This window comes from Mchenga conophoros, linkage group LG12 (assembly GCF_057382185.1).
Source record: "Mchenga conophoros isolate Kocher_MC1m ecotype Shallow Benthic linkage group LG12, M_conophoros_male_GT1.1, whole genome shotgun sequence".
NCBI classification, from domain to species: domain Eukaryota; kingdom Metazoa; phylum Chordata; class Actinopteri; order Cichliformes; family Cichlidae; genus Mchenga; species Mchenga conophoros.
The window spans coordinates 29,221,732-29,293,820 of NC_140537.1; the positions used below are offsets into that span (position 1 = coordinate 29,221,732).

Here is a 72,089-nt window from a genome sequence, read left to right on the forward strand (position 1 = left end):
TTTCATTAATCTCCCAGTTTGACTTATTTCGTGTTTAAGATTAACACAGCCAGACTTTCCTCCTTGAAATAACAACACAGGCTTAGGCTATCTCTTGTCTTCATCTTCATCTCAGGCTTCATGGTGGGTAGGGAGTATGAAGCAGGAGGAATTGCCAAGGATGGAGCCAAGATGGTTACTGCGGTTGCCTGTGCCAGTGTACCCAAGATTACTGTTATCATTGGCGGCTCCTATGGTGCGGGAAACTATGGCATGTGTGGCAGAGCCTACAGGTATGAAGAAATTCTCTGTAGGGATTAGAGGTTTGTTGGAATAAAAATCAGCCCTGGTAACAGCTAAAGTAAATTAATTCATTGTGAACTATTGCGAAACACATTAGCTGCTTCTCTGCGAAATTCAAGTGTACAAAATGTACAAAATGCAATTGCCTTTCATTTTGTGCATCAGATAGCCTTGGACTTCTTGCGTGTAGGTGGTAGTGACCTTTTGTAACAGTAAAAGAGACTTTCTAAGTGGAACCCTTTCAAAGCTAAGAAGTATTTTAAAATAAAAAAAATCAATTTTAATCAAAATAAAGTGACATTTATTACTCGAGGATGTATCATTATTTTGTCTTTTTAATTTTTGTCAGCTATTTTTCAAAGACTAGGAGTGATAAGAAGCTGAATTATTGATGTGTAGCATCCTTAGTGAAGAGCACTCTACAACAGAGTGCAGTGTATTTGTATAGGTAGATAGACTGATGGATAGAAGTCTTAAAATCACTTGAGGAAGTTTATCAGATTTTGCACAGCTCCCTCTGGATAGAAAAAAATGGTTTTAACAGTATTAAAATTACCATTCAAATAGCTTTAAGCATGTATGAAGTCAGTGGAATGATAATATTATTGTGGGCACACTCATGTTTAATTCCTATCAGGTTATTTGAGCTGTAATAAGCGTCCTCATGTAAATTGAAATAAGCATAAATGATTTAGTGTTTTGGAAAGTTGGAGCTGATACTCACCCTCCCTTAGTCTTTCTATGAAATATCAAAGAAGTACTTTTCCCCAGGTTAAGCCCTCCTAGTCTCTCAAATCATATTTTTGATGTTCAGGGTTTCTTTTGTTATCCTATTGGTTGTGATCTAGGTGACTATTCTGGCTCTCGAAACATACTCAAATTGACACTGTTTCTTGTCTCACAGCCCACGTTTCCTATACATGTGGCCAAATTCCCGAATCTCTGTAATGGGTGGTGAGCAAGCTGCCACTGTCTTGGCTACCATCACTAAGGATCAGAGGGCACGTGAGGGAAAGGAGGTAATGATTCATGTTAATCGCTTGACACGGCAGACTAAAATCTGTGCTCCGCTGGAAAGGCTTGAATTGACTTTAGTGGGTTTCCTGCCAACAGCATAAACATTATGAAAGACACTTTTCTTTCAATAATGGTTTGACATGGCACAGTGAAATAATTTCAGTGTTAAGTGTGACTGTGATGACTTATCCTGAATAGTGTAGCCATCAAATGGCTGTCATTAAACTGTGTCAGGTATGCTGTTATGGGGCTATTAACCAGTGCATTAATAGCTTCAGAATGACACCTCACATCAGTGCCCTGCTGACAGCCGTTTTGATGATGTTTAAAATGTTTCAACTCAAAAAGGTTGTAAAAACTAATCATTGGGTCAATTTTTGAACAGGTATCAAATATTCTTATTTTTTTCTGCTTTTATTCTACATGTCTTCACAGTGGAACACAGGTTGAACTACCGAGAGCTTATTAAATTATACAGTATAATACAGCTTACATGTTAAACATGTATTAGGTGTACAGTCAGTACTACAGTTGTTTGCCCCACGAAAACACAATTGATAGTATTCTGAGCCTGCACCACTCATCACTTCCACCAAAATAAGAACTTCCTTTGTGATTAACCAACATAAGTCGAACTTTACGTGAGAACTCAAATATCTGGTTCAGTCGTTTAGAGCACAGGATGGTCTTTTCCTTGTCATCTTCCTAGTGCAATTGCAGTGTCCGATTGCAGCCATGTGAGTGCAGCAGGGGTAATTGTGCAGTGAATTCCCAGCAAGTATGGTGTCATGTGTCGTGCCTCCTGCAGGCTCTACACTAGGTACCCCTCAAATGAAGTGTTTCCAGTAGAGAGAATGCATCTGAAGCATTTTATCTTCGATTATGTGCTTCATGTGAGAAAGGATAACTTAGGGCGATGAGCTTATGTGTGAAAACATGTCTTCCTGGTTAAAATTAAAGCAGTCCAATATAGAGACCTTGAATTACAGTTTAATGAATTCAGTTTTTCTTCATACCATTTCTTATATTTTTGTTGCTGTTTAATTTAATTTTTCCCCCTTTTTAAAAAAAATTGTTTCTGATATTTACAACAGTTTGGCCCATTTAAATCAGTAAAGATTAGCTTTGCGTTATTTATCGAGTGTATGATCTGTTTTTATTGTGTTCACAAAGATTGGCTTGGTGTTTTCAAGCTGGGGAAATTGACCTTCATGGCAAATGAAATGGCTGTGTGCTTTCAGCTTTACATTTCACTACACCTTCAATAATTCAGACAACCTTTAAAACGCCTCTGGCGCAGGTCCTTACCACCTAATTCTATTTTCTCAATATATTCACAGTTCACAGCAGAGCAAGAGGCTGCCATGAAGGAGCCAATCGTGCGGCGGTTTGAAGAGGAAGGCAGTCCGTATTACTCCAGTGCTAGGTGAGATCTGCTCATCCAATATGTTGTATTTTAGGGATGTGTGTGATAAAATGAAGGACTACACATAACTGAGTCTTTGAATTTCCAAAATTGGTTTAACTACTGTTGCTAAGATAAAATGTTGTTTCTCGAATGGCAGCACTGGCCACAAATGAACTATCAGCAGGCCACCAGCATGTGTTTATAATTTATTTTTTAGACTCTTTTCAGTAATCTCACATTAGCCTTATTTTCCAAGAACTAAGAAACCACAAGACTATTCATGCAGGACCAGTGATGCTGTGATGTTTTTCTTTAGCATCAGATGTCCTGTTGTTTAAATAATAAGAGCCGTGTTCTTTTCATTTAGTCCCTGAGCTGTTTTCATTGTGTGTTTGTAAGCGTAGAGTACAAATCCTCATGTGGTGATTACATGTGCGTCTTAAAATGAGATGGATAGTATACTGTACATATTTATCTAACTGGAAACTGCCTCACTGACATTAAAAACCAATATAGTTATGAAGGTTAAACACACATTTCAGAGCATGTCGGTGCTTATTTTTGCAGTTAATTGTATAAAATATAAAGAAAGAGAAAGGCCAAGGGGCAATCAAGGCCCCATTACACACTAATTAATCACAAGCTACCCTGAAAGCACTTGTCAAATTTATGTGTGTCATTAATGCTTGAAACCTGTTGTATCAGAATTGCTTGCTGTGGAAGCATCAGTTAATGAATAAAAAAAATTAGCTAACTGCAAAAGAGTAAGAATTTTGAAAACTGATTTATCTCTTCATTTATTTACGACTTAAGCAGGAGCTGGTATTAGTTTCTTAAATATCAGGTCTTGCTTGTCTATTATAATCATTTATCTGATGATACGCTTATGATATACATATACTATATTATATTAACAACAGCCATATTGTTTGCTCTTTAATGAAATATAGGTCCGACTCTGAAAAAAATACAAATCTGATACCGTGCAGAAAGGAAAAAAATGCAAATCTTTAAACCTAGACTATAAGGGGAGTCATCCAAAGAGAGGAAGACAAAACCTTGACACTCTATTAAAGTAATTGATTATAGTCCTGCACAAGCACCACAAGAAGTATCGCATGAGTGAGGAGTAATGTGCCATCTAATAATGTGGAGCACTTTATTATTTTTACAGGCTGTGGGATGACGGGATTATTGATCCTGCTGAAACTCGTATGGTTTTGGGTCTGAGCCTCAGTGCAGCACTCAATGCACCAACAACGAAGACACGTTTTGGAGTTTTCCGGATGTAATGCTCATTTAGTTTGTACATATAGAGACACGAGACTTAGTATAGATTTACTGTTTATATAGTATTTCTCGTAGTTTACCAGATTGAGTAAAAACTCTCACAGAGTTGGGATCGCTCGACTTTGGATACCTTGAGCTGTGACTGGATGATGGAACTGTTGTGAGACACTTCCCCTGTTAAGTTGTGCCTTAACTGTTTTCATTCCAGTGTAAATGCACCTTTTCTTAAATGTGTTTCATTTGTTGGCTCAAGTACTGTAAATGCAAACAATTAAAAAAAATGTGAAAAGTTCAAATTGCTGCCTTTTCATCAATCGTGCATGGCCAGAACGAAAGAAATCTTCATAAGGGGGCACTGTTTAGCTATAAATATCTGAGGTAGTGTAGAGGAAGCATACAAGCACACACAGAAGGACCTGCGTATATAAAAGGAGAAAAAGTATTTTGAAGATTTCCAAGTTTAGTGTAATTATTTATTATTTAGAGACACTGGAGAGTTTATTCTTGTCTGGCTTTCTGGGGCTTCTGCTTGTTTATTCTTTTATTGTAAAGCACTTTGTGATGTCTGCTGTGGAAAGGTGCTGTGCTACTATTGTGTCAAAGGCACAAATAGGATGTGGTCTTATATCTCATGCTGCAGACAGAGTGTGCTGTGTGCCGAAGCTAAGCCTCAGAACGAGTTCTTCACTTTACCAGCTGGCCAGCCTCTCTTTCCCGCCCTCCCGGTTTTTCATTTTGTCAATTTATCTTTTTAATTGAACATGTTGCACACAGTTGATATGTTCACATATTGGTATAGACCATCTGAATTCCCCCTTGCAACAAGTTAGGTTTTCCTCCGAAGGATTTTCAGAACCCAGGGATTTGGTGCAGGAGTAGATTTGAATGTTTGTATGAAGCCAGGTGGTTAAAATGCTTAACTGGAAGCCCTTCATGCTCCTCTGTGTATGACTGTGTGCCTGGTATACTGAGGCTGTGAGAGCCTCACTTTGGGGAGAGCAAAAATACTCAGGCCATGATATGTGTGGAAGGTGTGTGTGTATGCATGTGTATGCCACCCACACACACACTTTTTAAAACTGGTTTGCTGGTTATTTCTTCCTTCGTGTTCCACCAAATGTCACTGTAGGAGGACTTACCGAGCACAATGGACCCTTCTTCAAAGTTTTTACTGAAGTAAAAAAGCCATAATGATTCAGAAAAGTCCTATTTTAAGAATGTTTTAACATAGAGTATACATCAGAGAGTGAAATATCACTTAAATGTCAAATTTACTTTTGTTCCATTTTTTTTTTTAACCAGGAGATATGCACGTGAGATCTAGAATCCTTTTTGGAAGAGCGTCCTCCACAAGATAGAAATCAACAGTCACAGAACAACACACGCATAATACATTAAAGAAATGAAGTATTGAGATTAAAAATATCACTATAGAAATACCTGAAAAATGTGTTTCACTGTAGGTCAATGTCTAGTTAGACAGGTGTGACAGCCTTCAAGTCATTTCAGATTAGTCATATTTAGTGAGCTCAGCTTCCTAAGATTTAGTTGGTTTTGCAGCAGATTTCAAGCAGATGGAGCAGCATATTTGAAAACACTTTTTTCTCTCTCTCAAATTCAGTAGAGGCTTTGGGGATGGATAAAAGAACTAAGTCTTGGGAGGGAAGACAGTAACTTCCTACGCATTTTTGACTGATGTAGGTCAGTAAGTAAGATGGGAGCAGACCAAGAATAGTTAAATAACAGGATGCCAGCAGATGAGTCTACAGGACAACAAAGCACTAATCCAGCTGAAGCACAGATACAAACAATTCAAAGAAATTGATTCAAACAATCAAAAGCATACGCTGTAGAAGAACTCTACTGAAAGTAGATCCGGCAAAGGAGAAATGCAATGCAACAAAAGTGACTATCCTTGCAATCGCCGACACAAACGTTAAAAAGAAAATACTGAAATGAAGGTGAGTACTCATGTGTAAGTCGACTCTTGGACATATCCTTTGTCTATCTCCATGTCTGCACCATGGTTCCTCATGGGAAGAACCACCTGATGGAATTTTAAAAATCTGATTCAGTGACCAACTAAAAATCAGTTGAAACACAGTTGTGACAGTAATCAGGAAGATAAGAGTGGGGCATAATAACTCTAATCAGAGGTGCAGTAGCTGTCATCCTAGAATGATTCCACAGATTCCACAGATTCCACTTACAATCTAGCACTGAAGCACAGATGGTCAAGTGCTTCAGCCTTGGCACAGGGGTTTTCAATGGAAATCTGTCTCCATTGAAAAGCTTAGTACAAAGGACACAAGACTGCAATATAAAACTTTGCTATAGAGCATAAAGAGTAGCTTGAATATTGGCAGCAAATTCTTTAGTCACATGAGACCTAGAGAGCTTTGTTTGGCTCAGATCGATTCCGGCATGTTTGGCCTGATGTTGGCCTGGAACAATGACTGAAATCATTGTCCTGACAGTGAAGCAAAGTTTGATGTTATTGGTGAGTGCAAAAGGTGTTGGAGAGGTGACATTTGTAGATTGCACCATGAATTCTCGTGAACTAGATAATTCCCTGTCTCCAGAAGCCTGCCAGAAGAAGAATAGTGTAACATGACAACAATTCAAAGCGCACAGCAAAAGAGTTTCACACAAGTGTTCTTAAAAAATAAAAACTATGAAATGCTCAAGCATGTGCCTGGCCTGGATCAGAATACCTCTGTAGTAGAAAGTAGATAAATGTAGAATAACAATTCTCTCTGGAAAAGACAGACTCAACTATTTCTCTCCAGGAGCTTCTATAATGTTTGTGTCTTTCACAATAAAAAGGATTGAGAGTGTTATTAAAAAATAAATAAGTATGAGCTTTAAATTTCCACAATGAAAGGTGTAGTGACTTTTGTTGGATTGAATTCATCCTGTGAGGTCTGTTAATGCAGTTACTGCAAGGTGATCCAGTTTTGACTCACTTCACATGTAAGTGATACACAAGTGGTACAGGTGTGCACTCGCTTTTGTTGAAGCTGTTTATTTACAGCCTTAGTGATCTTTCCTACTGACTTGAACTACTTTTAATTACAGTAGCAATTAAACTTATGAAACGTTTTGCCTCTGAGGATGTGAGCTTCTCCTAGGATTCAAAGGAATAAGAGGTAGTTGGGATAATTTCCAAGACAGAGGCAGATTTTTCATGACCTGGCCACTGGCAGCACTGATTTAGATAACCATAAGCATATACTTTCCTGTGTCTCTTTTGTGTGAGTGCTGTGCATCTTGTCTGTGCCCGTGTGCTAAATCGAGTCTGTGTATAGAGCGCCTTCACAAACAAAATGCATTGAAAGAGCTAAAGAAGAAAAGGCCGGCTTTAAAAGAGGCAGTTTCAGTCAGTCGCAGTGAAACAGAACAGTACCTTAGTTGAATATTGTGGTACCTCATAGAGAGGCCGGCCATACACAGTGGGTTGCCATGCGTGGGTCGTGGTATCTAGGGAGTCTGGCAATCTTTCGAACTTTGAGGAAGGCTTCAGAGTAAACTATGGCTGCTGCAGACACTGCACTGAATCATAGCAATAAACCAAAGATTTAATTTTTATTTTTTATTTATTATTTGCTGCATTGTTCCATCGCCACATGAAAGTAATTATAAGAAACCACATTTGCATAGCATATCTTACACCTCTGCACTCAGTTTTTACTTAGATTGTAGTTTGAATACAATCTTCAACTAAAGAATATGTAATTATTTAGCTCTCTGCTCCTCCACAATCACTATTACTTCAGGTTCCAGTGTTGAATTTGTTTGTTTCTCACCCACCTTGTTCTGTAACATAGTCAAACCTTTGACTTTTATTTGGTCAAGGATAAGAAGAAAGTGGATTTCTCTGTTTTAGATCAGTGAAATGTCAAACTATGCCAGCTACCTGATGTAAAAAAGCAAATATTTGTTTTGTGTACTAGTCATAAATGAATTTAGACAAAATTCAGCTACTCTGTACTCTATAGTTTGCTGCTTAAATTAAACCCTAGGCAATTTAACTGGCACCCATCCTGTGTGTTGGATTTATTAAAGTCTTTGTGAGTTAGTGTTAGATGAGTAGAGTTACATCTTGTTGGGCACATCAGTAACATTCTTTTGACATTCTTACCCTCCACACATTTTCTTTTAGCTCAGCTCTAGTGCTTTAGTTTAATGTTTCATTGATGACAGATCAATTATACTCAATCCCAATAAATCAGCTGGGACACTTATGATTCATGTCACCCCATGGCCTAGAAATAAAAATCTGAGTCATTCTTAATGGCAGTGTCCTGGTGGTAGCATGATGATTGTCTGACAAACACGTCACCCGATGACCACGTGATCCTTAAAATGAAAAATTCAAACTCCTCAAGTATATTTTGTGTATTCATTCACTTTTAAATATTTTTCACTGGATAAATGTAATGACTCATTGTCCACTTGTGCTTTGTTAACTGTGGTTTGACTGCTTTTATATTTGAGGCCCAAATTGAGCCCACTATGAATCATTAAAATAAATCCTTTTAGCCTTTCATTTTATTTATGCTCACGTAATATGTTATATTTTAAGGAGTATGTATATTGCTAGTTTTTTAAAACTAGACTGACACGTGGAGTTGCTGCACTTTTACTTTTTTTTTTAGTCTAACAGAAACCCAAATTAGTTGCTTTGAATTTATTAATCGCTGGAAATCGTATTTTATTAGTTTTGAGGCTTGTGCACGACCACATAAGATGAAGTCTTCCATTCCTCCAAAGTACCAACTTTGTGTCCTGGGTCCTGGCAGAAGAGGCTGCAGGCTCGAGGGGCAGCTGCAGCCTCACACCTCACTCGTGCCCGTGTCGGGTGGCCAGGACGGCGAAGTGTGAATCCTTGTGGTGCAATCTACGTCTGCACTATCGCCGGACTGACAGGGCCGGAGGTCCAATGAAATAAGTCGACATATTGAGGTTGTCAAATCAAAGCCAAAGAGGAGGCGCTGTCCCGTCGTCGTCTGAATGACGTCATGCACAAACAGCTGGTCGTTGGCAAATATCTGAAAAAATGTAGACCAGCAGAGCGTCTGAGAACTGCACTCGGGCTGGAGCCCCTCACAAAATATTCTGCTTTTAACGATGTGGCAACTGGAGCGCCTGGGCTCAGGATGTAGCCCTCCGAGGCTCCTCTTGCTTGTTTACACCTATCTCTGCGCTGTTGGAGGTGAGTTTCCATTCAGTGAGTGTTTGATTCGCGGAGCTGTTCCTTTTGTCGGGGTGCTGAAATCCTCCCAGCAGCGGCGGCAGCATCTCATCCTGTCTCTGGCTTCAATTCAGTCTCCGAAACATCCACAGCTGCTGCTTTCAGTCTCGGCCACTGACAAAACGGTTTTCCTGAACACGGACCTGCTTCGGTTACGTTACGTATGGGGAAGGATGCTGCTAATTATGGCTCACAATGCACTGAGTGAAGCTCCTATAGGTTGTAGGCTACGATACGGAGGTCTAAATGTGGTCACAAGAAAACCGATCAGTCCGGACGTGTTGACTCTTGTTACCTTTCATTTGTTCTCGTTTTGCGGAGACGTGAAGGCTCAAAGCCAAGTTAGTGCACGCTGGCACGGCTGACTACAAAATGTGACCATAGTAATGGGATAAAGGGAAAGGTTAAGTCAAACCTTCTTGTTTCCCGTCTTAAATTTAACCTGCTTTGATAGGAGATGAGGACTAAACTGGTTTAACTGGATAATGGGACAATTTTGAAGTTGACTTTTGTAAAATCAAGTTGTTTTTAGGTTTTTAAATGTATGAAAAGTGCAGCATGCTCTCATTATTTCTCTCTATCTGTTTCCTTAAAAAAGAAGAACCTAAGCGTATCGTCCTTGATTTGTTTTCCTTTTTTAAATGTCTATCCATGAAAATTTCTTTGCTGCTTCAAGACTGAGGTGTGCAACAAAAATCTCCCTGTGTGATAACAATGAATCCATACCTACAGCACAGACTGTACTGGCTGTGGCCACTAAGGACCATACAGGTCTGTCTGACTTGTTGCTGTTTTGCTTTATCAATTCTAGTAACTCATTCGACATATTTGGCTTTAGACAGAAAGCCCAGTTTACCCACTTTACCCTTCCCCCCTGCTTTCTTGGATATATCTCAGTAAAACAGAGACAACAGAGAATTAGAGCTTATTCTTTACCATAAAATAATTTATGTTAACCCACTTGATTGCCAGGCAGATTGTGCATGTTTAGATGTGTATGAATTGTTAATGTTTAATATCTCTGGTGTCTGCATCTCCCATTGTGGAAGTGGAAGGTCCAGTAATCTTTACGGCTGCGTGTTATCTTCGAGGCGTTTGTTTCTGTAGGTGGATGTGAGGAGGATGGAGGAGAGAATAGTGTTGACTCAAAATTTGACTTTATCGCTGGCCAGTATTAAATTTGGTGTCATTTAGTGGCTCTTGTTCCAGATGGTTGATCTTTAGCAGCTGTTTTTTTTTTTTGAGAGATTTTAAAATCTGCTAGAGGAGGAGGAATTTCGAAAAGCAGCAATTACTTTTTGCTGTTCCAAAAAATAAAGTTTAAAGACAGCCCAGCTAAGTATTAATGGATAAATCCCATGTTGAGATGACAAAAAGCAGGATTATGTCTATATTAAGCCTCTAACAGAGTAAAACAGTGGTAGGGAGGTGCTCATTGAAGAGATTATTGAATCCAGAACCACACTATGAGAAAGCCTGTAAGCACTCGGCTGCCTTTATCTTCAAATGAAACGTCTTTATTTGGCTGGCAAACAAACAAGCATATTTAGATATTTTGGCATGTTTACACCTTCAGACTTAAGTGAAGTCTCTGTGCGTGGCTGCTGGAGTGTCACCGAGCCCGGAGCTTTTCACGCGTAGCTTGAAAATAGATATGTCAGTTCATTATTCTAATTTTCTGTATTCATTTTGTCACAACAACCTCAGATCTTGAGATCTCGACGTGTTTGACACGTAGCCTGTCTTGTCAATTAAGTGTGACGGTAACCACCTCTGTATAGCTTGCACATTAGAGAGCATTGGAAATCACAACTATAAAAATGTAAACGCGAGGCTGTGACAGTTGCCAAAGAAACGCACCCTGTTTCAGGATATTCAGTACTTGCAAGACACTGATGCAATTAACACGTGTAAGCAAAATCAAGCCTTAAATATTAACTTGTGATAAAAATGATGATTAAAAGCTATGCTTAGGAAAAACGATTTTTTAAAATCCTTTGGCTATAAACCCCTCTAAGATTTTAGTTTGTGCCAGTAAAGAGGCAAAATGACAATAAGCAAAGGTTTTTAAAAAGGAAGAGTTTGATTTTCTTAGTTCCCTCTACCATCTCTTGACCCACTGTGACAGCCCTGACCCTCTGTTAGTGATCTAGAGACTGTGTGAAGGTGTAGTTTTGATGATGAATGGTGGCTTTCATGTACCTTAGATTATGACACCTGGAAAAAGTGACGATTAGCAATTAATTCTGATTTAAGGATTCCTCTTGAATAGCGTAATCACCATTCACAGTCCTACTTCTAGATGTGCTTCTTTTTTTAAACCTCTTTCTGTAACTACACTTTTTGTGGGCTTAGCTGCAATCTGTAAATGGAAAGAAAAAATCATGTCTGTTTCTTTCTAATCAGCCAAGCAGTGACTGTAGGCTTACTGCAGACTCCAGCACTGTTAGCGCCAAACTCACCCTTTTGAGTTATAGCACTTCAGGCTGTGACCCCAGTCACAGTCTGTTAATGAAAGGGCAAAGAAGAATCTTAATGTAAAGAAGGCTCACATATACCAGAGATAACAGTCCAGCAAAAGGCTGGAATGAGGCTCAAATAAAGACCTGGAGCTTTGTATGGGATTAGGATTTCACTCTTGACAGCAAACCACTTCATTCTTCTCAGTTTCGGCTTCCGTAGTACATCTTTAGTATTCAAGGTTGCCTCCATAGGTGAGTGGATAATGTCGTGGGGGGAGAAAAGAACAGAAAAGAGCTGTTTTGCTCCTTTTACGCAAACATAAGAAAGTATTGCGCATTCAAGACAACCTATTTCTTTACACGTTTGCACCTCATTGCCTTTTCACTCGTTTTATTTATCATTTTTTGTTTTGTTTTGTTTTGTTATTTTACTGTCATCATTTTTAGATTCACTGTATTCTGAAAACAGTGGTGTGAAATTATTTATATTTTTGTACAAATTGTAGGTGAGACAAAAAGAAAACCCAAACAATGTCACCACAGGTATTGCAATTTTAATGGCTGACACGCAGAAACCGAATGCGCCACAAGTGGAAGCATTTTCCTCCAGTGAAACATCAAAGTGCCACCGCATTATTCCCGTAATAATCTGCTGCCTTCTTTTCTACCTACTTGAGTTTATATTTATGATAACGCCTCGCCTAAAAGACGCTTTATGTTCTAGTGTAGCAATTAAGTGACTTGCACACAATTTCCCCCATTTTTTGCCCACCCGCTGGCTGTGCTTGATGCCAGCCCAGCTCATGTAGGTAATGTGGCAGATTACACCTGCTGCTTGTCTGCTGCATTTATATGGAGAGGCTTTGGTGGGTGTAATCCAAGGATTTGACATTATGCAGGACGTGAGTGAGCCTGCATATATCCGTCTCCCGCAGCTTCTTTTGAAGGAGTTAAAAGTCTTTGATCACATATTTTGATTATTTACCTCTTAAAGAAATAATTTGCTGCCTCTGAGGTGAAACTCTGTAAGTCATTACAGCGAGTCACCTTAAAACTGCTCTCTAGTCACAGCAGTGATAGTACAGGCATATTGGGAAATGTTCATAATTAAATATTTATTCTTTGTAAGCAACAGCTTTAATCATGATTCAATGCTTTCAACGATGTTGATATTGGTCTGTTAGTGAGATGGTTGTTCCAAGCACACAGCTTTCCTAATTGAGATATGCTGACAGTTATTTCATGGGCTACCATAAATGTCCGTGGAGCTATAGATACACTGAATACATGAACATACAAATAAATCCAGGGTTGTTTCCAGCTTAGCGGTCGTACTACACTGTGCAACACATTTAATAGATTATAATAGTACACTCTGCAGTCCTTCTGTAGTATGTAGCATGCAGTATGGATGTCATTTTTAGTTTTAAGTTTCCCAGCTACAACCATGAGTCAAAGCATATGGGATGTTCAGTCAGTTGAGTCAAAGTTTCTCTTCCTCAAACCAACCACTGCACTTCAGAGTAAAGCAAAGCACCCGCCTGTCTTGTCTATCTTTTCATTGCAACTTTGCTTCAAGATTTATAGGACGTTGTTACTTTAAAGTAATAGTGGCAGTAAAACTGTTTTCCACCCTGTGATATAGTGCCCTGCATTGGACACTACATCACTTTGATCACCTGACTTTTCATATAATACCATTATTAGGTCACGTTTTTATTTTCTTGCAACTTCCATTAACCTCAGCTATAGTTTGTATGCATTGAAAAGAAATGTTACCAGATCAAATTGGTAACATTCTAAACTAATCTGGTAACATGCCAAACATGATGCGTACATCAGTATGTTGAAAGTGACTTTTAGTTGTGACAAAGCAGAGTAATGGCTCGATAAGGCTTAAAGGCTATCCACCATCACAAATATTTTTGGGACACATTCCTCTTATTCTCTTCCCTGCAGATTGCCTTTTTGTGACTGAATACTTCACCCGTACGCCTCGTAAGCTGAGTGCTTTCAACTCCTTCGCCAGTGTGGAACTGTTCCACTTCAATGTGCCTGACGACACCATGATGGCCGTATGGAATCTCATCACCTTCAAGGAGCAAGGGGGCACGTTTGGAGACAGCTGCCCGAACCGCAATGTGACTGTGTAAGACACCGAGTTTGGCTTAACACTGTTCTGTTGTTGTTCTCCAACTGAAGTGTTCTTCTTCTCCAGCTGATTATAAGCATCTTAAATACATTTAGAAAAATAAGGGGTTATAGCCTACACGCAAGGAGAAACTGTGAAGCCGTTAGCTGTATGAAGCTTTATGTATTTTTGTCAGTCTCCTGTGTCTCAGTGATATAGCGTCTGAAATAATGGACGCGTTTGTTCCATTCAGATATGAAGAGCTTATTATTAATGTTCTGTATCTGAAACGGTACCAGCTGTGAGTGTGTGTGTGTGTTTGTCATACAGAAACATGGCCTTGGAATCACTTGCTCTAGCAGAAACCAGAACAAAGACCATTTTGAGTGCTTTGGCAGGTGTTTATATGCCTGTCTGTCTGGATTGTCAGTGTGGTGGTGTCATAACTGTGCGCGATACAGTCAATGCTCTACAGGTGCATAGCTGAGATCAAAAGAAAGGTCAAAGATGGATATGTGCTGAATAAATTAACTCCTTGCTTGAAACATCTTTGTCTGGTGTATAAATATATAATATTTTTGAAGACGTGTGGTCTGAGAACTTGTTGCTGTGACTCTTATTTGTGTATAGGATGCCAGCTGTACTTCTGCTGTTAGCTGTTCCCATGGATAACTTTAATATTTAGCAGATGTTCTTGTTGTTTATGACAGTATTAGGCCTAAGGAGGCTGAACTGTGGCTTTGTGATTAATAGGTACTTCAGGTCCGGGGCTCCTCCAGTAATCAACCCCCTGTTCACCCGCTTCCCTCGGGATACAGTCATCCCAGGGTCCTTTGCTGTGACTCTGACCTGGACTCTTCCAAACCGTACAACAGGAGCATTCAACGTGACCAGCCCTCTCCCTGGAGACTGGTTCCTGGCGGCACATTTACCTAAGGATGAAGGCAAGATCTCAGTCAAGGTGAGCCTGCACATTTATCACAAATAAACACCAGAATTCCTACAGCTTTACTGAAAACAAATACTCCGAATGAATCTCTCTTACTACTGAACCACTAGACCAATATTGCCAGCGTTACATCCACGCTGTGAAAAATAGAAACCCCTCTGCACCCAGCATCAGTTGTTTAGAGCTGTAAATGAAAAGACTGCATCATGTTTGTGTTACACATCATTCACCACTTATGACTGGTAAAATGTAAGCTTATTTGTGTCAGAGTGTTATGTATCATAACTCTAATGATATCTAAATCATTTTCCTCATGCTTGCTTAACTCCCCTTTGTGACGGGAAAAAAAATAAATTAAATAAAAATGATTTAAGTGATCCTTGGCATTAGTATTCCAGTATGTACTGCAGAACCTAAAGAGGCTGAACAGTGTCAGAGAGTTTTTCTTCATCTCATCGTGTTCTCCTATTTGGCTGCATAAACACCTGCTGATTTCCATTTCAGGGAATTTATGTGTCACTGGCATGGTGTTCACTTGTGCTTTGTGGTTTCCACTGACTGGCAAAAGTGCACCTGAAATACACAACAATCAAAAATATAATCAGAACTTGCCAGCAGCATCACATATACAGAAGAATTGGTTTGTTTTGGGGGATTTGGGGATATAAGCCACCATGGCTCAAATGTGACCAGCTTCCAATGACACACTCTGTAGATGGAAATAACAAACCTTTTAAAATTTTGCTTTCTGAAGCAATTTTCTAGCAACTAAGATGTTTTTCCTTTAGAAAATAGACACAATTGGAAGCAATGCAAGCAGAAAAGGGAGATGTGCGACGCATTTATAACTATCTCAGTTTAATACCAATCTTAAGAGTAAGTAAGGATTTAGCAACTGAAAACAGAGTCAAAGGGAATAACTGCATTTGCTGAAATGTCCTTTATTGCAAATAGAATATGCTACTCTTTACAGAGCAAAATTGGAGTTCTGTAATACCCTTTTTATATGTCTCTGTAGAGCGCACTGGATGCCCTTGAGCATTTTTATAAACGCAGGGCTAATATTGTGAAGAGGTACATTTGTAAAACGTTCTTTTAAACTTAAACAGGTAGTTGTGGTACCTATACAAGATAAAAACGTGAGTGCAAATGAAAAAAAAATGAAAAGAAAACAAGTCAGCAAAAGTTCCCTAATAAGGTACAAGCCACGGTCTACTTGCTAACAAACCTCTAGGCCAATGCTACACCTTTTCCAAGGAAAGGGGACAGCTTTCTGCTTATCTCTGTGATGCCAGTGGCAAACCGTTGTATTTGACACCTTGGGATGAGAATGTGTTGACAGGTACTATGTCCTGTCAATTCAGTGCAGCAGCAATACAACAATACTTACTGCTGACTCAAATACAACAGCATACAATTGAACAGAGTTGAGAACACAAGCTCTAAAAGGTTTTTGTTTTTTTGCAGCTCTCCATGTATACCTGATAAACTTTGACATACTGTATATTCCAAAGCGAACCTTAAAATTACATCGTCTCGGTGGGCAGCTGTGACTGAAGGAGCTAAAATAATGCATTTAGACAGGGTTTCATTAGGGAGGTTTAGTGCTTTATGGCTCTAATGGAGTTTTAGAGGCTTTAACATCTTGCCAAGAGTGAAATTCTGTGGAAAATGAATGAATGCCCACATCGCTTTTGGTATGAAGAAGGTCAAATGTAAAGCTATTGAACATCAAAACCGTTTGGGCTCACAGTGTAAAACCATTTGCTCTCAAAAGCCCACGTTGGTTGAGCTTTTATTCAAGCACAAGGTGCATGTGCATGTCCAAGCGACAGGCTGTAATAAATCAAAGGGTCACCCCAGCAGCTTCCAGACTAATGACATGCCACAGTAATTGTGACTCGAGAGCAGGAGGGGTCAATGATCAGTTGACAGAAACGAAGGGCCTAATTTGGCATTCACACCTGTCCTGTTGAATCAGGTGCAAAAGGCTTCTCTTCATTTTACAAACAAATTTTACAGCACATCATGTGTAGAAACTAATGCACGGTCTCTTGGCTCTAAATCAGTCTGTCTACTCGGCTCATCTCACAAAGTAATGCACATCAAGCATTAATGGTTCAGAACAACACAAGTGAAATAGTGGGTGCATGTTACGCTGTGTGGCAGGGAGGGGGAGGACGGAATGATATTAATCCAGGAGGCTGACAGGCTTAATGCACACAGTCCATTAGGAATTTTCAGTCGGTCTGAATGATATCTAATCTCCTCTTTACCAGCTTTTAAAAAAATTGGTGAGTTAACCACAAAAATACAATCTGAACAACTGCTGCTTTATCTTTGTAGGGTCTGTCTGAGGAATGCCAGTATCTGTTCCAGCCTCAGCTCATTGTTCAGAGGCTGATTGGGATTTCAGTACTTTACCCTGGATACTTCATTGACCAGATGATCCCAGTCCATAATAGATCTGCACTTTATAAGTAAGTCACCTACGTGGGCTCCTAGAAACCTGACAGGGGCTTGACTTTGAGAAAAGACACCAGGAGAAAATTGCGTTTTATTTTTATTTTTTGCAGCATAACACTTCCCCAGCCTAATCCTTCATCTGCCTCTTAAGTTATGTTTTTTTAATGTATCTTGCAATTTCATTTTAAAAGGTGCAATTCCTGTGTGTGATTAGTTTGCACACCTTTATCAACTTCACCTACTTTGAGTCTTTTGAGTGGAATAATAAGATTTTGCTTCCAAGGTTAATCTTCATTTTTTTCATGGTCTTCGCGATGGTGCCTAAAGGAAGGAGAGCTGCTATTATGAGTGCTGCATAAATGATGTGAAGGGACTATAATACTATATATATTTTTATTGAAGCCTTATCTTAATTTTCTCATGATAAAATATATAGTATATAGATTTAACATAGAAGCCTTTGCAGAATAGATGTGATACACAACATTCAACAAATCTAAAAGACAATTATTTCAATGAAGCTGACTTACATTATGTTTACTCAGTAGAGGTCTACATTTTATTGTGTGGTATAATGCCTAAAACATGTGTTTATGTGTGCCTGTGCAGAGTGTTCATCCCCAATTATATATCAAAGGTGAAGGTTCAGCTGGTAAACTGCAGCACCAAGAACAAGAGTAGTGACAGTTGTCCCGTGGTGCTGAAGATAAGAGCGCGGGCACCGCCAGTGCATAACTCAAGTGCCCTCGACTGCAGGGAGGGGAACCCTTGTGAATTAGTCACCCTTGTACCTGCCTGGGAGCAATGGTATTATATCCTGGTGGAGAGATATCTAAGTAACTCTGACGTCTACTTCCGCATCGGGGTGCAGGTCACAGGTGAGTGTGATGCTTTTTTGCCATATTTTCTGGCTAATGTTAATTTCAGTTGTTTGTAGCAAATTTGTGTTCTTTATTTATATCAGAATAAACACATTATAAACACATAAATAATCATTTCAATTACAATTACAATCATTTCAATAAGCTTCAGACCTGAAGTTAAAAAGTCATAAAGTCAGAATATGGACTTTGTTGGTTAATATTACATAACTTTCACTGCTATTTGCTTCTGGTCATTCAGATAGATCAGTAAAGCCTGATTTAGACTTCTGCAGGAAATCTGTTGTAACTTACAACATAGCTGGAAACCCCTTTTAATCTTATGAAAAATGTAACTACATGTGTATATTATGGTACAGGTCAATACATCTCACAACAACTAAATGGCTTGGTAGGTTACATCGCAAGGTTAAGAAGCGTTTCCTGTTACGTCATAAGTTACAAGGCAGATTTCCCACAGACGTCTGGGGGAAATCTGCCTTTAGACAGTGACCGTTTATAATGTTGCAACTGAGGTTTGACTGAGATTAGACTTTTTGTTTTAAATCAGGGGTTTTAATAATAACACTGCATTAACCATAAACGAATTACCATATAGACATTTTTTAAATTAATATTCCTTTGCGTAGTCACTCCTTTTTATGGATTTAAAAATAATTGGACAGCTGACTGATAAGGAGTGTCATGGCCAGGTAAAACCCAAATCCGCATTAATTCCCTGTAAATTAAGAAGATACAAGGTCTGTACTTGAATTGGTATTTGCACTTGGTAGATGCTCACAGAGCTCCTTATGTGATCCAAAGACATGTTGAAGTAGTCAGCAACTTCAGTGAGGCGATCGTGGCTCAAGAGTTGGGCGTTCGCCTTGTAATCGGAAGGTTGCCGGTTCGAGCCCCGGCTTGGACAGTCTCGGTCGTTGTGTCCTTGGGCAAGACACTTCACCCGTTGCCTACTGGTGGTGGTCAGAGGGCCCGGTGGCGCCAGTGTCCGGCAGCCTCGCCTCTGTCAGTGCGCCCCAGGGTGGCTGTGGCTACAATGTAGCTTGCCATCACCAGTGTGTGAATGTGTGTGTGAATGGGTGGATGACTGGATATGTAAAGCGCTTTGGGGTCTTTAGGGACTAGTAAAGCGCTATATAAATACAGACCATTTACCACTACTAGCGGAGTGATGGCAGGAGAAGAGTATGGAGAAGGAAAGGGAGCGCTTATGATCAAAGCATGCCGCATCATCTGTCAAGTATGGTAGAGCCAATTTGATGGCATAGGCATGCATGGGTACCAGTGGAACTGGGTCAGTGCAGTATTTTGATGATGAGAAGTAGTCGAGCAAATTCTGAAGTGTATAGTGATATAGCCTTTGTTTTGTTTTTTCATGGGATTCAGTCAAATGCTGCAAAACTGAAGTGATCCACAGAGGGATATTGACTCAGAACATACTGCAAACTAACCCAAGAGCTTCTAAAAACAAAGAAATGTAATGTTCTTAAATAGCCGTAACATTCCCCTGATTTCAGCCCAGTTGAACATGCTTTTAAGTAAAGACAACAGATGGCAGAAAGGACTACAAAAGCAGCTCTAATGAAGCATCTGAAGATGGGGATGGTGCTCTGCTGTGAATGGAGACACAGACAGCTGCAGACAGAGTAGTTGTTCCTGTTATACCTTTTTCAGGTCCACTTAAGAGGGAACATGCACAGGTGTAACATAGTTCCTCCTCGGTTTCAGATTCAGTACATTCATCAATGATAAATTATTTCCATCTAAATTTGAATAAAGTCTTTAATGTCTGTCATTATATTAATTTAGATATTAAAAGATCAAAAAATTTATAAAATGGTTATAACAAAACACATATATTCTTTCTTCTTTTAGAGAATTTCATCATTAAGCTGTATTTTTTATCTGGATTTTAAACTTATGAAAGTAAAATATTGCAAACCAATATTAGTTTTATATTTAATAACCTGGTTTATCTATTGTGTTTAATTGGACAAGTGCTGGAAAAGCAATTGCAAAGAATAAAAAAAGTGCGCTGTAAATGACATAAAAAAATATTGAGTTAGATTAAACTAAAAATTGAGATGCTGATTTAAAAACAAAAACAAAAAAACAAACCCCTTACCTTCTGTTTTGCCTAAATTTCATGATTTGACCTTTATAGATATGGAGATTTAAAATTAATAAATAAAAAATGTATTCTGTTTAAATTTACATTTACATTTTAAAGTGAAGACATCTTTGTGCATTAGTGTTATAGATTGATTTAAATTACCCTTTAATGTTTAATGACACGGCATATTCAGCGCCTGTTGTGATTGTGATTTGGAGATCTATAAATGAACTGAAGGTTTTTCACACTGTGAGGTTTTTGAATTAAACTATTTTACCAATTTTGCCAATTAAAGTATTTTACTGCTTTACTAGATGTTTATCTGTTGGATTTCTCTTTTTTCTTATTATCTGCAGATAAATTGCGGTGTTTATCCATGAGCAGTTTGTCTGCAATTTTATTTATTTTTCTTCCTGCTGCTTTAAAAGACCAAGCTTGGGTGGTTTACCTCATAAATTAGGCCAAACAAAAGCTCAGAGTGGATCTCTGCAGCATGCCATATCAAGTATTCAAAGGTATGCAGTCAAAGTATAGAGGATTATGGCTTTCAGATGCACATAAAAGACTAAATCTTGGCTGTTCTACTCTTATCTAAGCACAAATCAGAAAATGTTTTTCAAAGACTGTCCAAAATGCTCATGCATCTGACAGTTTATGTTTGATGGGATAAGGGATGCCAGACACAGTCAGATCATCAAGAGGCTTCTTCAAGAAAAGACTGGAACCCAAACTGAGGTGATTCGTGCAGGATTGCTAAGAGGCAAATGATACCATCCTTAAGTGCTACATGCTGTTTTTGGGTTGTGGAGAACCGAGATACTCTTTATGCTCCCTCAATGGGGATAGCTCACAAATCTGTGGGACGTCCACTTCCATGTAGCGATCCCCTCCCTTTGCTCGGCACTGTACAGTGCACTTTGTTACTATGGCAACACAGACACTAATTATTCACACTCTGTCTCTCCTCCTGTCTGCCAGGCAGATCTTACTTGACCTTTTGTGGATTTAAATTGGAGAACAGCTCAGGTTGAGGGAGGAGACCATCTGGAGTCCTCACCTTTCTTTCTGTTATTGGTTATTGTTGTTATGAGCTGTCTCAGAAATATGTGCCCATAGTTGAATTTGGTCCAATTTACAGGTGTCACGGTCGCTAGTAATACAAAGTGTGATAAAACTAGGTTGCACTTTATTATTTATTGTTGCTGTTTATAAAGCATTTCATCACTGCAGCTTTTCTGTCCTCAGCAGACAACTGAACAGGGTTCATGTGTTATGCTCTAAATCAAAGGGGGGAAAGCCACCCACACAAATACAGTACAGTACTTATTGTGTATATACATTTAGTCTTGCCTCTCAGCAGCCATTTTTGTTGGATAAGAGCAACTGCCCATCTAAATGAATGAAAAGAGACTTTAATAAGAGACTTTTACTTTAATTGTAGTGGTCACCAAGACCTAAATATACATCAATATGGAAGGTTTACAGCTTAATTTAAAAACCTACTCGATTTCAGGACTGAATAAATACAATGCGAATACACATCTTAGATACAGAAAGCCAAGAAAAACAAAAGGTGGACTTATCTATATCATCACAGAAATAAGTTAATATGTCTGCCACCACACAGCCGAACGTATCATGATCTGTATTGTGTATGATGTGATTGGTTAACATGTCTTCTGGTTTAATTACTGGTTGGCTCTTTTTGAGACAGATGGGTGACATTTGCCTCTTCTTCTATAGATTTTTCTATAGATTTTTTTCAGGATTCTTCAAGTGCTCCATCTTTGTCCTCCGTCTACGAGGCTTTACAGATTTTACACAAATGTTACCTGCAGCTGCAGTATTCAGTATTTTTAGGCGTTCTCCACCTGCCTGTACGGACATCAAAATACTTCAAACCCTTTCGAGACAATAATATGCAAACGAGGTTGAGCTAAAAAGCCTTTGAAATCCTTTCCCCTTGGGGACTGTTGGTATTGGATGATACTTTGCCATTCGACATCAGTGACCATTTTGCATTGATTTTCTATGTGTTGGTGGAAAACATACAGTCTACAATCAAGTTAGAGGCAATCCACAGCACTGAATCTTGTTGTATATGTTCTGGAAGCCAGCTGAACTAAATAATTAGGTTTCAGTTCCATTAATATAGTGCCAAACAACAACATGGTTTACTCTGGGTGCTTTACATATATGTCAAGACCTTAAAGAAAACCCATTAATCCCCATTAATGAAATGCTTTCTGTGAGAAAAAAAAACACCTTCTAACAGACAGAGTTTTTAACAGCAGGGTGGGCGGCTGCCTTGGTGATCAGTCGGGGGTCACAAGAGAGCAGAGAGAGAATAAATGATATTGAGGAACAATAGCAAACAATAAACACTGCCTGTAAGCACGGATCTAAAACACAGAGCTCCAGCTCAAACATTTATAGAGACTCTGTTGCTTATAGTGCATATAAGTGCAAATTAAATAACAGCATTGTTTTGACTTTTTTTTTCCTGAACAGATTGCTCCAAACCCAGTTTGTTGAAAGACCAAGCACAACCCAGCTCCTCGATGAACATGCCTCAGTCTTTTGGAACAGCGATGGGTTTCTCCTTATCTGATACACTGTTAATGGCAGCCCTGCCAAGCCTGTCCCAGAACAGCAGTCACCTGCACACCTCAGAAGACAGCATCATTTACCTTGCACCGACTGCAGACACTAACAAGTGCTGGCCGATCCGTCCTACTCTGCGCAATGAGCTGGACACTTTTTCTGTGCACTTCTACGTCTTCTTCGGTCCAAATATATCGATTCCACCGGACAGGGCAGCCGTGTTCGCCGTCAACCTAATGCCCGTTTTAGACAGTGGAGGAGTCCTAAACATGGAGCTCAAACTCAACATGGTGAGGTTTACAGATGATACAACTATTGTTTCTTTCATAATTTCTCGCAGTATTTGTAAAATTGCGAGGCACTGTTAGCTCATCAAATCAGTATTATCATCCTGGTCCAAGGAAGGGATTTGGCCCAAGATGCTGGACAGTGCTCTGGCACCACTCTCACCCTTCGCTTGCTGTATCCTGTGCAGGGATCAGATTGTTATCAGAAAAGTAAATTTGCAACAGTCATAGAGGAGAAAATCAGCAGCTAGCAAGGGTGAATAACTGGGCTCACAAAGTGCCTGGCTGAGCGCGCCTGCTAAATATGGATGCACGTATGGTCATAGACTTTGCTGTGGGAACTGAAAAAGTTCACAATGAAACAGGCGCCAGTGTTTGGGCTTGTGGCATATGTCTCTAATTGAGAGCAAACAAAATGCAAAAATCAGCCAAGCAGGATTTAATATGTCTGTGTTGATCTGTCCTTCAGATAGTAATGGCATTAGGAATGCACCTGCATTGGCTCTGGAGGTCTACAGGGAGCCAGAAACTGGAGAGCTACAGGCTGGCAGATGGACTTTTAAACATTTTACTTCTAATGGAGAGAAAGCCAGCCAGTGTTGAGACAGCAACAAGATGAAGCACAAAACACTAACAGATAGCTTTGATTGTTTACTTCTAAGGAACATCCTGACAGTTTGGGAAGTATTGCTTAAAATATCGGGTCTATCTCCCCACATTTAAAGATAGAGTAAAAATACTGGTAAACAAAATGTGTTGCCCACAGTACCAGTGATTTAGCACAAAAGATATAAACAGTAGGAAATGTCAGACATTAAAAAAGATGAAAAAGAGCATTTGCAGCAGCAGACTTGAATTTAACACTAAATCTATTACGCTCTAGGTTTAATAGACAAGATAAGTCAATTAATGAGGAAATTAATGTCAGATTAATCATAAATGAAAGTAAACCCTATGTGTAGTGCCCCCTCCCCCCCGTACAATCCTGTCCTCACAGGTTTGAAATTGTCCAAATGCAGCTTATATACTGTTTCTCACCGCTTCAAGACTTTATAATAAGCCAGACTACACATCCATCATCTCTACTGAACACACGCACACACAGATGAAATTAATGATCGATCTTCTCATCTAACCCCCGGTAAGAAAGCAAACAGCCTTCTTTCCAAGATTGTCAGAGAAAATTTTTAAAGGAAATGAAAATAATTGACGGTAATTCATTTAACAGTGTATCAATGGAGTTTGGGATTGCTGTGGCTGCTGTCACCACCCACAAAGGCTACGTGAGCCCCTTGGCTTTCTCCATGGTGTGCCCATTTTCACCTGTTTACTGTATCTGTCCTTTATCTTGCAGCAGAACCTCTCTTTGTATTTATCGGTGCTATCTTTGCAGTAGCAAAGTGTTTTCCCTGACCCCTTTCACCCTCCATTCAACACCCCGGTATACTCCCAAGTGTGTGCTGTTGGTTAATTTTAACTGGGTGCGCACTGCAGATGTCACAAAGACAGTATCCTGGGATGAAACCTGGTTGGTGTGATAGTTGTATGAGCCGTTAGATGTATTCTTCAGAGAGACTGTCATGCTATATTATTCTATGAACAGATTTAACCCCCCTCGGCGATGATCTGTCACTTGCTTGTCACAGGCGCAGAATCCAGTCAGCCGCTGCCTGTGGGGGACTCTGGCAGATTTGCAGGGCTTTAGGAGACAATAGCTGGACCTGCTTGTCTGCCTTGCATCACTCTCTGTGCAAAAGTGTGAAAGGAATGCATATGGCTTTTATTCCCACTGATGCCTCACCTGGCAGTTGATCAGTTTAAGTTTACCTTTGGTAAGGCTCACGCAGAAAAGAAATTAGAAACAGTGTAATGAGCGCATATTCATGAATGCTTTGGCTAACCCTTATGCACTAGTACTTTTGTCACAGTAATAAACTGTTTTGGCAGCATAAAAGTGTTTGGGGGAGTAGATTAAAAAATAAATAAGTGTGATACATGAAAAATAATGCTTACATATTATACTAGGTCCTAATAGCTAAACAGCCAGGGACAAACAATAAATATGTTTTTTTAAAACTATATTAATTTCTTATGTTCATTTTTCTATTTGTAAGTTTATGTTCACATCCAGTATTTCCACGGCCATTTATTTTCATATTTTTAATCAGCCAGTGAAAACTAGGCGCTTTTATGGCAGAGTTGTGCAACACCATCTGTCATTATCACACAGGAGAGGTGTGAAATTGAATGCTAAAATAAATATTGATTAAAACAATCATTTTAAAAATCTTCATAAATATATAATTAAACATATGCACAATAAATAATGAATCTAAAGAAATGTAATATTTTTCACATCTTAATTGTGCACTACGTGTATCTTTTATTTAAAATAATAAACTTGGATTGATACCAATAAATAAATTACAAAAAAAACCCCCAAACTAATAAAACTTCTGTTGCTTTTGCTAAGCAGCATTCATGTGGTCAGAGGCTGAAACATGTGCTTTAAAAGATATCCAGATAGCAGATATATTATTGATTAAAATTAAAACCCATCACAGAGATTGGAGTTTGGTTTAATTAGTTTGGGCACTGGAATATGGAGGCAGTATATACAGCACATGACAGCTTGTCCATGTTCTTGCATCAGTTGGCATTATCTACTGCCTGGCACATGTCATCAGCATAACTTCTATTAAACTCAGCAAAGCAAAAACATGTCAGTATACAACATAGACAAACTGGCATTCATCAAACCTTTTTTTTCTCCTCTATTTTAGCAATCAGAGTTGATGCATCAGGGCTGTCGAAGTGATCCTTTTAAAGATTTTCCACAGTAGTTTTCTTCAGTCTTTAACCTTGAGCCTTACTTTGCTGGTAGATAGCACCCCTGATTGAATTATGGGTCTGCCACTCACATTCACCAATCATAACTAACATCTGCATAATGGATCGGGCATATAAATCCTAACATTAAACATGATTAATATAGCAATGCTCACAATCATATTACAAAAGGCTTTACGAGTAAAGCCAGTAAATAAAAAAAACATACAAAATCAACATTAGAATTCCAGACATGAATGTGTTCTTAAAGCAGAACAAGAATAGAATATTATTAACAACACATCACATAATGCCCTGACAGCTAAAGCTATTTTAAGAAGTGATTGAAATCCTTTTAGAAATTCTGGGTTCTGGACAGAAATGATGCAGTGTGCTGAGAAAGCCAGCATCCACGCTGAAGGGAAATTATTTCAGACAGATTTGAGAGACAGAATGAGCCTCAAAAGTTATCAGTAAAATATCAAAGAAGCAAGGGAATATCGTTGTTTCGAGTGCATGAACGGTTTGGATGATAGATTTGAGAGTGATCACATATATCACATCTCTGTATCTTGAGATAATCTTTCTTCCTTAATTGCATGTGTTTCCTGGGGAACCAGGATGTTTATGGGCAGATAATGAAATGAATAAATGAATCACTGAGATTCATTACTGGTGGAATAATAAATCATATTTAAAAAGTGCATTGATTCTGAAATAGTCTTATAGTTTTTTATATTTTAAAAGGGGATATAATTTCTAAAAAATGAAAACAAGCTACACATGCTCCATTGATTTTTGAACATCTTTAGCTTTCTTGGCTAACCAGGTTGGGTGCACTTATATTATAGATGTGCTTTTTTAACTTGCAAATAATTTACACACATGTGTCTGTCATGTTATTTTGAGTAAATACACCAAAAACAGGATGGACATCGTCACATTTTGGCTTCATGTAAGCTTTAACCCTGTAACAATTTTCATAGCAGCTTGAATTGCAGGCTGGGGTAGGTCGAGCACTCCATAGTGGGATTTGTTATTTCATATGCGACAGCATACAGTTGAATCCTCGCTAAACCTTGACAAAGTATATTTTGTGTGACAGTGCAAAACCTCACGATTCTGTCAGTTTAAACCGCTTTAATACTGCAGTATTACTGAATCAACAGATGCTCAGGAATGCATATGAGGCCAGCAAAAAAGGAAGTTAAGATTGGTAACTTGTTTTTTAAGAGTGAATTCCAAAAAAGTTAACTTTGAGAAAAGACTGGGACTGTAATCACAACAGTTCAAGATGCTAAGAATTTACAGTTACCTCTAGTATGTCTTTTTTTTTTTGGTTTGTGATGCCGTAATTTCCCATACATGCTTAAAATAATAATAAAGTAATATGGATGTTTATTTATTTATTTTAATTCCTCTATCTTAATTGCCCTAATTAAAAAACAAATGTCTAATAATTAAAGTATGTTTTCTGTTATTTCCTTTGCATCATTAACGCTTCACACACTCTCATTTTGCTCAATTAAAAAATATGTCTCTTTTGACTTTTACACTGAGCTTTGTGGAGCTTTCTAGTGTACAAGAACAGCCGACAGCTTTGTTGTTCTGAATGAAAAGTTAGGAAATCAGTGTCACTGAAATGTGTCCTCATTAAGGTATCAGACTATACCGAACTTTTTGCTTATCCATCTATCCTTCCATCAGTCCATCCTCAATTCAGGGTGAGGGGGAGATCCTATTCCAGCTGTCACAGGGTGAGAGGTGGGGGTACAGCCTGGACAAGTTGCCAGTTTATCACAGGGTATACATCACAGTAAAAGTATAAATTTAACCGTTTAGTGGTGTTTAAGAGCAAGGGAGAAGATTATCGAATAAGATTCACCAGGAATCATCCTTTGCTGACATGAATGGCTGGATAAACCTTTGTTACAAAAGAAAAAGTCAGAGGAAAGAAATCACAAAAAAATTAATGTGTACATACTTGTACTTTTATAATAATCCCTCTAATAGTGCTTGACTGGTCAATTGGCACACCAACCTTGCCATCTAGCTACATTGACTACAAACATCTCTACTTTGATGGAGCTCTTTGACCTGCCAATTAGAATCATATTATCTGGCTTTGGGGTGGCTCTTGCCTGCTTTGCTCTCCCCGTGTTTGCATCTGGTGAGCCACTTTGATATTTGTTGCTTAATCCTTTATCCTCAAACTGTAGAGGAGAGCCAGGATGAAGGAGGGGGAGGGTGTGGGGCTCTCTCAAAATGCCACTGGGTGTGATTTAGTCTTCCCACCAAGAGAATAGAGGCCAGATGGTGAGTTTAGGAAGCCTGAAATCTCAGCACCTGGCAAAGTGTTTGTTAGTCATTGCATTAATCAACAACTTTGCCAACTCCCTATATATACATTATGCCCATTTTTTGCTAAGGGGGTGATAGAAATCTTATGTATTTAAGAAATAATTGTCTAAAGTTATCCCACAAATGTATATAATGTGGTGAATTTCTGAATGTAAAGTTTTCGTCAGAAAGTCTTCTGATTTTTAGCATACTTTGTGGTTTAGTAACTGACCCATCGCTGTACCCACCCACACACACAGAAACAAAAGATGGAGACTGGGTAAATAATGGAGGGGCATTTTAAAACTAATAAAGTGTCAAGTTTGGTGCTTGAGTGCAAATTGACACATCCAGTTTGCTGCTATTTATTGTCTACCAATAGACCAATTTGGACAGCTGTGGCCTCCCTTCACCTCTCTGCAGAATGAACCAATTTGTATAAGCATATGCAGTTCCCGACGCTTGAATAATTCTCCTGGATTTCTTTCAATGCATGAGCATGTTAATGTATAATTGATGCTTCAAGGCGATAAACTGCCAACATCTTCACTTACTGTAGGTGCCTCTGGCAGACAGAGAGAGAGCACTTTACTTGATTTGTTAGTTTTAAAGTTTACTATCTCGTGGCTGTGCAGAAAATAGACCTAAAGGTAATCATGAACAGTGTTAGCTCACCAGAATGATAGCAGCAGATGGTTGATGGTTGGACGGATGAATGACGTTTGATTATGTGTTTTTCCTGCAGTCTACGCTGAAAGGAGCTAATCTCACAGTGTTTGGCTGCCTCAACCACGGGATGCCACTTTTCTTACGCGAAAACACATCACTGAAATGTGAATCAGGTATGCCAAATTTTGCTTAAACAAAACAGCCACATAGTGTGTGATTTTGAATCTAAGCAAGTTTATTAGTAGAATTGTGAGAACAGCACAAGTAATCGATATTTTTGCCTTGTATGCGCAAAGCTTATCTAGTTATGAACCTTCTCTGTCACAGCTTGGACTGTGTTTTATTGTGTTACCTTTTTCTTCAGAATCAGTGGCGGGGTTTTTCCTCTCTGTGAACACCTCCACTAATATCACCAAACTGAGGATTCCCTACCCACAAACAGGCACCTGGTACCTCAGTCTGCGCTCTCTGTGTGCTACTGAACATGGGTAAGACAGAAAGCACTGCTTCGCTTGAGAACTTTACCTGTTTGTTGGTTATGTATTCTATTTTATAGAGCTTCATACCAGTCTCCATATTTGCTATATATTATCTGTGCTTTACATATAGTGTTGTAACTGCTGTAACTTTCTCATCTCATCTTATCCTAAATATATATCAATTAAACCAGCGGTCCCCAACCCCCAGGGTGTGAAATTTCTGGTTTTCAGGGGTTTTATCGTTTTTATCGTTTTTATTGTTTTTTTTTTTTTTAATCGTTTTTATCGTTAAGTCCGTGGCGCAAAAAAGGTTGGGGACCGCTGAATTAAACCAAGTTTTAGTATGTGTTTTTATGCCTATAAAGAGACATTATTTCAGTTTTGGAAATTAATATTTGCTCTGTTAAAATTATGATACTTGCTTTTATGGTTATACACTAAATATGAACCTCCTGTCAAACAGGAGGTTGAAAAACTTGGCAAAAAGGCTTGATAAATTGGGTCCAATGGTAAGAATCCTTATAGCTATGCCTTCTTTAAACTATTCTTTAAAATTGTGTAAACTATAATCTCCTGAGTGCTCAACCTAGAAAGTCTCAAAAACATCTTTTACAAGCAGGAATTCAACAAAACAAGCTGAACGTCATACATTTTGACATAAATTTATGACATTCTCATAATCAGTTCTTCGGCCAGGTCCCAATGCTCCACAGCAACCTCTACGAGACAATATTTGCTGTCAATTACACAAAGACAATTGCAAAATAGGACATTCATATCTTCTGAATTTGTCAGCATAACACAATCACTAGTTTGTTTACCAAAATAAATAATTCATTGCCATAATGAAGACACCATGCTTTCTGTTTGAATGACGAAGCCTCCCTCATTGAACCACATCCTCTGCCATCTGTCACCCAGCAGACTGATTTGGCACTGGCTTCATAAATGTGTGTATGGTGCACACCAAGCATATGACATAAAGGAGGGGTAGATTTTGAGGTTTATCCATATTTTCACACTTACCAATTAAGAAATGTTTTTTTTGCACACGTCATAGTGAATTTTAAATCAAACAATCGAGTTGTAATCGAAATGCACACATCCAGTTTTAATTCAAGGGGTCCAAGAAAAGTTTGCAAAAAGCTTTTTAAAAAAAATGCTATTGCAACGCTGTTTTATTGGTAGTGGTATTTGGATATTAATAGTATACTTTGTAGGTACCAATAAGGCTTTGGCCTACTGCAAAGGCCACACCAGTGTCCCTCTCTTTCTGTTTTTCTCTCCATGTTTATGTAAGTGTTACTTAACTTGTGAATTCAAGAAGTAAAGTATTTTTCTCTGAGGGTTATTTAAAGTCGGTGCGAATCATGTCAGAGAGAGAAGTTAGAGCGAATGTTTTCATTAAGTTTTGTTGTTGTAATGTTATATACGAGTTCGTAAGTATTAGCAATTCAGCAGATTGAGCTGTTCTGGCGAAGCCTTTATGGCACAAAAATGTGAACAGAATGAAATTAAGCAGATTTTTCCCGTCCCACTTGGGAGTTCCAATTGAATTTGAATAACAGATAATAACAGATGGTGTGGGACGTGGACTCATCCTCACACGAACACTTAGCTGATGTATGAAAATGCAGACAAAGATCAGAGTGTTATGTGCTAGATTTCCACGCATTTGCATATACTAAACCAATCAGGTGTCATTAGATGGTAAATGACAGGTGCCCTTCAAATATACAGTTAAGCTGATGTATACAACTAAATAAAAACAAAATAAATAAAATGTTGCAGAAACACATAAAGAAACATATTTGAAGTTTTATTCTCTTTAACTGATTGATTAGCAGTTTTTGTTTTTGTAGTGTTAAAGATGAGCAAATTAAGTAAGTAACCTCTGTCTGTGAATATGCAGTCACCTGTAGACTTAGAGTTTTGTGAGAAATTACAGCTGAGTTACCTATTCAAAATAATTAATGACGGTTAAACTAGAACCCTTGGTGGAATAGACATAATTTACAGAAAATTAGTTTTGTAATTATAAAGCTGGAGATTTCCGAGGCCTAATAGAATGAAGTTGTCTGACATCTAGCAATGCCGAAACAACCTTTTGATCTCCAGTGTTTTGTGGTGATGAGGGCTTCTGGAGGACACAAGAAAACTAGACAAAACCCTGCAGGCGCCTGAGCGGCTTTGTGAGACAAAGCTCTAAAAGAGCTTGGAGTGATATGTGAATGTCAGCTGATAACATGCTCACAATAACAATGCTGTTATATTTGTATTTAGTAAGTATAATGTTTACCAGCTTAATTTGGAATGCTAAAAAGTGTGCACAGCTATGCAGTCTATAGATCTGACACATTTGGCCATAAACAAAAGTCATTATGCAGATGAAAAACAGTGAAGGCATCACCTGCAATCATATATTTTTGCCTTTTCCAGATTTGAGCAATGCAGCAATGTAACTGCAGAGGTTTATATGCGTGCATACCTGACTCCGTGCATCAATGACTGTGGGACGTATGGACAGTGCAAGCTTCTGCGCACCAACAATTACCTTTATGCTGCATGTGAATGCAAAGCAGGTAACATTTTACTTTAAAAATCTATTGCAGTCCATCACAGTGTCTTACTTTTTCCAGCTTAAATGGACAGCTTTGTTAAATCCTTGTTTATTTATTTGAACTTGTAGTGCACACTGTCAATTAAATTGAAACGAGGTGGTCCGGTAAAGTCTTTTTTGATTCTGTTTTAATATCTAAGTCATGCAGTTATTAATAAAAGAGCGGAAGTTGTTTTATGTAAGGGAAAAATAATTAGTACTGTATATATTTAACAACCTCCTTAAATATTTATCAGTAATTAATTAGTAATTAATAAACAGCAAGCAAGTGCAACCCTGAATGTATAATTACACTTGTCTGTCAAAAGATTCTTTCGCATATGAAAGATAAGACAGAACTTTTCTTTGAGAAAATAGGTCATCACTGCTGCAAAGAATTCCTAATTTGTTGGAAAATACATCATGCGGAGTGACAAGAAAATGAGAGCGAGCCAGGTGGGATGGCACAGGTCATTTTCCAAAATTGAGCTGACAATTCTGCAATTAAATTGTATGTGCCACTTTTCAGTGACTCATTCAGTGGCCTGGTATTAATCTTCTAATATAAGGCATTTTGATAAGACAATAAAACACAGTCTTAATTACCAACAGCTTTTCAATAAAAGATGAGCTTATGAAACTAAACAAAGCATGTCCTCTGAGGCTTTTTTAAATCCTGCCTTTGATCTTCTTTTATCAGAGTTGGTTTCTCCTCAGTTAAATTCATTGTCATACTTCACATGTGTGACTACTTCCTGGCAGACGCTTTGCATTCAGCACTTGCCCTTGGCCCATCTCAGACTGCAAAACCTCTGTTCAACAGTGCTCACGAATATTTAATTCACACTGTCTTATTCAATCAACCACTTGATAAAGATCCAATGTACCAAAGCGGGGGTGTTTTAAAATAGAAGTGAGTTCACACCAGGAGGCTCTATTATGCAGGATAAACAACTTCACACATATCTGTTTTTGATTATTTTTGCAGAGAAATGTCTGTTCATAGCAAAAGGCTGCTAAGGCATTATTCTTGTCAAGAGATAATAAATATTTCATACATTTTAAGAGATTAAGGGTTTGAAACAAACAGTTTCACCTGCTGGGGAAACTCTTCTCATTCATAAACCAAAACCACGTTTTTCCTGGAATTGACTGAGGGTTTAAGGAAGTCAGGCACCATTTATGCTTTTCCCAACATGTAAAGCCTGTTAAAAAACAAAAACAAAACAAAAACCTGTCTTAGAGCTTTAGTTTTTTAGGTGAAAGTACCAGATTTACTAAGGTGGTCTGTGTGTATTGGTATTTTAGGCTGGGATGGATGGGGGTGCACAGACAACTCAGAAGCCTATTCGTACAGTTTCCAGCTCCTCTCCACCCTGCTACTCTGTCTCAGTAACCTGATGTTTGTCCCGCCCGTGGCCATCGCCATCCGAAGCCACTACCTCCTGGAGGCTTCGGTCTACATCTTCACCATGTTTTTCTCCACTGTGAGTGAAAAGTGATAACCTAAAGTATATTTTCCTTTTATTTAAGCATGGTACTTTGCTAATAAACAGTTGGTATCAGTAATGCACAAAAGTAAGCATAAAGAAAGAAAGAATCACAAAAGCAGATGTTTTCCGAAAGTCATCAGATTGTGGCAAGGCGAGCTTTAATAGGAAACACATTCTGCATCAAATTCCCGTGTATGCAGATGACATACTCCTATTTCTGAGTAAGTCATTCCAAACTACACCACAGTCAGAAATACTTATGCTTACAATTCTATTCTGCATTGGAAGCATTAAAATGAATGTCCTTCATTAAAACAAAAATGCTCCAGTATCTCTACTATGATCCCCTGCTCAGAGCCATAACTTTATTACTTTTCCACTACGGGAACTTCCCCCAGGCAACAGCGAATTTTAGAAAACATTTTCACTGCAAAAATGACGACAAAATTAAGTTTGGGTAAATTATTTCACCCCCACCAAAAGTACCGTTTGGCAACTAGAACTGTTAGAATCAAATGAAGTTTTTTGTTTTTGTTTTGTTTCTTTCAGCTACAGTACCTTTTAAAAAGCTACATCTAGTATATTAGCACAGAATTACAATTAAGAAATACTGACAATAAACGTTACTATTGATGCTAAGGATGAAATCTTGCTGGAGCCAGAAACAATGCTCGGTATGGCATCATTATTTTTTAATAATCTGCTGCATTTTATCCGCCTCCTAACCAAGAAGAGTGCGTTTTATAGAGTGAAAGAAAACTACATTTAAAAGCAGACCATGCTTTTTCATATCTCAGGGGACTAATTTAATATTTCTCCTTGAAGAAAAGGTTTCACATGAGAAAGTGCCTATTGTGTAATTTTTTGAAATATTATTTAACAAAAGAAATCCTCCTTTATAAAATGATAAAAACCCCAGTTCTCCTTAAAATGAATGATGTCTCACTACGATAATGTGATATACAGTGGGGCAAAAAAGTATTTAGTCAGCCACCGATTGTGCAAGTTCCCCCACCTAAAATGATGACAGAGGTCAGTAATTTGCACCAGAGGTACAGTTCAACTGTGAGAGACAGAATGTGAAAAAAAAATCCATGAATCCACATGGTAGGATTTGTAAAGAATTTATTCGTAAATCAGGGTGGAAAATAAGTATTTGGTCAATAACAAAAATACAACTCAATACTTTGTAACATAACCTTTGTTGGCAATAACAGAGGTCAAACGTTTACTATAGGTCTTTACCAGGTTTGCACACACAGTAGCTGGTATTTTGGCCCATTCCTCCATGCAGATCTTCTCGAGAGCAGTGATGTTTTGGGGCTGTCGCCGAGCAACACGGACTTTCAACTCCCGCCACAGATTTTCTATGGGGTTGAGGTCTGGAGACTGGCTAGGCCACTCCAGGACTTTCAAATGCTTCTTACGGAGCCACTCCTTTGTTGCCCGGGCGGTGTGTTTAGGATCATTGTCATGTTGGAAGACCCAGCCTCGTTTCATCTTCAAAGTTCTCACTGATGGAAGGAGGTTTTGGCTCAAAATCTCACGATACATGGCCCCATTCATTCTGTCCTTAACACGGATCAGTCGTCCTGTCCCCTTGGCAGAAAAACAGCCCCATAGCATGATGTTTCCACCCCCATGCTTCACAGTAGGTATGGTGTTCTTGGGATGCAACTCAGTATTCTTCCTCCTCCAAACACGACGAGTTGAGTTTATACCAAAAAGTTCTACTTTGGTTTCATCTGACCACATGACATTCTCCCAATCCTCTGCTGTATCATCCATGTGCTCTCTGGCAAACTTCAGACGGGCCTGGACATGCACTGGCTTCAGCAGCGGAACACGTCTGGCACTGCGGGATTTGATTCCCTGCCGTTGTAGTGTGTTACTGATGGTGACCTTTGTTACTTTGGTCCCAGCTCTCTGCAGGTCATTCACCAGGTCCCCCCGTGTGGTTCTGGGATCTTTGCTCACCGTTCTCATGATCATTTTGACCCCACGGGATGAGATCTTGCGTGGAGCCCCAGATCGAGGGAGATTATCAGTGGTCTTGTATGTCTTCCATTTTCTGATGATTGCTCCCACAGTTGATTTTTTCACACCAAGCTGCTTGCCTATTGTAGATTCACTCTTCCAAGTCTGGTGCAGGTCTACAATACTTTTCCTGGTGTCCTTCGAAAGCTCTTTGGTCTTGGCCATGGCGGAGTTTGGAGTCTGACTGTTTGAGGCTGTGGACAGGTGTCTTTTATACAGATGATGAGTTCAAACAGGTGCCATTCATACAGGTAACGAGTGGGGGACAGAAAAGCTTCTTACAGAAGATGTTACAGGTCTGTGAGAGCCAGAGATTTTCCTTGTTTGAGGTGACCAAATACTTATTTTCCACCCTAATTTACGAATAAATTCTTTACAAATCCTACCATGTGAATTCATGGATTTTTTTTCACATTCTGTCTCTCACAGTTGAAGTGTACCTCTGATGCAAATTACTGACCTCTGTCATCATTTTAAGTGGGGGAACTTGCACAATCGGTGGCTGACTAAATACTTTTTTGCCCCACTGTATATAATCATTTATTGATAGTGTATACAGTAGTGAGTAGACATTTTATAGATAATGTATTCATACCGGAATTTTTTTTCTTCTTTCAACAAAGCTGTAAAAATAAAATTGCAAGAAATATAGCTGCAAACATATGCTAGTGGGATTTCATACATAAATAGAGTTGGCCAGTATGTGCATGCCACTGTGTTGCAATGAATCTGAGATGAGTTTGTAAAAGAATGGTCTGTATAGCTTCTTTGTCAGTAACCAGCAATAACCTGGGTATTGCTTATTTTATTCAGCTTATCATTCAGCTCAAGCTTTTTACAGAATCAATACTTTTGTGCTGTTGTGCCGTCTATTGTTCTGACACATCTGCGTGTTTTTGTAACCTTTGTGCCTTTCTCTTCTTTTCTCACAGTTCTACCATGCATGCGACCAGCCAGGTATTGTGGTGTTTTGCATCATGGAGTATGATGTTCTGCAGTTTTGTGACTTCCTCGGGTCACTCATGTCAGTGTGGGTCACCGTCATTGCAATGGCTAGGCTAAAATCCATCATCAAACAGGTATGTGTAATTCTGAGCGAAGCCTGTTTCTACTGATACTCAGACTGGATATTTGTTTTCTTTCTATAAAACTGAAAAGTCCTGTTGTAATAGAAACTTTTCCCTTTATAAAGATAAAGATGAAAATGTAAGGCTTGCATAGTGATATCAACAGTTCTTCGATACATTGATCTCAACACAAATGAACTGAGAAAATGCATGTCATCATTAACAGTGCATATTTATAAACACACTAATTTTCTCCACTCTAGCTGCAAAGTAATAAGCGGCACTTCAGCCTGGACACATGAAGTGCAGCTTAGGTCATACCCTTTTATGTGGAGATTATGTTTCTAAATGGATAAACAGCCATTTAGAAAAACAACTCAGCCTGTCACATTTGCTACTTAATAAAATGTTAGTCGTAGGTAGATGTCAGTAGATTCAGACATCCGGAAACAGACGTTTTCAGACCCTGATGCCTTTGCACTCTCCCAGACCATGAACAAAGAGAGATTAGATTAGATTAGATTAAAGTACTGAGAGGCTGTAGCGCTATAAACGAGCACCTCATATGCCTCAATTTTCAGTCATAAATGAAAAGATCAATGTGTTAAAATCAGCATTGCATGGCACTAAATTCTCTGGTTGCTGACATATTGCGTGGGTAATGGTAAACACTAACAGGTGCACCTTCTCCATGGGTCACTCCCTGGCTGCATACCAAGATGGAGCAGTCTGAGGGAAAGTGTGTGCGTATGTGTAAATGTGTGTCCATGTCCATAAATGAGACAGAGAGAGGGGGGAGAGTGGAGAGAGGGTGTGAGGTAGGAGGAGGGTGGGGAGTGCATGAACATCTGCTGTCCTCTAGAGTTTTCATTTTTGCTTAGCGCTGCAGTACGCAGTCACTAATCAAATCGCACATGTCAGGACTGGCAAGTGGGACTTTGTGCGTTTGTGTACTTGAAAGAGACACTGAGTGTGTGTATGTGTGTGTTTGTTTGTATGTTACACTAGTACTAGAGGATAAAGGACCTAAGAGCATGGAATATTGTTTGTCTCGCTGTGTAGTATGCGACTTTTGGACCCGCAAAGCTCTTAATGTCTCACAAAAATGTTGGCTGAAAATCATTTTATGCTAGTTCACATAAAGATTGAGCACCAGGAGGCATGTTAGTCTCAACTTGGTGAAAGTTCTGGATCACAATTATGAAGATAATTACACTTCATCACATCTTTGTAATTTTGCCCCTTCCTTACTGAACAGTTCTGAAAACATTGTTCTCACCAATGTAATTGCACTGTAGGACATCAAACATGTTTGTTCAGTCAATCAGAAAAAAATAGCCACATGATTTTAATTACTAGTAGCTAAATAGGTATGCCTGAAATATCTGCTGCAAATAGAAGCGCTGTTTTCTGTTTCAGTGTTTGATGCTCCAAATTTTCTGTTTCCGTTTGCTTTTCATGATATGAAATTAAACCGATATTATTCCTAATATTTGTAAAGTGACTTCACAAATAATTTGAAAATTTGAAAATATACTATAGAATGAATGAGTATGTAACCTTGCTAATAATTTAGCAGTTATTAGCAGTAATCCACAGGAATCTTAGTACATCAAATGTCTGTACAACCTTGTAAAAATGTTTTATATAGGCATATGTTAATATATTACTGGTTCCAGCATTATTTAATTATGAAATTTTTATTTAAAAGATGATAAGTTGACCTTTACTTAGCTCCACTTCATCACATACTGTTTCCTTGGCCGTTATATGACACCTCAGTGTGGTACGGTCATTAGACATGCACCAATACTATATACATTAAATCTGACACACTATATATCTTATTAAGCATGAAAATATAAGTTGCAGATAAAAATAGATTGTTATTGTTTTTTTAGAATTCCTGCAGGCTCATTTGTTACTATGCATTCATGCCTGCATGCAATGCATGCTTGTTTCTGTGCCACTGTGTGATCCACCAGAGCAGCATGACTGATGACTGTTGCTGCAAAGAGTCCTCAGGCTGCACCATGCTGCTCCTTTCCTCCTTGGTGTGTGCCAATTAGTTCTATTCTCCTGCAGACAGGTCATCTCTTACCAGCTCAAAAATCCCCGATTCCTCCTCACATTGCCTACTAGACCCTAGGCATTCTGGATGGGCTCAAGTTCTCCCCGAGCATGTGTAGCACAGCTTATTGATTTTTTTCATTCTCACTTTATCTCTTTTATATCCTGTGGCTTTATGTCCAGTTGTGAGCTTGGCAATGAAATAAAATAAAATAACTGATTTTATATATCATGTGGCTCTATTGTTAGCATTTTGTTTTCACTGTTTTATTGGGGCTTTCAGCTGTTTCAAAAGAGGTCTAGTGTATTTTTCTATAAGCACCCATTTTGAGTTCACCTGAACCCTGCAGTTATTTTCCCTACGGGTACATTAAAGTGCTTATATATTTACATAATGAGAGGCTTTTACCTTTTGGAGCACAGACTTGCATGCTGTGTGCTAAAGGTAGCTTGTTGTGGCAGTTAACAATGCAGTAAATAGCTGCCATTATTTTATATTTTCTTGTTTTGAATAGATAACATGAACAAATACTTCTATAGTGCCTCAAAACCATCTGTCAATACTGTCAAACTGTCTATGATTCTCAACCGCGAACCTGTTTGTTCTTTCATAACATGGACATCTTTAATAATAGCTCAATGTTACACGTAAACATGCAACAGCAGACTATTAACTGAAAACTAAAATTTGTAATATATTATTGTGGTGACTAGTAGAAAATAACAACATCCAAAGCCTTGTTGAACTTGTTGACAAAGCACAACAACATTTCTTTTAGTAAGGCACTTATTTCTGTGGAGCATCACAGCTATGATCTCCAATAGAACTTGATGGCAAAAAAACACGTGTGTTAAGAAAAGTATAACTCTGAAAGCCAAATAACAGGATGTCAGCTCAAAACAGAGAAAACGTGAAAGTATAGTCCACACATGAATCACCTGATGGTTTAGAGATTTGATGCAAAGCCATTTTTCCTATATGTATGGAAAAAAGATTACAGTTTTGCCACACTGACAATAGTCTTTACCTCTCCAAAGGTAGAGTTGTGCTATCGCCTGACCGCACAAATATGTTCTTGCTTGTACATGTAACAATGCTGACTGTGTTTATGGAGAGCAGTTATTGATCCATGGTTTTTTTTTTGTCAGGTTCTGTATCTGCTGGGGGCGATGTCTCTGTCCATGGCACTGCAGCTGGATCGTCATGGTCTGTGGAACCTGCTGGGACCCAGCCTGTTTGCTCTGGGCATCATGGCCGTGGCATGGGTAAGAGAAAAATGATCTCCTTATTTATAGGAACTGTAGAGAAACAGTCTAAAGCGATAAATAAGTAAAAATAAAAATATGATATGATATAAGGTAAGAACATATAAAGTAAAATAAAAATGTGGATATTACAAGTATCACACTAAAAATCTTTATCCAATATATAAATAACCTTTGAAAATTTATAGTGGGCTGGGTAAAAAAATTTTTCTTGTGCCAAAATGTATTTTATCACATTATATGTATGCTTATTAAAATTAAATTAAACCTGTATTAATCAGGTGTAAAAGCATTTCTGCTTGTATTTATAGGGTGTAAAATTATTGTGCAATAGAAGATATTTTATTTTATATTTATGCACAACATGAAACTGTTACTTTAATACATAATTTGTGTTTAACATTCACGCTGGTTCAGACATGCAAATAAAATGCGTCTCCACAGTCCCTCGAGTCCCTGATGATAGTAAGTATAAAAGGATTAAATCTGTCATGTAAGCTAACATAGGCTTGGAACATGTGCATGCATAAAAAACTGGTGGTTTTCTGACCAATGAAGCTATTTTACATTAGTATTGAAGGGGCTTTAAAAGTTTTGCAGCCTGTGGGTATTAGTCATGGGTTGTAGTTCCATTATAACTCAGCTTGTACTTTCACTGACTCTTCTTCGAGTCATAATGTGCTCCCTGAACTGAGAAGATAAAAAATAATAGTCTTTCAGGCAAGGTTCTTGTGGAAAAAAAAGCCTTTAACACCAAACCTCTGACATGAGTTTGAAAACAAGGTTTGTGGTTTCCTTGGAGAAAGCTTTGTGCTGAATAAAGTGTGGGAGTTGTAGCTCTGAGAGTTATCTATCTGCGAGCTGGAGGATCCTACAGAAATATTGGAAGACGAAGTACTGTTTAATTCCACCATGTAAACCCTGCAGCTTTAGCACAATAAGTAGGAAAGTGTATTTTTTACTATTGTCAAAAATATCTTCTTTCTAAATGCTTTAAAATAAATCACTGCAAATGTATGTAAAGCTACCGGCTTTCAATATTTGGCTGATTTTCTTTAGTCTTTGGCTGATTTGTAATTCAATTATAGATGGTTTGTTGACATATGTTATTTGACGAGTGGCAAATGATATACTGTGACAGTGTCTACGGACTGGAAGTATAAACAGAGACAGATAATCTCATCCTCCCTTGGCAAATGAAACAACAGACTGCATAGGAATAAATTCCTCGCAGCAACCTTTCCATAAAAGGCAGTTGAATCTCATGCTAATGTTGCAGTTTTTAAAGATAAACCCGGGATTCTGCTTTGATTACCTGACACTTAATAATTTATCAGCGGTTCAACAGCGTATGTCTGCATTTCAACATTCTCCGCTCCGTACTCCAACTCCGAGTCTGAGCACTGCACATTTTCTACAAGAGCCCTTTCATTTCAGCTTGTCATGTTTCTGCAAAGCTTGGCATTCTGAATGTTCTCAGACACAACCGAATTAGATCAGTCAAGCGGAGGGCACAGAGCGTCTGCTGCTGTGCAGGGGTGTCATTAGCAGCAAGAGGAAGGGGGGGAAGTTCAACTCTGTCAATGCCAAATATCCCTAATTCTTCAAACTAAATGAGGTCCCTGCCTCATACATAAAAACACAATCCTGGTCTAGAATTATTTGGCTTAACCACAAAAGTATGCAAGGATTTTGCATTCTTCATTGTTAAATGCATACAGAGCCGTTTCGTGCATGTAATTACTTTTGTCATTCACGACCAGCTTACGTTTCCCCTTATATTGTGTCAAATTCTTCATAATAACCTTTTGAGAAAGAAAAAAAATCATTCAAGCAATCAGTGTTTATGAAGCGATGAAAATAGAGACTGAATGAAATTAAATGTTCATTTCTCTTTGCGCTGTAATAGAGGCAATCATGGGACACTTACAGAAAGCATTAGCACATATTCTCAAAAATAGATTTCATATCCAGCTCCAGCAAAGAAACATAAAAAAGCAGATAAAGCATTGACAGGCACGTCACTAATCCATCAGCTGATCCAGATGATAGACTTTTTCTGCGGCGCTAGGCATGAATACAAAATTTCATACAATAAAACCACAAGAGATTCACAGAGAATACCATCCCTCTCCACCTGCAATAAAATAGAGATGTCTAGTGGTCCCTCGCTGAAATCCCACTGGTCTCAGTTCTTTAATGACTCTCCCTGTGTGATCTCCCACTTCAATATGCTCTTTCTACATAAAAAAGTTCATTAAATTAAATTAGTAAGACCGTTAAACACAAGGCCTTGGAGATCAATTCATGTGGAAAACAAACTATGATCTATGAAAATAAACTTCACTATATAAAACACTTTGTGGTTTGCTACGCGAGACTCTGCTGCCTTTGACACACATCATGCTGTTAACATGTGAGCATAAAAGAAACACATGACAATGTGTTCAAACACGTGTTTACACACAGCCCTGGGAAGCGCACATTATAACTCTGCTTTCTAGTCTGTGGCGATGAGGTCAGATACACATGAATACAAAAATAGATTTTTTCAGGTTCTTAGTGGTTGTTGCTAGGGTTATATTGGTTGCAGGCACCACAGCACATATGGGAATAAATTAAGTCTTTTTCTTGGTCTGTAAATGGATCTCAGTAAAGGATTGGCGCTGTGTTTTTCTTTGCATGGAATTTCTTTTGGAAGCTGTCATTTCCTGTATGAAATTATGAGTGGGTATTAAACTGTTCCCATTGGAAAATGTTACTTTGTGAGCTTTCAGAAAAAAACAGGTGTAAATAGTGATACTGATAATCTTTTTTTTTATGTGTCTGTGGACCTTGTCAGACTGTGCGCACCATCCGGCGTCGACGTTGCTACCCGCCCACCTGGAAGCGCTGGGTGTTCTTCCTTTTCCCGGGCACCATGATTGCCACATCTGCCGTGGCACTCTACGCCTTTGTGGAGACAGAGGAGAACTACTTCTACATACACAGCATCTGGCACATGCTGATTGCAGGGAGTGTGGGCTTTCTCCTGCCACCTCGAGCCAAGCCTGATGCCAAGGTGACCCCACTGAAGCGTAGGCGGGGCTGTGGCTATCAGCTGTGTGTGAATGAGCATGAGGAGCTTGGCCTGGTGGACCCAGGCATCATTTCCATCAATAGCATCTGCACCAGCTGATAAACTCCCCACTGTCAACCTTTTACCTTAGAGACACTTCATTGCCTTCTTTTACTTGGGAAATTCACACACGGGAAATTAAGCCACAGAACTTGAAAAAGCAATGTAAATACTTTAATGCCGATGTGACACTATGTATTTCTTTTTTTCTGTTGTTATTGTCATGGTAATTACTATCAATACAAATGTAATTATTATTATTATTATCTATAGTTAAAGTTCTGATGAATTGTGGGTGTACAGTGACACACTGTTGTTTGTGAATATGTATTTAAAGTCTAAGCTGAAACACTGCTGCTACCTGACAGTGACTGTAAAACTGCTTCTGTTATTTATTGGTGGTCTTGTACAGTAAACAGGCCAATTATACTATTGTAGGGGTACAGATAAGGGGAGGGATATGGACGGTCATTAAACAAGGGCACGGCTTTTCTGAAATTCTTTTGGAATATATATCTTTTGCACTGAGACACAAAAAATGTTATTCTGTAAATTTTTATAAGGATATAAATTACAGTGGGCATCACAAATGTAAAACCTAGCTGTCATGTGGAATGTTAGACTGTCTTTTGCAATGTACTGCTTTTACACGAATGTGCTGATTGTTCTTGAAAAAGAACAGTTCCAAAGTCCAGTTTCCTGTGCTTAGAGAAGAGGGGAGGCAGGATTACTTCAGAGACCTCAAACCAAGACCTCACCTCCCTGCTCTTTTCTGACAGGACCTGTGTGACACCACATTCATGAACAATAAATGTTTTCTTTCTTTGCCTCAGTATTGCTTTGCTTCCTTCGAAGCTTTTAAACGTAGTGCAACTGGCAAAGCCTCCCACAAAGACATCGTAGTGCAATTCCTGGCCCTAATGGATGGCAGTGGTTTTCAGACAGTGAGATGAGATGTTGTCAAAAGCATCCTCCCAGGAATAGAGCTAAAGATAAATAATTCTCCTACAGAGCGGGAGCATGAATGCCGCTTCAGTCCATACTGTTTATATGTAGACTCTCTTCTTATATAAAGAAAAGAAAAGCTGTGAAAGTTTTATTACTGTTTGCTGTATTCCTTTTAGGCATGATCCATCAGTCGTTCTTCAATATTTATCGTTCTGGGTGGTTTCAGGTTTTTGTTCTTTTTATTTCAGAATAGATTAAATAATTTATTGTTTTGGCAGGTGTACAAGTGAAAATTGTACCTGGGCTTGATAGCCCTCCAATAAGATATGATCACAGTGCTCAGAGTGAGAGACATTTTGAAAGTACGCTCATTTAATCCTTTGACTGATACAGAATCCCTGTAGCTGTTAGCTACAGCAAAAAAGACAGAAAACCTGGAATAACAGTTTTACATCATATTAAATAACCAAATATAAGAGTTCTTTGAGTCTTAGCTTGATAACCTACAGTATCAGATGTTTTTTACATGTAAATGCAGTCAGCTGAGAGTTTAAAAGCAAAGCAGTTATATAGTATATTAGGTTATTCTCACTGCTGTTGCCCTCATACATAATATCTATTTACCGTTATACACTTTCATGTCTTTGGACCTTAGACTTTATATAAAGATAAATATAGCCTCTGGGGAGGCAGAGAGCTAGCTGTATAAAAACACAAGTCCAATTGTAAAGAAGTCTATTAGAAAATGATCCTAGTTTTCACTTGATTTGTGGCCTCAGTAAACACTTTTCCTGATGAGTTTATAATCACCATTGCCAGTTTCAAGGCTTCATCAGTGCCTGATCCTCATTTTGTACATTATGATCCTCATTTAGAATAAAATATATGATAAAGAAGGGAATGCTTTAGAGTGAAGGCTATCTCATGATTATGAGCCTGTTACTCAGTCAGAAGACATTGTGAGACCATGCAGTTATCAGTTCAGTTTCTCCACTGATTGCATTTTCCTTATGTGATGTTTCCCTTATGTGATGTTCACATTTTGATACCTGGCCAACTTTAGCATTTTGGGTCTTTTTTATTCAATTTAGTCATAACAGTCTGTAAAAATACTTAACATATGTTTACTTTGTCCCAATTCCAAACAATTCATCTCAGTCTGTAGTTCAGCTCCCATTAAATAAATAGCCTGTTGGTGCCAGCATATAAACCACACAAGGGACAGAGTTTTGCTCTGTGTGTTGCATACTTAGTTCATGCACTTTATCTATCTTTCTGTCTATCTTGGACCCACACACCTCTTACATGCTTCTGTTGCTCCTTGATAAGGAGGAGAATTTATATCAAGGAACATCTCACAGTCAGGATGATTTTCTAGATGCCATCTAGGATATAAAGTTAAAGATTTCACGTCACACCATTTGCGCTGGCCCTGGTTGCATCGTGGTGGCAGTCATGCGGGATGGCTTATTTCTTGGGCATGAGGACCATTCGCTCTCACCATTTTTGACATCCATTTCCCCCCCTTGATGGCTGCTGATGGGACTGTTTGGGAGCAAAATGATGGTCAGTCTCATCGGTGTTTTCAAACTCACTGTTATACTCCGAATTAATGATCCTGCTGTAGCTCACTTGATTGAGTAGGTGAGCCATATATTGAACATTAGAGTCCTTACCACAGGACGAGTTTGAGTTTGCCCCAGACTGTTTCCTGTATTTTAAACCCCTCCTCTCCCAACCCTGCTGTCCAATAAAGAAGGGTTGGGATCCAACAAAGGCAAAAGGACTCTGTACTGAAAAATCTTCTTCCAGACTTTCTCTTTTGTCTGAAATCACAAAGTTCTCTTAGAGAATATTTTCACCATTTTGATTGAAAAGCAGGCACAGGCACAGCTACTTGTTGTTTCCTGTCCCTGATTTACAGTTGTGACAGAATGTGAAACAATACAGAGTAGTTCTCACAAAACAGAGTGTAAAATGTGCAGGAATGCAGGAGCAGAGAGTTGGAGGGTTGGAACACAGACACACAAGAAAAACACACGTTGTATATGTGCTTATATTATAATTTATATGTCCTTTTCCATAAATGCGACAAGGTGTCTGAGGTTGAAATGATATCAAATCACATAATGTTTCTTTTGGTAAGCATTGGAAACAGGTCCAACACCTGAACACCAAACAAGATTAAGACTGTTACTGGGCATCTAAAACATTTATCATCAGTCAACAGAGTCACACGTTAGATTTTTGGAAACTAAGCTAGTACTAGCATTAGCTCCTCGGTACTATCTCGTGATCCAAATATGGTTATGTTGAATTTTTAGAAAACAAACAAACAAATGCCAACAGCCAAAATGTCAAAGAAAAGGTTTCAAAAGAATCTCTGAAGTCTATTAGATGATGTCACTGTGGAAATGTCCATCTTTTATGTACAGTACATGTGCCCGGCATGCAAAATGTATGAGATGAATTCTATAAGCATGCCTGTCTCTGTTGTTTAACTCCACCTACAGTATGTGTGAACGGAGGATTACCAGAGCTTACCAAAGGAGACTTTCATAGCAACTGGAAACTAATATTTCTAAAGAAAACCTGCCACCTGATGTTTTCTTTTTGGTTATTTTTTAAGGCTACTTCCTACACATGACCTCTTCTATTGTTTTAAAATGTTAACTCGCCTTATTAACAACACTTATAATTGAATAACAACTCTTTTTTTAAATTCTACCTTTAAAAGCAAAGTCTTTATTTACAGCTGAAGATAGAAGATTCTACTAAAGCCTCAAACTACTGCAGCTAATTATTTCTCAAGTGTTTGTGTGTGTGTGTGTGTGTGTGTGTGTGTGTGTGTGTGTGTGTGTGTGTGTGTGTTTGTGTATGTTTTTATGTTCCAGCTAAATAACAAGACTAGCATATAGTGCAAGGAAATCAGCAAACATGGCAATTTGTCCCCCGGGAAGGTCCATGCAGAATTTCATGGCATACAGTTACATTATTCTCTCACAAACTGAGGCACGATTGTGCCCATTAACAGAGTTGTGTCAGGATATGTCCAAATAAGACCTCCAAAAAATCATAAAAACACATGTTTGTGTGTTTGTGTCTGAGAGAGACTATTGAGCTTTAAAATATAACAGAATGAGGTCTCTGAAGGCTATATAAAGTCCTTACATTGAATTTTCTTCTCTTTGTTTGAAGGGAAAGGCGCAGGAGCCCGATGTCTACACTGTGTTGCTACGGTGCTATTAAATAAGAAACAGTATCAAAATGACTCATACAGTTATTTATGCTTAAAATGTTTGTTGAATCATATTTATATTCATATTCTTTATATAGAATTTCATTAGGGATTTTTAAATGCACAAAGGTACAGCCCACATATTCCACACAACCTAGACAACCTATAGCCTTTGCTGCACTCGACATCTCATCAAAACATCAAAGCATCCTTTTTTTTCTTTTTCTGTATTATTATTATTTTAAGAATTTAAGAGGCACTATTCTTAAAAAATCTTGTTGGTACTGAACAGGAAAATAAAGTGCCTTTAAAATTCAAAATGAAAGAATGGTTAAGTTAACACAAAACTTTGTGAAGCTGTGTATATTTCAGGGCATTTTCTCAGTCACTCCCTTGCCACATCAATGAAAAGCCAAGAAATGGAAATTCATGTAATAAGAGACTCAATATTCCAAGTGCAGAGTGCACCCCTTGGCAGGAATAAAAAGCCTCAGACTGTACTTAATGAGACAAATTAGACCAAAATGACAAGGTCTTAGATATTGAAATTTCAAACACTGGATATTCTTTTACTTCCATCACACATGAAATCAAAGCTGCAAGAGGCATCTTTGTATTCATAGATTCTTGGCTAACATAACAGGGTTTTTATTACTTTAAAACATCTCCATAACCTACAGTGGGAGAGCTATTTAGTCTTCACTTATTTACATGGCTGTTCCAAGGTTAGTTTCTGCAGTTTGAGGATGCAAAGACAAAGTACTAGGAAATTTGACGAAAAAAATAAGATCTAGCGATCATGCCAAATATCTCTGCTTGCTATTTGGCTAACAGAGTCATGTTTTCAAAATGATCCATTCATTTTCTTAGCTGCTTTCTGATTCAAGGTCATGAGAGGATGGAGCCTGTCCCAGCTGTCACGGTGGAGAGGCAGGGTACACCTTGGACAGGTCTCCAGTGTACTGCGGGGCGAACGCAGAGAAGAAGACAATCTTTCATGCTCATGTTCAGTCCTACGGCCAATTTAGATCCCCCAATTAACTTGATAAGTATGTTTTTGGACTACACAGTTTTTGGAGTATATCCAGAGAGAATCTCATACAAATGATTCCAAGCAAAAATTAAATGAATAAAGTGCACATGCAGCAATCTTATGATTTGGACTGACTGAAAAATGATTGCCTGCTGTGTTATTTCATATTTTCCAAAGCAATGCAACCTAAACCCAAAGGTGCCAGTTATCTCACTTTTCCCCCAAATATACATAAACGTTTTAAAAATATGGAGTTCACTGGGTGTTTTAATTGGTAGATGATGGTGGCACAAACTGATTTTTTAACATATACCCTACGAAGCATCAGCATGTCTATAGGCTCTCCATCAGGTTCAGTTTGAACTGATTAATGTAATGACTTTTGTTATGATTCTATTGGATTTTCATTTGTAAGAAATCGACAATAGTTTCACTATAATGAGCACTTTTCCAGCTATAAATTATAACAGATGCACAAATCGTATGGAGAGCATAAATTTAAATAATGTGTTAAAACATTAAAAATAAAAATGAATCATGCAAACGGCACAGCAGTGCAGAAGATGTGAACATAAAAACATTACACAGAGCTAATAACATGAGTCAATAACACGAAGAATGCATATTTGAAGGAACGAAGAAAAACTCCTCGGTGCCGTACAGGGAACACTGCTGAAACGATTAAACTTATTCAAAGCACATTTTTATGTGTTTTGAATGCCCCAGCAATAACAAGAGTTTAGCCTTCAACTTTACTCATGTTAGAAATTTTGACCTCGGTGTCAACAGAGCTGCACATCGTGAGCATCCCAAAGTAGGAACAGAAAGGCAGTCTGAGCACAGTTTATATACAAGGTCAACACAAAGATGCATAATGCGGTCGAAGCAGTTGAAATGCCCGAGGGCTCGTGACTAAGTAGCTTTTCGTTCGGAAGGGTTTAAATTTGAAAAAAGTCAAAAGAGCGAGTTAACCCACAACGTCATGTTGGTCAGTCTCCAGTGGTTAAGATGTCCATTGGGTAGGGGTCATTAGGTCCAGTGTCTGTTCTGCATGACTGCATAGCAACCAGGAAATGAGCCCATTTTACAGAACCAGATGCACTCTGGGGTGCAAATGCTAGCTCGTAATGATGTTAGTTTATTAATAAAGAATGTATTACATTTTGAACAGACAAATTCAATCACAGTGAAAATACACAAAGAAAATGTTATTCTTTCTCATTTTTATTCTTATTTCTATGTTTCACTGACCTTTTCATTGAGGTCAAAGCTAGTGTTCCTGTGTAACCATTGGGGGGGGAAACATTGACTTTTCCAGCATCCTCATCACTGTATCACTCACTTAAATTGAGCTTGAAACAGTAATGAGCTTCATTTTCCTCATGAGCCACACATTCTGCATAAAGTTGTGATTTAAATATAAATGAGAGATTAGTGTATGTCCATGAGGGAGATTAAAAGTTAGGAAAGAGAGCAGAACTAGTGATTAATTTGTTACAGCTACTGTGACTCTATCAGTTGGAGGAGGAAGAGAGCCTCTTCTTTCACTGCAGGAGCAAACAGTACGGAGACTGCAGGGAAAGTTGAGAGTCTTGAGTTTTATCTCAGCTACTGACCTCGGGGCAGCAGGTTAAATACTGAACTGGGGAACAAGTCCACAGTATTAGGTGGAGGGAAAAGAAGTCAACAGAGTTTCAGACCTCTTAAAGGAACACTGTTTGACACTATTTTGTCCAGTCCCTATTGGCAGCCCATTTTACCGCTACTGCCTACTGGCCACCTGTGTGCAGGCAATCAATATTACATATAGAAACACCCATGCCAAGTCCCAAAGTGTTTGTTTCTGCTGTATTAAATATTACATGTTGTTATTCACATACACTCACCACAATAGGAAAGAAAGCTGATTTAAGTTATATTAAACGTGGTATGGTTCTTGGTGCGAAATGCACTGGTTTGAGTATTTCAGAAACCATAGTTAATGTCAATGCTCTGAGAAAAAAAATGCCTTGTTGGTGCCAGATGTCAGAGGAGAACGGCCAGATTACTTCAGTCTGTCAGAACTCAAATAATGCCTGCATCCATGCAGAAAAGAATCTCTGAAGATTCAATGCATCAAACCATAAAGCAGATGAGCTACAGCAGCAGAACCACACCAGATGCCACTCCTTTCAGCTAAGAATAGCAAAGTAAGGCTACCGTTTGCACAGGCTTACCAAAACTTGACAAAAGAAGACTGAAAAAATGTTGCTTGGTCTGATGACAACTTCCAGGTGGTAGGGTGAGAACTGTAAACAACATGAGTCTTCTGTTGGCTGCTTCCACCAGGAAAACACAGCACATCACAAAGCTCAGATCATCTCAAACTGGTTTCCTGAACATGACAGTGAGTTCATTGTCCTCAAATGGTCTCCACGGTCACCAGATCTCAATCCAATTGAGCACCTTTGGGATGTGGGACAACAGGAGATTTGCATTGTGGATGTGCAGCAATTGTGTGATGCTATTGTGTCGATACAGACAAAAATCACTGAATGTTTGTAGGAGTTTGTTGAAACTATTCAGCACTGTAGACTAAATGGAGCTAGCAAGGTTTACCAAGGTGTACCTCGGTAACACTGGGTAGTGTCCAGTGAGTGTAGCTATATATTATTCAGTCTACAGCTTTTCCAAATTTTATGGTAGGTTGTATTACTTCCAAGCAAATGTCCATTAATTCAGTGGGGAATAACAGGAGACTCAACACATCAGATTTTTATTCTCTTGTTAGAAATCTGAATTTATTTTTGTTTTTATACAATGTAGTTATCGTGATATTACAATACCGCATGCACATACAAGTACTGCCATCTGTAATCTACAACAACTGTTTTATTACTGATATCATGCATTATAAAATATATGATTTTTGATGAGTATGATATTGTCAGTGGTTTGGTTGCCAGCCATTATTGTCATTTGCTACTGTAAATAGTTTATTACTTTATTGTAGCTTAATGTCCTCGACCATGCAGCTTGAATTCATTTCTTGTCTTGATTGAGTGTTATCAGCTTTGTAGCAGTTCCCCTGTCATGGTTATTCCCCTGCTGCTCATGGTTATAAGAGACTGCTGTATTCAACATTTTAATAAACAGCCTAAACAATGCTGGCTGGGTGTGATTGATCACTATAGGAGTCACAGTCACGGTGGCCAACTGCTAGCTAAACCATAGAACTGAAAACCACATCACACATTCAAAATAATAGTGAAGCCTGAGGAAATTATCACAATGTTACTAAATTAATAGACTAAACTTAATCCTTTAGATTCCCATGTTTCCTTGTGCTTACTCCGAAAATACTGAATTACAGTGTAACAGTTTTTCACAACATTCTCACACAGCTTTGTTCGGTCAATGCTACATCTTGAGCTACTAGTGCATTTTTTGAAACTAGTGAAAATAACATGTAATTAGTTATATGCATGTAAATAAATGTGCAAAACAAATATATGGTTTGTTTTGCAAGTAAAATTATTAGCTATTATCACCTAATATTGATAACTCTTCTGGCTTATTATAAATTATAACTATAACTTTTTTTGTATTTTAACTCTGATGGCAGAGATTGCGTTTTTAAATATCATCATATTTCTTATCTCCAGGTAAGTCCAGTGAAGCACGCAGTGTTCTCTGAAACTTTAGGTTGAGATTTATGAAATAATTTGCTACAATAGGCGCACATGATTGTGCACACATGCAACAGTGTAAGGTAAATTTCGACTTGCATCGATTTGAATCATAGTGTGTATTCTTAATATAAACTCTACTTAATTATGTCACTGCTATGATCATACTTGGTAATATGAATTAAATCTATATGAGAAAAAATGTGGCGTCATTATGATTTGGCATAAATGCTTTTTAAAGACCTGTTGCATATTTCCTATCATATTTTTTTAATTCCATAATCCATGATTAGCCTGGTACACAAGATTTGGAAATTGCCTGCAAGCCATCAGCCTCAAGTACTAAACTGAAATGAGACAAATTGAACATGCATGAGAGTGTGCATTCATCCATTGCTGACACTTAAAAAGGAAGTAGGGGTCTAATTATGGAGTATTTAATGACATCTATGCGCATTGAATACAGATAATCTCAAATCTGTGTCCCATGAACACTTAGGTCATGTTACCCTGAGATAAAAGTGAAAGCTGATGGATCATCATAAAGACATCTTGGGTTCCTTATAGAGTCTATGTTTCTGAGTGGTCTGAATCTTTTACATACTGATCAGTCAATGTCACTTTAAATTTAAAGCAAGGAGGATTTAAAGGGTGTCCTTAATACAGGGGTATAGAAGGGGGAGAAAACTGTCAAAACAGGGTTGCTCTGAATAAGTACCTTCACATCTCTGATTTGGCTCCGCTCTGCTCCTCCTCCAGATTCCTGTCAGCACATACTGGACCCAAACACATCAAGCAGACAGCCTGGCAGTCTGATGGGACCAGAAAGGTCATGCTACATTTCAGATGCTGTGTAGAAAGGGATCGGCTGAATGTTGGAGCTGTGAGATTTAATAAAGTCTGTTGTGGTATAGGCAATGTGCAGCCCCACACAGACGTCTGTGATAAAAAACTAAATGATGACTGTCTTTTGAAACAGTAAAAAGCCCGGGGTTGTTAGAGTCCTTATGATGCTTGTAGTTTAACAAGCAATAATATTAGGAGTTGTGAATTAGGAGTCTCAACCTTGACTGCTGCTTGTCAGAAAGAAATATAACTCTTCATTGTCAGCACTCTGTGGTTTCTGTTAAGATGCCAACTCTTTCAGTGAGTTTCAAAGTTTATCACATTTTTATCCAAATTAACAGTTAAAAATGGAGTCTTCACATAATCAGTATTCATACTTGATGTCCTATAAAACATCAAGTATGGGTTTGCAGTGGTGGAAATTATTGAGACTTTTTTAAGTAGTGGTCATCAATATTTTCATAATAACAGTGTATGAAATGACAAAGTAAAAACAATGTGCAAATGATCAATAGAGCATACTCGCTTCACTCCCTCAGCTTTATTGAGTTTTTTTTCTAGTTGTAGATTAGCTTCTAGCCTGCAAAATTACTGTTTGTCCTCTGACAAATAATTTAAATGCCAGCAGTTTATGTGACTGTGGGTTATAGCAGCCATAATAGTTAATGACAGGAAACATTACGGAATTAACATTAAAGTCTACACAGAAAAAAGAGCACGATAAATAGTTGGTTTTTAAACCATTGTAGTTGTGGTTCGTACTGTTTGGCTCCAATTTGAGCATAAATGCTGACCTTTTACCTTTAAAATACAGTTCTGGTATGCCTAAAACTAACCAAAGCCAAGTACAGATGTGCATTATATTTCAGGAAATGCTTCTCTGGATTCTATTGACAAACAATTGGCCGACAGTCATGTGAAAAATTTTGTAAATATCTTAAATTGTTTGCCCTTTCCACATTTTACAACAATGTAATACTTCCTTCGATTATTAAATTGTGCAATGCTGAACCAAACATAAGGTTGATTTCTGGTATTTTATCAAAACAAACAGTTTCAATTCAATTCAATTTTATTTACATAGCACCAAATCACAGCAACAGTCCCCCAAGGCACTTAATATTCTAAGGTCCCTACAATATGACAGAGAAATCCCAATAATCAGACTGTGCCTGTGAGCAAGCACTTAGGTCATAGTGGGAAGGAAAAGCTCCCTTTTCACAGGAGGAAACCTCCAGCTGAACCAGGCTCAGGGAGAGACAGTCATCTGCCGCAACTGTTTATGCAGAATAATATTAACAAACATATAAGAAATAATCAGACCCATTCATATATGAATTGATCATATATTCAAAGATGAAAAAATGGATAAAATGGATAAATTCATGAATTCATAGTCTGGGTTGAATAGGTGTCAAATGAATGTTTTTTTCAGGGAAAGTTTTTATTCAAAAATATTTGCAATTCTGTAAATCTGATGATTTTTTTGTTAATGGGGGCCGCCCATGTTCAAACCTTTCCATCTTATAAGTGAAATATGGAAAGATTTAATGTCGTGGTTTGCACATGGCTACATTTGGAAGAGGCTCATTTATCATTATTGATTGCGTCTTATAACAAAAACAATGGTTCAAAATCTGCATCCCGTGCAAAACATATTTTACTGTTGATGTAAACTGGAAAGTGGTAGACAGACCAAGGCAGACATCATAATTAAAGCCAACTGAGCATCTTACCAGTGGATGCAAAAATAGGGATGCAGCAAACATCAACTAAAAACAGCAGCATTTAGTAAACTTTTAGTGAAGACAGTGCACCACAGACTTGTGTTGTCATTGCATCAAGGGACAAAATATTAGACTCCATTCCTTTTTGTTTGTGTTCCTTTCATGTGTTCCCTTACTTGTGCACATCAAAAAAGAGGACATTAAAATTTCTCCTTGTGCAATGACAAACTTTGCACAAATCAATGCTGTAAAAGCGTCATCTCCCTGTCATGTTTTGATCTAAAATTTTAATATTGAAAGTAGCTGAAATTCTTTTGTGCTGTCAATGTACTTTTAGACAGCACCATTTATAGAACAGATGAAGACCTGAATGAAATCGCACCTAAATGCACAGTTTAAAATGTTCTTATGAGATACACATTACAATATAAATATCCAAAATTGCTTAGTGGACCCCTGAGCTGAGATTATTGTGTTGCACACGCCACCAAAAATGAACTTTCATTCCAAAATATATCAACCAGCTCTCACATTGCTGCAACTTTTGTACACTCTGATATCATTTAGCCCACCGCTTTCATTTCCATTTTTAAAAGCATGTTGCTGTTAGACTCTAGCTTTCCCTAAAAGTTCTCCAGCGTTATAATTGCAGTGGAGCCACAAATATCCCTCTGGTTTTTGGGAGTTATTTCATATCATGAGAGACATCTGTCCTCCCTGTAGCTTCCAGAGGTGTTATGCATTATGCTAAATAGTATCAGCACACCACATGCTGGCTGTGCCAGCTGTTGAGTGTTGTGAAATTATGAAAATCACTCTAAATTACATGATTAAAAGAACTAAACTTTGCTAACAAACTTTGTACCTGTGAGGCTGTCATTCATTAGTGCTTGTTGTACATGTTTTTTTTTCTTTTCTTTTCAAAGTCGACAGGTGTAATTAACCCCTTCATGCTAAACTATGTCCTGTTTTTGGAAACTGTGATCACATACATCGGCATTATTTGACTCATCTTTTATTTCTCGAGTCATAGAAGACAATTTATTATTTAGTGTTTAAAATCTGGCCTGGTGGATGGGTTGACTTGTACAGGAATCATAAAAATGAGAAGATTAAAATTAGTATGACAGATATGGGTTTTTTTTTTTGTCTCTCGCACCCTCAGTATTTCTGGGGGGTTTGGATTGTTTCACAGCTTTTGAAATGTGAGGTCACATTCCTTCAAATGACTTGATATTTTAGGTTTTCTTATAATTTTGTTTTTAGACTGATTTCAACAAAAGGTGGATCTTTTACACACTTTAAATCTGTCAGTTGACTGACCACTTTCGTCCAAATATCTGTATGAATTCAGTGAAATACAATTTCTGAAAACTGCAGCTTGATTGCAGTTTTCGGACTTTGTATATCCTAATGATTAAATGATTAGATTAAAGGCCAAATTAATCCAATGATGATCTCTGTCAGACTTTTAGTACAATTTCAGAATTAAGATCTTTCAACACTGACATGCATGCAAAAAAAGGATTTGGGGTTTATAGAAACTATGGATGAGGAAATACAATGACAAACAGTAAGACCAGAGATTTCTTAGCTTAAACCTATAAGGTCTGTTTACAAGTAATACATGAGTACAAAACAGGCTCTCTGGCAGAAAAAAATAAATTGGTAGTCACCGGGAAGCAAAGGGAGAGAGAGATATGAGAGAGAGAAGAAAGCCACTAGATTGGAAAAACAGTTCCCAGACAAGATAGATGAAACCACAAAAGATATGTGAGCCTAGATGTAATGTTTTGGCTTAATTTTTGTGACTGATAAGATCCAGTCAAAAAGTGAATGTAAGTGGCTGCATCATTTCCCCCCCAAAAGTCTAAAACACAGAGTTTTCAAACTAAAACTAGGTCAGTGATGGTTCCAAAAGTCTCACTTTTACAGGCCTTTAAACACCAGAGAAGTGCAGCTGCTTAGTGTAAACACTGCATTAGCTCCATGTTTTAAAATGAAATCCCTAATTGTGCTGTTAAATGCTGCCTTCCTTTATTGTAAATCTGTCAAATCCTTGTTTGATTTGACCCCATCCTGTTCATTTGTAAGGTTGGAGAGGTAGCCTGCTATGATTAACTACAGACTCTTTCACTGTGATGTTATGTACTTTTCTCAAATGTGCCACATAAAATTTACACTCAGTGATTTTTAATGGTGTATAGACAGTGATTTGAGTAACTGTGCTGTACGTCTGGTGTGTGCTTAACAAGCTCCACAGCCAGCATGCAGTTCCACTCCTGTGGAGAAGAAGACATTCTGATTGGCTCATTCTTTGCTATAAGCCCACAGTCTTCCCAATTAGGCGCTCAGAGTATTGCAGTAGGAGGTGAGGGACAGGGAGCACAGGAGGTTGGGTCAATCACTGGGTTGAGGCTGGTCAGCTCTGTATAGCTTGTTGCTTGTTTCTGTGGGCCGCTCAGTGGAGAAGATGATGTGTTATTGTTCTACAGTAGTGTGGAAATGAAATGTGCAAGTGTTCTGTGAGGCAAATTTCATCATCTTTGACAGTGTGCAGCTGTTTTGGAAATCAAAGAGACTCACACAGTAGAGAATCACATTTATTTTATTTTATTTTTTAGATGTGGGAAAGTGCAAATGATGGGGTAGTACCAACATCTGCTTAAGCGGCAACATGGATCTCTTTTGAAATTAAGACAGCAGTATATTAAACTCTGGCTCCATTTCCCAGTGTTATCTCACACAGGCCTCGATCATCTTGTTCACCTGGAATTAGCTCTCAGGGATATTGATGGTGTTTTTCAGCAAAGTCATTTGCTGAGAGGGTGACATCTGCTTAGGATAAGCGAGGGGAAATTAAGTCGGAAACAATCCAGAACAAGGTAAGTGGTTGGCAGGGTTAAAAATGAAGCCAGAATGTGTTCATTAATAACTGAGTGAGGTGAAGCAAACAGTAAAGTTAAACTACTGTGGGTGACAAAAGCCAAGGAAAATGTGTTAGCCACCCTGCACACAACGATTCCCTTTGGCTTCAAACACTTCGGTTTACATATGTGATCATAACACAAAACTCCCTTTTATTTAACCCGTATTTGTATCTGTAAAATCAAATCCAACAGAGTTCCTCTCTACTCAAATCCTTTGAGTTATCTACGTTTCCCAGACTGAGTCTTTTGAATACATTTTAGACTTTGTAAGATGTAAAATTATCTGGAAATCCCAACAAAGTCCTTTACAGTAATCAGCAAAATATCACTTGCAACTCCCCTTCAGCATGTTCGAATGTTGTTATCAGAATGGCACAATTTGCCATTTTTAATTTGGCATTGTTTTCAGAAGTGGTAAAAATTAACAATGAAGAATAAATCTGCACTGTGATCTGGCAGTGTGAAGATTGTATTAAATTTAAGGTTTAAGTTAGAAAAAGCACAACTAAAGATAGGGGACCTTTGCAATTATCCTTACAATAAATGTTTAAGCCTGATATGATTTATTTTAACTTGAAAGATTTTCTTTCATGCCTTTATTATACTTGTAACCCTTCAGATTAGTCTTAAGACCCCCTGGGGGCATGATGAGGCAGAAGTACTCCTCTCTGTACCAGTGGTGTGAGACAAAAAGACTCAGCATTTGAGTTGCAGGGTGGAAATTATTTAAAGGCAAGGGTCATTATTAAATATACAGACTCGTTTTTATCTTTGTCTTATTGTCAAGCTGATAAGAAAAATGCTTGATTCTATTTTTCAGTTGTGTTGGACAAAAATGTTTTACTCTGGGGTCGAAATATGTGCTTCAACAAGAAATACTGCTTTAAAAATGTGCATGTGTTTTTCCAGCGTGGACTCCTTTGGCTATAGAGACAACAATTTGATGAAAAGAAGTAGCGTCAGGTAGAGAACATTTTGGTGCTTTACTCTGATTTCCTTTGTGCAGATGCGCACATCAGCATGTTATTAAAACAGAATGAGACTCTATAAAAGGTCACGCATCCAGTACAAAACACATATTCTTCTTATTAACTGTAGCTACCAATAACAACAAAAAAACAGCCAGTACATCACAGCACGCATAAATTTTGTGACCCTGTTTTATTATAAGAGAACATGAAGTCAGAGTCGATCGTTGTACTTCATCTGCAGTGGTAATGAATGCAGGTGTGACCTAGAGATGCATTCTTATTTCCCCTCTCTATTCACATTTCACCCATGACTGCACTGAAAAATATTATAGGGACCACATCATTAAATTTGCAAGTAGCAAAACTGATTCAGGGACTTCAAGATAATGATGAGTCGCTTTTACATTGAGGAGTTTGTGTGACTCACAGGGTAGTGAAGTGAAAATAAAGCTGATTTAAATGCAAACACGATGAAGCAAATCATTACTGACTTAAAGGTAACCAGTAGAAAAGACACTTGTAAAGAGTCTTGCATGTCTTTAATGTGCAGCCACTCCAAAAAAGTTTAGAAACTGAAGAAGATGGTGCTGACAATCATTATTTCCATATCACAGCCTAGTGAGAAGATATACTGCTGAAAACAGAAGGCCTATAGAGCAGGTTGCTAAAAACAGGCGCATTAAACAGCTCTGAAACACACTTTCCATCTGTTGGTGTCATTTATGTACTGATCGAGTGATTGTGACAGATGCAAAACCACCATGATGACAGACGGATCACTCACTCTCATCAGGTAGATATTAAATCTGCAAAAGCTACTTGGAAATGGAGGTATTTTGCTCACAGCTGTCCGGGTTTCAAATTTATTTCACCTCTTTCCTTTAGTACAACAAGCTATTACCATTTATGGACAGTTTAAGCTTTTGATTCATTTTATATTTGTCTTCCTGCTTGTGTGCTTCCTAATTTCTTCTTATTTTTAAGTCAACATAAGTGTTTAGAAAGGAGCAAAAAATGTAAAGATTGAACCTTGTAAATCACACATATGTGCACATATTGCGGCTTTTTATTTCATATCATTTTATATCACTCGATATGATATATGGTATATACAGCTACAATCAGATGGTTACTCAGAAAAGTCATGTCATACACATTGTTTGTAGCTTTTTTTAAGTAATGCATTATGCTACTCAATTATTCGTAAGAAAAAGTAAATTGTTACACTACTGTTTACATTACTTTTGCAGTACTCTGTAATTTGTTACCAGTGAACCACAGAAACTTTAGCCTGAAGTCGGGCACACTGAATCCCTGATTACGCACAGTTGTGGTCAAACCTTTAAATACTCTGATCATGGACATGAATGTCGCGGAAAGTTTGGCCTTTTTTTGACATTTTAGATTTCTTTGAACAGTACTTTTTCAAGGTTTCAATGCTTCCTGCAAATGAACTAAAATCATTGACTGGAGCTCAAGTCCACAGCAAGAAAAAAGAATGCTTGATGGTTCTTTCTCTCTATCCACAATTTATGAAAGAATCAATGTTCCAATGCAAGTAGTGACGTAAGTGTAACTGTAATGAGACTACTGAATTTAGTACACTATTGTTTCATCACTGTGATACCAAAAAGTATATATAGTGTATATAGTGCAGTACAATGATGTAATATAGCACTGTTTGTTGCATGTATGTACATTTTTAATTATTTTTTGTCGTTTAAAGTGAGAAGAGTTTCTTTCAGCTCATTATGTTTCACTGTGGCTGAGTCAATGGATTCAGTCCACTGTGAGCAGTTTTTAATGTGTTCCTTGCCTAAGGTGCTAAGTTGATTGTAAAACCTGAACCAGTTTCTTTCATGTAATGCTCGGTGTTGTCAGTTCAATACTGAGCTCAGATAGACTCCACTGCCCCTGAAGCCCCTGTAGAATAAGCAAAGACAGATTATGGACAGATCCCAAAATGTGAACCAGTTCACACAACCCGTTCTCACTCCCAAAGCGTAACATTTTACGCTAGGTGACAAATCGTCACCATATACCTACAATTAGGAAACATGATCAATAGTGGCAGAGCCTGTCCTTGTGCTGAAAAACATTGCATTGAAGAAATCGCTCTCAAAAAAGCAGGTTCAGCGTGTAATTTATGCAGTACATTTATTTCTTATTAGTTAGATGACTAATAAGAAGTAAACGTTGAACACTGAACCCTGATTTTTCTATGAGTCACACAGGTTTTTCACTTGAGAGGCAAACATATATCACTCACTTGAAACAAAAAACATTGCATGTTTCACAAGAAGCTGCATTACATAAGAGTAATGGAGCCAAATCAAGCTATTGTGGCTCCACAGCTCGTCATAAATAAATCAGTAAAAGTCAATCATTTTCTTCACAGGAACTAACCTTTTAAAGTGCTGCTCCAGATTTTTAGACCAAAGTACTGCTTTTCACATATATAACAACTTCAAGCTTGACAAGGTAAATGGCAGATTGGAAAGAGAACACAAGAGTGCTGGATTCATTTCAGGAATAGGGGGTTCAAAAGGCAACAAAATATTAAAGTGGCCATCAGGAGTCACTAAGGCCAGGCCTGCTTATCTTGCAAAGAAGAGGCAAATGCTCTGCTGCTTTTGCTACAGCATACAAGATACACTTGATTGTCAGGAAATTCAAGGTTATCTCTTCTCGGTGCAAAAGGTTAAAACACACTGACACAACAAAATGTCCCTAAAAGTGTTGTGCGGTCAATTTAAAGTTGTATCTTATTAGTTAATGATACGGAAACATAATTGCTGGAATAATTTCATACCCTTTAATCCAAAATGCCATTTTCCCCATTCTGCAAGAATTTACTGTAAATTAGAAGTGTCTAACACATCTCCTTTTGTTATTTGCAGGGTAACTATCTGCAGTGAAATAATGGCTGCAGCAAGTCCTTACATTTATGTTAGACTGTAAATTAATAGGAGACATTATTTAACAAGAATAAGCCTAATGCTGTGCTAGCAGCTCTGTGAATTCATGATCCTTTCACCAAGACAGGCACAGACCATTAACACTGGGTATTTATTCAGAAACCAAAATGTTAACAAATTTAAATTTTGACCCGCTATTGGTGCTGATTGGCTTACCAATGTTAATTACTTGTCCTGAAGTATAGGGAAGTGAGCCAGTTTTCGTCACAATGCTGCAGTTTGTAATAATTATGTTGCAGTCCAGTTTGTGTTCTACTTATTTAAAATTGTATCCCACTAAATAACTTGCATTTTCACCTTTTTGGATTCATATACTTCAACTTTGTATTATTTTTTTAGTCTTTTTTTTTTTTTCCACAGAATTGCAGACTTTCTTAAATCTCACACCAGCCAGTGGTTGTTGAGGTATTTCAGCCCTGACTAATTTTGGAAGGAATTAACAGACAAAACAACAGAGATGCTGTTAGCAGTTTGGCTGCATTATTCAAGGACAATATCATCAAACATTTTCTGTTTTTAATAATTTAAGGAATAACTCTCTGAGAAATCTGACTAATAATCCTTTCTGGCAATCACAGAGAACACCCACTGAGATATTTGGTCTAGATTATTGTTTGGCAACGACTTTATGACAGCCATTTAGAAATTCACTCAAAGAAAATTCAATCAGTCTCAATACTATAGATTGTTTCTGATGTTTATTACCCTTGTAGAAGTCTTAGTGTGAGAGCTACATGTAGTTGGAAAAAAAAGATCAAGAGTTAGGTTACTTTGGGCAATAAAGTACCTGGTGCCTTGGAGTGTAACTGACTTCTTAAACCATCTTGGGAAAATAAGTGTGTGGATGAGTGGGAGTGACGGGACTTTCTAGGTCAAGGAAAGTGAATCCTGGGAAAGCTTTTACTTAGAGCAACGCAGCTTGCTTATCTTGAGTTGCCAAAGCCATAATCACATTGTTACTCTGCAAGGCTCCATTATTAATAGGGTTTGCTATTTATATAAACAGCAAATTACCACAAAAAGTAATCACCCTCCAAAGTCATGAAGGCCAGGCCATTAACCTTGATACTGTCCTTCTTCTTCTTCTTTCTTAAAACAGACGCTTCTCAAAGGTTTGACTTGCAGTATATGGAAAATGGAGACACAGTGACTCAATTGCTGTGCTGCATTTTAATATTTTCACTTGTGTGGATACTTTTTGGAGTTTGTCCAAACACATGCAAGCCGTTTGTACTGAAAATACAATTTGGTCCAAAAGTGAGAGTTTGAATGACTGTCTATTGTTGCCAGTCCTGTTATTAACTGGCAGCCTGCCCAGTGGTGATATACTTCAGGCCCCTGCTTAAAAACAACACGATGAATAATTTACAGTATGGAGGTTTACCACAGACATACCACTGGTATTAACGAAATAATATTACTGACGTCTTACCCCCGCCACCGTCTGATTCACTTACCATTTTGTATTGATAGAAAATATTTTTTGCATTTATTTACACACATAACCAGACTTGAAATTCTGAAAAATATACAGCGCCTCCTACACACTCTTTCATAGACAGCTTGCACATATTCCACTTCACCGTGTTTTGTTTTGAGGCCAGGATACTCCTGTTCAAGTAGTCTGTGAAAAACAATTGCAGTTGCCTTGCAGCATGTATTTGCTTTCAGAGAACAAAGAATATGTTTGCCAAAGAATAACATACACTGTATATATATGTCTGTGCTCCTCATCAGTAAACAGACAAGGTTATGCGAGCCATATAGGAAGCTGCAGTTGACGATCAGAAGAGATGTTATTTTCTCTTAAAGAAATTCAGAAAACACTTTAGTCTGAATCATGTATTTGAATATTATATGGGAAATAAGACAAGGTTAAAAATATTGTAATTGCAACTGAAGCTAGCATCGGTGGTGTGGGGCAGAGTTTCTCAAGAGGTTACAGTGAATTTAACATAATGATATGGTTTAGTAGGGTTGATGGCATAAGGGTTTCATTAGGAATCCTTTGTGCCTTTGCTCTGCAGTTTTACTACCCACCTAATAAGTTCTTTTTATGAAAAGGGATAACAAATAGGCTTTTCTCTGAGCTTATTAGGGCTTCAAAGCTCTCTTACATTAAATCAAACGGCTGTTCTTCGATTTTGAGCTGTCAAATCAGTTAGAATTGCAGGACACCTAGCATGATAACACACAGCACATAGCAAGTGTTCTTCAGATTCTCTGTTGTAGAGCTGAATGGACAGTCCGTAACCTTCTGCTTTATTGGATTTTCTAAGTGTCTGTGCCAGGCATTAGGCTAAACAACTTCTATTTCCCCCCAAACCCTGTAATAGTGTTTAAGGACCTCTGTCTGCCAAAGGTCAATGGCTGTCAAAGACAATGGCAGTTAAATTAGAAACACGCCATTCTTTCACTCACTTGACCGCCCATGGTAGTAGTCCCATCAGGTATATTAGCCAAAAAGCAGTCACAGACTATGTCCCTCAAAAGTGGTTCAGCGTGTAATAGCATCTTGCTTTATACATCAGGGGTCTATTGTGGACAAAGATTGTGACCTTGTCTCAAGTCCACAGAAACAAGACAGTATATAGCAAAAAAAAAAGTTTTTCTGTTTTCTGCATTATGTGGTGCAAGCAAGAAATATAATTTTTCATACTTTATGTCTTATACTCGAGGGTCTTTACAGAAGGGCACTCCACAATTTCTCCGAAGAAAGAAATATCTCAAAATGAGAAATGGAGGATGGAGAAATTTTCTATCAAGGCAAATAATGATGATGTGTTACCAGCTACAAGAGAAGGTTGGAGTAGAGGACAGAAGAGAAGGTGAGACTCCAGGGAGCATTGGAGGTCAATTTTAACATTGAGGCAAAATTGTCATTATTGTCATTACCAAACTATAAATGGTAGAGTAAAATAAATAAAACGTGACATACAGTCAGTATTGAAGTATTAAATCCAAAGGTATGCATGGCACAAATAAAACAACAGTATTATGTGCTGTACTGCAATGCAAACATTTGTAAAGGAGCATTTTACAATGCCAGGGTGGCTAAGATAGAAAACTGGATCATGGGGTTGGTGGTTGAAACCCTGCTTCTTCTGCACTTAGGTAAAAATGTTAATGATAAGTGATTCGTCTAATAGTTTACTGTTTAATTTCTGTCACAGTTTTTGAACTTGTCACAGATTATCAGTATCCATTGTTTTTGCCTTTTTAATTTTAGAAGCTATGCTTAAAAAAAATAAGATTTCTTCAAGGGAAGCTTCGAGAATTCAAGAATACCACGGTTTAGCATGTCAAAATACACCTCCTCTGGCCGCACCTTGACCAAGTGTTTTCTGCCATGCTTTGAATGGTTAAATATAACTGGGAAACATTTTATTAGATTACTCACATTAAAATAATGACAAATTAAATTTTGACTAAATTAATGTTACAGTGACAGGCTGTATAAACAACATATTGACTCTGCATTTGTGATATACATAATCCAGCATCTGTAATGTTACTTTGTTTTTCCAGAAACACAAACTGAAAAAAGGAGGGCAGTGTTTTATATTTTTTTTGCACTTCCTGCTTGTGCTGGAAAAATAATTCTGTTTCAGTAGTGATGCAAATGGATCTTTTTACTGGCCCACTGAAAGCTATTTGCTATATTCAAAAGATGTTCAAACATAGCTCCTTACGTGTGCCAGTTTCCTCTTACAAATACATGAATGAATTGCTCTTCTTGTCGTGCTCGGCTTGGCTGAGCTGATATGTCAAAGTTGTTTGTTGCCGAGAACACAAGCACAGAAAAGAAAGCGCTCATACATTGCCAATTTCTATCTTCCAGATTGAACTGTCACAGAAATCAGCATCTGTCCATGGGATTTACTGAAAAGAGGCAATTGCAGCAATGGGCCCTGCTACCTTTTTCCCCCCCATAATTTAAGAGCCAGTGATTGTTATTGTAAATGTATTCATCTGCCATGAACCATTTTATCCAGTTAGTATGTGACTGGGGTCCCACTGAATGGTTGCTGCGTCACAGCATTGAACACTTCAAATGTCTTCTCATAGCCTCCCTCAATGGAGAGAAGTTAATATTTGGTTACACAAATAATGCAGAATGCCAACATTTATCTTCTCCGTCAGTTTGTTTATCATAAACTGATGTTTAAGAATACCACCTGACATTAAATTACAGTTGTTGAAGCTTTCACCGTGACCTCATTAGTGTTTTCCAATATGATTTGTGTGATTCAGGTGGCATCATATTTACATATTTGTAAAGGACTAATAAGTAAATAAAATTTGACAAATCTGAGAGCCATAACTGGCTACACATATACAGCAAAGGCTGCTTTTAGCACAAACTTTTTACTTCCCTAAACCGCATACAGTATGCTATAATACTACTTTCAAACTAACTAAAAGTAACTTGCAAATGTACTTTCATAAAGGTGTTCTTTGATCTGCTGCAGCTGTCTAACTGGTTATCAGACAATGGTGTCACAAGAACGGAAAGCTCTAAGGTAATCTTTGTTATTCTGCTAGAAGTAGTGTTGCCCACAGGGAGAGGATTCCCAGACTGTTTAATCAGCCATATTAATCATACATTATTTATTACAATTACAAGAGCTGTTCTGTGTGCAGCAGTAGCCCTTGAAGGCAACAGCATGAAAAAAGAGTGTGTGAATAGATTAAACCAAGCCTTTGGCACTTCTCAAAGAACAAAATGTATCATTCAAGACTGAGTGAAAAGACATCTTTCTATCAGCCCTACACGTTGTCAGTCCAGAGGCAAAAAGGAACGACGCTACATTTGTAGTATATCAGACAAAATGTCAGAAATGCCCCAAACACCTGCACTTCGTGGCTTTGACTGTTCTTCAAGACACCAGGTTGGAGCTTTAAAGTTGATTATCTCCCCCAGATACAACATACTGTGGTAGAATGCAAAAATTAAGAGGTGGGGGAAAGGCTTGAATATGTAAAAGAACATGACTCCATGGTCTGTAGTTCTCCTTCGGTTCTCTACCATATTTTTTGAGTGAACACCTGCTATGCCAAACAGAAAACATTGCACAGAGCTTGCCATTACAGGTATTTCTCCAGGCAATCCATCATTTTGGCATAGCGGTGCTGAGGTATGCTTAGGTGAGCCTGATTAAAGCCAAGGATGCCTCCTGACCTGCTCCAAAGGAAATAAGGAGGGAGGGAGGCCTTTAAGCCCCGCTCCATCTATCTCCCTACTGCTTTATTCATGCGCTTTCTGGTTCACTGGCTTTTGGTTCGTGTTCCCCTTCCATTACTAGGATTCTGCAGCAGGTGCTGGTGAATTGTCCATGTCTCATTTTATGTTCCACAATACCTTCCTCGCTGCTCTTTGTGAATAGATTATTGTGCCCTGGAAGATCTGTTTCATAAAGTAAGAACAGAAAAAAAAGCATCAAGTTTTTGTTTAGTTATCTGGGAGACAAATACCACAGCTGCTATCATGCTGTTCCTATTTAGAAAATAAAAGTGCCATGTTTTTTTTTAAAACAAACAAAACTGAAATAGTTATTTTTTTAGGAAATACAAAACTTACTACCACTTTAATAATATTAATAATGTTGATAATATTAAATATTGTACTGATCCATATGGATCTGAGTTTTGCTTATTCTAACTCTTATTCTGGATATTATTATAGATAAAATATCTTTCTTCAGCTTATTGTTGATTATAAATTGCTACCATGAGCAGTACTTCACTCTACTATTGTATAGTCATGCATTCATTTTTTTATTAATCCAAACATAGTTGAAGAACCCTAAGAAAAAAAAGCACCCATGCAGCATGAAAAAATACTGTACACCATTCTGTTAAATTAAACAGAAATTATTGTGCACTTCACTTTAATGCTGCAGCTGTTAAAGGTCAAGCTAATTATGCTATGTACTGGTGGGTAGCCTATGAAATTACCCCAAGGATCAGTGAAGTCTAATTTTAATACACAAATGATTATAGTTAATAAAAAATACAATAGGAAATTCTTAGAATAAAGCAATGCATGTAATAAATGTCCTTAAGTACAGTACTTTAATGAATGGGCTATCACAATTAATTTTAACTGCTAATTTTAACCTGATGGGGAGAGGGCTTGGGAGGGTTGAATCTATAGGGTGGGTACATAGGTCACTAGTCTATCACGGGGCTAATTTGTATTTAATAACAAAAGAAATATGCAGTTTTTTTTAAATGGAGAATGGAAAAGGCATCTTGAGTTTTGACATCTGAGGCAGTTGCTAGGGACTAACAGAGGGTTCAAGAGGCTTGCTTGATTAAAATGTCTACTGTGTGCCTCAGGACAAGATTAAAGTGTGCATTAAAAGTAATCAATTCTAAGTGGTCTCCATGAGGAAATGGCTAAATTTGAATGGTGGGATTTGATCTTCTTTCACAAATTAGAAACTGAAGTGGGGCACGCGGGGAAAAGATGGAATCAGAACAGAAAACCTGAGAAATGTAAAAAAAAAAAAAAAAAAAAAAAAAAAAGGAATTATATTAGCATGGCCTGCATTGTGAACTAAATTAGCAAAAGGTTTTTGCCAAAGTACTGCATTTTACTTTCTTTAAAAAAAGAGAAGGAGACAGCTTTGCACTGGTGTTAACATCATCCTTGATTGCTATATTTTGTGGTAAATTCAAAGCATTTAGCAGCTGTTTACATGCATATCATATTTGTTGATATCCAGGGGTTTGTAACTAGAGGAATTCCCTGAGATTGTATTTAACATGGAAGGCTGTAAACAAAGCGATGAATGATATGAATTACAACACCCACTGCTACCTTATTTTATTTTAATGTGCCTGCTCTGTTATGAGCAGGTGTAAAAAGAAAAATGGTAAACTTTTCATTTTCAGTTTGTGAGTGAATTGTTTCAGATTGTAGTGCATTACTTCAAAACATTGTTTTTTGTTTTCATGATGAAATGAAAAACAAACAACTGTCCAGCCGCAGTCTGGAGGTGCAATGATGGAAGGAGCTTTTCACTGCTGACGTGAAGTGTTGGCAGTCATGACAGACAGCTTTTCACATTGATACATCATCTGTGAGCCAGTCAGCTGGAAGATATTTAGTCACATTTGTGATTGACTGCCTGCAGTGGATCAGGGATGGATTGTGCTGCAGGAAACTCGCCAGGAGAGACTCAAGATAGTCTCAAAAACAATTTTATCACATATCTTTAGCACAGAAACTAAAAACATAAGGAGATCATTTTTTTTACTGTTATATTTTAAGGCCACGCGGGAGCAAGTAAATAATCTAAAGCACAGAGAATAAGACTGAACCTTGATGGGCTCCACATTGTAATGTAAGATCAAACAATTTCTATAGTGGGTGAGACTGTGGTAGCATTAACAAATTGTCAACCTCAAACCTTAGGAAAATTCTGCATTCTCAAATGGAATCTGAGATAGATAGATAGATAGATAGATAGATAGATAGATAGATAGATAGATAGATAGATAGATAGATAGATAGATAGATAGATAGATAGATATCTGAGGCAAGCTTTCTTGTAATTTCTTTAAGTAGTTTTCAGGAATAGTTCAGGCTACAGGTTACAAGTAATGTGTTGCTGTAATCCAATTACTTTTTTCAAGTAACGAGTAAAGTAAGGGATTACTATTGCAAAAACGGTAATTAGATCACCGTTACTTTCCCGTAGGAACGCTGCGTTACTGCGTTACTAAAACCGTGATTTTTTTTGCAAGAATGTCTCATGACAGTCACGTAAGCGAGTGCAATGTTCGTGACAACAGCTGTGTGCAGATCAACAGTGGATAATATATCGAGTGCGGGAGAGAGTATGAGCGTGCAGCATTTAAAGCGTGGAAGTACTGACCTTACTTTAAGTTTGATTCCATAAAAAGTGACAAAAACATTAGTGTCCGTTGTGGGAAGAAAAATTCTTTTTACAGCGAAAAAAAACCCCTAAACTTCCAAGCAAGTACCGAGTGCGCTATGACATGATGGGAAATTCACGGATTCCTCCACTGACCGCTGCGGCACACCTGCACCAAGGTAAACCTCCGCCTACCCCACTCCTGCTTTACAGGTGAAAATAGAGCAAAAGGACCGCTGAGTCTTTGATTTTATTGATTTTCTGCTGTGTTTTACTTGCATCTATTTGAAAGAGTGAGTGTAAACACACACAAAAAAAAAAAAATGTGCTGGAATGTGCAGAAAATAGGTTTAAAAATATTAAACAAATTTCTTCCAGTCAGAGAATGTTGCATATAATTAAATTTTTGCTTGATGCATAAAGTTAAAAGATTAAAACTAATAAAACAAGTTTTAAAAAGGGACCTTTCCATTTGATTACATTTTGTATGATGGATTATGTAGAAAAAGTAGAATTGGGCTGAAAGATCTATCGCTTTATCACCTATTCAGGTTGTAAATCATGTTTTTAATAAGTAACTAAGTAATTAATTACTTTTAAAAATAAATAATCAGTAAAGTAACGGGATTACTTTTTGGGGGAAGTAATCAGTAATTAGTTACTGATTACTTTTTTCAAGTAACTTGACCAACACTGGCTATAATAATAATCATTTGAAAAAGTATCACTCTCCTGACCTCCACTATATATATATATATATATATATATATATATATATATATATATAATGACAATTATTTGAAGCAAAAATTTAAAAATTATATTTTTTAAATGTCATGTTCTTGTGTAGTTTGACATACGTTAGCCTTTTCTCCCTCCCTCTCTTCCTTAAGAATGGCTTCTTGACTTTCATCTGATGTGGCTTCAGTAAAACCATGAATCAGCTGAAACACCAGGGGTATTGCTTAATTCCTGTTTCAGGGTTTTGCTGATTTTTTTTCCTATGGCTTTGAGATATTTCCTATCTGCTTTTTTTTAAATTTTTTTTTTTAGACCTGCCACTTTTCCAGTTTACTCAAATTTTTCAAGGACACACTGTACACCAAGATATGCCACGTTTTCAGCTAATAGCTGTTTGGAAATCATCTTGTTGTTTGATTGTTGGTCAGACTGTAGTTTTGGTATTTTCCATATATAGGTGATGTGCTTTTATAAGTGCCTAAAGATACAGTTTAACATTGGTTCTTTGCTCATTTATCTGTTATTTGTAGAAACAAATCACTTGTTCATTCCTTGAATTGTGTGTCTTTTTTTTGTTTGAATGAAGCTTGAATAGGTCAGTCACCAATTTCAGAGGAACCGCTCATCTGAAAATGGTCAAGTTCAAGGACTTGAATTTAGGCAATTCAGTGAATTTGTCCAGTGAATTAGAACTAGTGAAAGGAATTTGTAAGAGGAGAAGTCACATTGTCACATTGTTTTTAAAACTGACATTTTATATATTGTTAATATAAAAAGTATCTGTTATAGCCATCTTAAATCGATGGCTTTGAGTTTCAGGTTATATTTTACAGTAATTCCCATTTAGACAGGGTCATTTTAAATCAAAGTTTCCATCGGCAAGGAGAACGATTGCATATTTTTGCTGCACCCATGGGGAAGAAAATAAAATATTCCATTTCATACTCTTTATAAGAATGTATGAGCTTTCTGGATTTTGTTGGGTGCTTTTCAATTTGTTAAATGAAATGAGAACTTGTGTGATTATCACTTCTTACCTGTGTGGATCACTGGGGCTTTCTTATGCACTGCTATCCAAAGACGTGGGAACGAGTCAGAGAAGTCGTGCTGGAGCTTAGGTCGACTAAGTTTTTTTTTCTTGTTTTTATGCTTCTAATGAGCTGTTTCATCTCAAGAGGCTTATCCAGCTATTGGAGTGAATAAACCTAGGGTAATATCTGTTTGGAATTCAAATGAGTTTAAGTTTCTCTCAGTGTTGTGTAATGTACCTCTGGTTAGGGGATCTAGGTCACAAAATCCAGTAGAATAGGAGAGAAGTAATTGTCCCTGCTTCTGTCACTCTACTTTATAGTAAGTGTCGCAACATTAAAACAGCCAGAGACATTGTGTGATAAGCCGTGCATGCCCCGCTTTGCAATGACATTCAGTGAATGTCACAGATTCATTTTAAAGATAACATGCCAAATCAAACACACGAGTTACCCATTGTGGTGACCCCTTGTGAATAAGGGAGCAGCCGAAAGAAGCTTATTATCATTATGATTGTTATTATTAGTACAAAGGAATAATTTCCTGGGTAATGGGTGAATTTTCAGATTCTAAGCTGAATGTTGATAATATTTAACCTGTTTAAACGCCTGCAAAATATCACAATGAGAGCTCCTTGCCTCTGTTGGTGTGTGTGTGTGTGTGTGTGTGTGTGGGGGGGGGGGGGGGGGGGCATCCACATACTAACAAACGGGGGGGGGGGGGGGGGGGGCATCCACATACTAACAAACGGAGAATGTAATTTTTGTTTAAAGGAGCATTGGTCCTTTGAGTACATCAGGATTCGTTTGGCAGTGGCAGAGGACATTAAGTCCTCTAATGCCAGTCAGGCCTGGCTTGGCTCGCATATTACTGTGAGGAGGTAGTAGCTACAGCAGATCCTGTTAGTTTCAATTTGCTTACTGCTGCTGAGCCAGCAGACTGAACTGAATGATAAGGGACCAGATTCAAACCTAATCCTTCTA

The 72,089-nt window shown here is 38.0% G+C and overlaps 2 protein-coding genes across 2 annotated transcripts in view; both read left to right on the forward strand.

Moving 5' to 3' along the window:
• The window catches only part of mccc2 (methylcrotonyl-CoA carboxylase subunit 2), a 19,641-nt gene extending 15,348 nt beyond the window's left edge, over positions 1-4,293 (forward strand). Inside the window, exons 14-17 of the mRNA XM_085295111.1 lie at positions 116-272; positions 1,187-1,301; positions 2,640-2,725; positions 3,882-4,293. Coding sequence (XP_085151237.1) covers positions 116-272; positions 1,187-1,301; positions 2,640-2,725; positions 3,882-3,999 — 476 coding nt within the window. The 3' untranslated portion in view covers positions 4,000-4,293. The remainder of the gene's footprint in view (positions 1-115; positions 273-1,186; positions 1,302-2,639; positions 2,726-3,881) is intronic.
• A 4,722-nt stretch (positions 4,294-9,015) lies between these two features.
• Positions 9,016-43,944, forward strand: tmem8b (transmembrane protein 8B). The gene is made up of 13 exons (XM_085295105.1): positions 9,016-9,212; positions 13,673-13,862; positions 14,598-14,805; positions 17,140-17,273; positions 17,869-18,137; positions 22,765-23,147; positions 29,059-29,155; positions 29,347-29,470; positions 31,901-32,043; positions 33,369-33,547; positions 36,523-36,669; positions 39,877-39,993; positions 42,836-43,944. The coding sequence occupies exons 1-13, from the start codon at positions 9,128-9,130 to the stop codon at positions 43,169-43,171; spliced, it is 2,412 nt and encodes an 803-aa protein (XP_085151231.1). The 5' UTR covers positions 9,016-9,127; the 3' UTR covers positions 43,172-43,944.
• The last annotated feature ends 28,145 nt before the right edge of the window (positions 43,945-72,089 follow it).

Bases quoted from the DNA above. Each gene is read 5' to 3' on its own strand.
- tmem8b (XM_085295105.1), top strand. From the start codon at position 9,128: ATGTGGCAACTGGAGCGCCTGGGCTCAGGATGTAGCCCTCCGAGGCTC. The intron at 9,213-13,672 runs GTGAGTTTCCAT...TCTTCCCTGCAG, and splicing joins CTATCTCTGCGCTGTTGGAG to ATTGCCTTTTTGTGACTGAA. The intron at 32,044-33,368 runs GTAACATTTTAC...TTGGTATTTTAG, and splicing joins TGCATGTGAATGCAAAGCAG to GCTGGGATGGATGGGGGTGC.